We start from the raw sequence: 58819 nt of genomic DNA, 5'->3' as shown, positions 1-58819 counted from the left end.
ATGCTTACTCTGCTGTGAGTGACTGAGAGTGGAATTCCCCTTAAAATACAACTGTTATTGACTGTACCACTAGATGGCACACTAGTAAAGACAACTCATAAACGAGTTATAGTTACGTACATAGTGTTTTTCTAGACACTCACTTTTTTTTGGTGGGGGTGGCATTAAGAAGCCTCCTTAACCACCACCTGGAGGATCTGAGGGAAGTCATTCCAAGCCAGAACACTCACCACACTTCAGGTATTAGGTAGAGAGAAGAGGAGAGAGCATGATTAAACTAGTTTATCTGAAGTCAGGAATGATTCGGAGGCCAGAAGTGACCACAGGCAGATTTAGCAGGACATCATGAAATGATCATCAACCTAGGATCATTTAGTAACCTCAGAGAATCAGGACCTGGGTTTAATATCTAATCTGAAGGACAGCTCCATTTATTAAGTACAGTACAGAACTCACAGCAGTAGTGATAAAAACCAGACTTTTGATGTTGATGTTGTGTTCCATTTCCCTCGTAGCTCAGATATCGAAACTGGGAATGGTCTCACACTCAAGCAGACAATATTCCAGTTAAATGTTCAGAAATCCCTATGCCCTAGGTTTCTATTGTTAGCTTGTTAGCGGTTAGCATTGTTAGTGTTAAAAGTTGAAAATGACTCATTATGCAATATTTTACACATGGAAACACATACAAAAGCTGGACAGTGTGTACAACTGATTTAATAAGATCTTTTTGTCCTGTTTGTTAGGTTTTTAACCAAATCAAAGTGGTCAGGAGTGGGTAAACTTTTGAATGTCACTCAACTGAGATATCATACCATTTTTATTATTTATTTATTTTTATTTTATTTTTTATTTTTTGGTAAGGGATTACACTTTTGACTCATAATGCTGTGTAATGTGGAACATTGTACGTTTTGATTTGTAGAAAAGTAACCTCTGCTTTATTTTCAGTGTCCATGATGTTTTGAAGTTGTAGAAAAGCTGGACAAATGAAGCAATAAGGATAATGGCCTTCTGATGTCCCTGATTCCAGAGGGTTCTGAAGCAGGATGCAGGACCCTGGGAGAAAGTTCCAAGTCCCTGAAAACGACCCTGACCAAAGCTGTGACCCTGAGATGGCTTCTGGTGTTTTCCTCACTGTGGTAGTCGGTTTCTAATAAAGACAGCACTATAAAACAGACATGGCTTCATATTTGCATCTTTTATATAAACAAGCTTTATGGCTCTGAATGTTTGTTGACACACACCCCTCCTAATAATTAGTGAAATTACTTTTATCATGGTTTGTTCCAACATGTCTTCCCATCAAATTATGAATACCCTTGATTTCAGAAAAAAACACAGGTTGAGTTCGTGTTCACAGCCTTTGGACACACAAAATAAAAACCTGTTGTACACACATCCATTCATTCATTGTCTGTAACTGCTTATTCAGTTCAGGGTCACGGTGGGTCTGGAGCTTCCCAGAATCACTGGGGACAAGGATTGTTCACATATTTCCTTTGAATAAAAATGTAGTCAGCAATTTTTTTTTTACTTACCTCCCAAATATAACTGTCTTAGTTTGCTCTATTATTCTGGTCTCAACATCACTGCATCTAAAAATGTTTTAACCTAATGAAAAATGAGCAACAAATATAGTATTACATAGAGATCAGTACAATAGATCATATGTAAATGAACCTGTCTCTGAACCCATCTGCCAACATGTTCAACACAAATAGCCAGAGGCTTAGGCTGATATTTGCATAGACTCTAGGCAAGTCTTTCTCATCATATCCATTCTCTTCTCTTGCCCTCTGGTCAGAACTGACTATGTGGAAAACAGGTTGTTGTTTAGTAAGTCAAAGTAATGACTTTCCTTTTTCATAAGTATTATTTGGTATTGGTTTAAAAATAATAAGATCCTATAACAATAAAATCGTATCTCAGAATGAGATTCTACGTCATGGTTATAACTGCATTTCATAAATATAGCTTAGCGTCTCATAATAATAGCATCTGTTAATATAAGATCATGAGTAATTATGAAGAATTATTCAGAGTTGAACATCTCTAAAGAGGTCATTTGCCTTCTGCTTGTCACCTGTGTCTTGTCAATCACATGTGCTTGCTGCCCTCCGATTGGTGGAGCTCAGTGAGCGGAGGCGGGCATGTGCGAAGGTCTAGTTCGTGATTGGCGAAGATAAATTAAGACTGAAAAAGACGGTGAAAAGAGACTTCAGACTTCAACGCGGTTTAGACTTGTAGACTTAGGCGAAGAAGTGATTTTGGGTTCGACAAGGAGTTTAAAGAGTCGTGAGGTAAGCTACTTTTATTATATCGTTGTAGTTTTTTCTTTCAAACTCGAAAAAGTGTTAAGAGCTTGATGATACGCTTTAAGAGCCACAAAACTTCCGTTGTGGTTTGGCGCACGTAACGTTATATAAGTTACAAACTGAGAAATAAATATGAAATATGTAGCATTTATATTTGTCCCAGTTCATGAATATAAGCACGTTATTGCGACGGAACGCAAGTTTTCCTGGTTTTCACTCAACTCTCCGCTCCACCTTAAATGATGCAGCCGTTACGTTCTGACGGAGGGCTCTGCTGCACGAGGACCAGTGTGTAACTGCAGTACCATTTAAGGTGGAGTGGAAAAATTCGAATAAGTATTTCCTAGAGGATTGATGTTTGATAAACTTTTCCCTTTTTTGGGCACAGACGAGGCGATAGAATGAAACCATGAAGGGAGGAACATTTTAAGCATTTTACACTTGTTCACGGTCTACTGGAGATGTTTAAACAAATCGAGGGATACTTTTCTGAGGAGCTCTAATCTGTCAGATGTTTATTTCCGTGCGCAGATGTTTTTAAGACGTTGGTTTAACCGACCGTTTTACGTTTTCTACACAAAAAGACCACGACTTTTTTTCTAGAACTTAAGAAAGCTCGTTTCTGGTACATGGAGAAATATATAAGAATTTATAAATTCTTATTTTAAAACCATCCATTAAAATAATAAAAAAATACAGCTTTTAAACCTTATGTGGTGACTATTAATGCTAGAATTCAGGGAAAAATAAACAGTCAACCGTGGCTGAGCATGTTTACTTTGAAGCTGCAGCGTTAGAAACACAGTCGCAATTTGTGTTATGTCAGACAGCCAAGTTTTCCTACGTCATAAACCTAGGGAACCAAACCTGTCAACTTGTGGGCAGGGCTTTTGAGCTTCAGGCAAGTATTGGAGGGGTAAGTGCAGGGAGGCAGCGACCTATGACCAGAGGTGGATATTAATATAGCTATTGAGCCCAAAAAATTATTTATATATATATAAATATTAAAATATTTATTTGTTATAATAATAGTACTAATATCACAGAAAACAACTACCGATACTGTGCCCTTGCAACCAGCCGAAATACCATGGCAAATTTTAATCAAAGATCATGCAAACTCATGGACTACCCTAGCAACTACCTGGAATACAAGAAGCTCTCGGCTGCTACTAAGCAATCGTTCAGAATACTATATATACAGACTAGCAACCTTGCAAACTCCCAGAGAAACACACTAAACCTCCAGCAGTTTCTTGGAAACCTAACCCTCAATCAACGCCCTAGCACTACTTGGGACTTACTTGAGCTGTGCTGTCACTGCATTTTCTAAGACTAAAATTAGCATTTGGGTATTAATTAAACCCTCGAAGCTAGCTTTGTCCAGCCAACACAGTGTACAACCATTCATGATCTAGTATTAAAATGTCTTTTCAAATTTGCCTGGACATTTTTCAGATACAGCTACTGCTCCTCTAGAAAGCGAGGTGGGTGTTGCATCATTTGCACTGAATCATGAAATCGGTGCCATTCAGTCAGCTGCGGGTTTGTTGCAAAAAGAACGGTTTGTTAAAGCAAGATTTCTGTTTTAAATCTCTTGCATTCAGTTCAATGGGCACCCTGCCCCCATTCAACTCTATTTTTAGCTGATATCTATTTAAGTCTTTCAACTATATCCTGAGCAATTCTCATGGCCCAAGGCTACATTCCCCAGCCTCTCGTGGGAGATGCTCCATTAGCAGACCCAAATTACTGTGGTGAGGGGAAGAATAAAAAGGTCCTTAATGTAGGGTGATGTGTGTCACAAAGTATCACACATCTCTTTTCGAGTACTGTCAGGGTTCGCACAACAAAACATTATTTTGTGAACCCGTTATTGAATACTTGTTACATCCTGCATTTACATGGCTTCATGAGTGAATTCTATCAGGCGTCTATTGTCAAATACATCCTCACTTTATTTCATTTACAGTCAAAAAATGCTGTATAATGTAGTCATGTTTCAGGGGTGTTTTCATAGGAGGTGAGAAAAAAGATAATTTATGATACAAAGTGGAAAGGCAGTATTGTTCAAAATGGGACAACAGGGAAATATAGGACTCATAACGACCGCTCGCACCACATTTATCTTTGAGAAGAGGGACAGAAGAAAATAAAGGTCCACTCTGCGCCAGCCCAGCACATAAAGTGGGTCTATTTTGTCTCAGAGGAAACATGGTGCAGTGACAGAGCCACGGCATGGTGCCCAATCTCACCTCACCATCCTGATTTCACTACTCAAGAACCCTTTAAAATTAGGATTGAGAGGATGGATTGGGCACAACGAGAGCGCTCCAGAAGACTGTAAAGTAAACAAATAGGCTGTCTCATGCTAATTCTCTTTTAACACATGTATGCCTGTAGAAATTTGCTTGTTAAGTCATTACGTTTAATTTTTAGTGACAAAAGAATTACAGAATTACAAACTCTCTGCCTATTCCACCTTAAAAAAGCAGTGCAGTGCTCCATTCCACCTTAAATGACGATATAGTTATATTAGTGTCTTTTCTTTCCAAAAAATTTTGAATAAATTTGCAACCCTTTCCACCTTTTAACAGTGCTCGACAACATGGTGCCACCGACGTTAACTTCGAGTTCCACAGGACCTCACTTTCGGCCCTGTAGCAAAAGTATTTCCACAAAAAACAAAATGGAGGTTTATATAGTTATTGTTGAGTATACATAATGTTGTTTGGAATTGTTCAGTGCAAAACATGGTGAAATGGTGTACGTATGTGTGTCTCGGTATGTTTTTAACTTTTCAGCACATTTTATCATTATTGTAATAACTTTGGCCATTTATTTTCATACTTTTTTGTCTAGGGGAAAATCATCCCTGCCAACTCTTAACTTTACTGAAACCTGTAAAGGAACAGATTTACTAAAGATAGAGTGGAGAGACTTGCTTCTGTGTCCTGTTTAAATGTTTTGTAACTTATTTTTAATAGCTTTTTATCTGGAAATTAAAAGAATACACTTGTGTACTTTACTATATTCCACTTCCACCAAAAAGACTACCCACTGTGATTTATGCGTAATCGTAAATGTGGTTTATAAATGGACTGGAAGCCATGAATGAGGTTATGTCTGAAACCAAATATATAGTTTAAAGATCACATGGTAACATTGTAACATACATGTTCAGTCTGGCACATAATGCAGTTGAAATGAAGAAAGGTTGACAGAAATGGTGCTGGCTTGTCAGGCTGTAATTAACTCACCAGGGAAGGAGTGATCTATAACATAAGGTTCTGATTTGTTGGGTATAAAATGCCAGCTGGATCCTTTTCCATTTTGTGGAACATCTGAACAGTGCTCTGCAGTGAAAGGGTCGTTTAATACTGGATGTCGTAAACCAGAATGACTGTTAAGACTTTGACCTAGTTGGACAAGTAGCCCGCTGGTATTCAAATACAGAGTAGCAACGCTGCCATCAGTGCCACCAGCACTTTGTGCTTCCGCATCCTTTTTGAAACGTTTTCTTTTCATGTGGTCAGTGACATCCTTAGTTACGCAGCTTTCTGCCAAAACATTCACCAGCCAGAGAGTAAAAGCACTGTGTAGCGCCAGATAACTACTAATGAAGTGGATAGGCATTCATTGCATCTCCAGCTTCTGTGGGATCGCTTTCCCAACGACCTTCTCAGATAGGGGCCTTCTGTCATCCTCTCACTTTCCCTCTGGTTGTGTACAGAAGCTTTTGCATCCAGTCCGGTCCCTCGTCTCCTTTTTTCTGCCCTGGAAGACTGTGGAAGGAATGTGCAATAACCGAAGGAGGACGTCTAATTCACTCCAGCATTATCAGATCTAAGGCTGTTGTAATATCAATATGATGGACAACAAAAGGAATCCAATCGTTGTCCCTCTTAATTCTGTTTATTAAAAAAAAAAAAAAAAAAAATCTCAGGTAAATCGAGGTCATGTCCGAAGCTACTTTTTGAGTGACTTAAGTGCAACACGCACCCCCATTTCTGCGTGGCTTTACACTGATGTGTCAAAGCTAATTGTTTAACTGTTTGAAGTGGTTCATCTTGTCTTCTCCACTAAACAGACAGTGAACAAGATCATTCTAGCTCTTCTTAGGACACAGAGGAAAGGTGTAGCGGTTAGTTTTCCTGGACACAGTCCCTCTATCTCCCTCTCGGTCTTGGCGCTTGCTCATTTATCATCATAATGAATAATACAGCATTCAGATGAGCGGTGGAGCGTGGAAAGGAATCAGCCGTGCTGCTGTGTGACCAAACCTGGCTGATACCTGCTTCAGTGACTCGATGCCTGAGCCCTTTGTGGGTTTTATAAATACATCAGTTTTTATTTTTGTTTTGCAGACGCTGGTCAGAGCCATTAGGGGGCGATGTCTGACAACAGCAACAGTGCCAATGGTAACAGCTGGACATTTCTCACGTCAGAAGTAAAGGTTTGTATTACATTAAGTCGGGCTAACAGGCCCAAACTGTTTGAAAGTCTGAGATGTTGCATTAGGCAATTTAACAATGATTTAACCGTTTATGCTTGCTGTAAATTCACTGTAAATTAAATAATCCTAAACAGATTGTTTGATGTTTCTGACACTTGGAGTTCTATACAAAACAAACACAATATTCAGTATTTGGGCATGTGACTAGTTCATTTGTTTATTTAAGGACTACTCCTTAAACTAATATTTGTGCAAAATTGTTAGCTAAATAACTAATTAGAGGCTATGCTTCCATTTGTCTGATTTTCAAAAAGGGTTAAAATGGTAGTTTCAGGAATCACTGGCATAATTCAGATGTGCTCAGTCTCACCAGAGTTGGTTGTTTGTGTTAGCTGCTATAGATCACGCATCCCCAGTCCTGACCCACGCTTTAGTGCGTTTCTCAAGGCGACCTCCAGTGGCCAAGTAGGAGAACCACAATAACAAAGATGGCTACCCGTCCTGTTTAATGTTTGAGTTTTCTCAGGCACAGCATGGACATGTGCTGATATTATTGCTAAAATGGCTATATCTAAATCATGTTGTTCATGCTTACTGTTCATTTGAACTCATTTAAATAGAAAAAAAAAATCAGTGTAGTGCTTCTTATAAGTTATTAATTTGGCAAAATGCTGAAAATCTATTAACTGCAGAAGCCCACCATGCTTTTTTTTCCGCTATTTAATTTGTTTATAATTTGGCTTTATTATATCTTACATTTTTGCTTCCACAGGGATGAAATGTCCACGACTCCAAAGTTCAGTCTTAGGAGTTGGTTGCATTTTCTGGTTTTTACTTAGATGTCATTAGTGTGACTGAGTCTTTTTTGTTTTTATATAAATAGGGTTCTGGTGTGGAGAGTTTGGGTCCAGTAGCTGAAAGTCATGGCGGTCCAGGTGACACAGAACCAGAGCAGCTGGAGACAAAAGAACTGCAAAAGCCAGAGTTCACAGACAGTCTCGCAGAACATAACAACGGTCCCGAAGCACCACAGGTTTGCTATACTTTTCTTCTTGACACTTCTGGTGAAAGATTTGGCTTAAAGAGCCATTAACATGGAACAGCACTCATGTTGTGAAAGGTACATTTATTTAATTATGGACATGAGTAAAGTATGTCATTTCTAACGGGCGGTCCTACATTCTGCCACATTTACAAAGCAGTGCAGCCCAGAGCGTTCCACATAGCTTTAGTGTGACTGAATTTATACCCCCTCCCTGCCCACACCTGGTATTGGACATGCTGGCCTTGATCTCAACCATCTGTCCTGGAGTGTACTATTCTGTGAGTTAAAGAGGATATATAATGCCTTTTCCTTATGTTGTGTACCTTGTACCGGTTCACAGCTCTGGGGTCTGAATTAGATCTTTGGTCAAAATACCACAAGGAACAAGCACATCAGCACTGTTCAGAATGACCGCTTTGAGGGCCTGCTCCTTGAAATGAGCCACTTTTTATCCCAACATGAGCACACCACAGTTGGGGGCAGTAGCTGGCTTTTAGCCATTTTTGCTTGGTTCTCTTTCTTGCTTTTGCAGTTTTCACTCTGTACTTATTTCTCTACATTTGTTGTTTATTTTGCTCCATTCCAAATCCAAATGAGGGGGTAGTACAAGATTTGACATTGGCAGCCCACCCAAAAAATAAACAGATTGGCTTTTTGTCTTGGGGTCATTAGGTGCTCCATATACACACATTAATGTGCATGTGCACTCAGTGATTTTGTGTCATAGTAGATTGTGTAGATTATACACACTTGTCTCGCCACTCGAATAGTAACATTCCTAATTACAAAGGATTCCCACATACTTTTAGTCATAAAACTTTGCCTTAAATCATCAATGATTATGTATTGTTTTAAAATCAGCTCGTGCAGTTTTAAATTTAGTCCCTAATGAAGTGCTAACATTTTTTCCAATGTTTAATTATTATAATTAATGCTTTAAACAAGGTAACTCCTCTAGAGAACACTGAGGATGCAGCTGTCCTGAAGGAGCCCACTCTCAAGGACCCTGCAGTGGAGAATCTCACCTGTTTGACACCTGACCCTGAGCAGCCAAGCAGTCAGTTTGATGGACACTCTGAGAGCCAACCACTACTTAACACAGACTCGGATACATTTTCTGACTCTTGCACACACATTAGACCACCCCCTGATTCAACCCTACATTCATCAGCCTCTCAGGACACAGAGGGGATTTCACAAGAGGAGACGTCTGAGCTGAGGAAGACTCTGAAAGAAGGTAAATATTAATGCAGCTATTGATAGGGACTACTTTTTGCATGTAGGGGTTCCAGTTACACCGTCAGGAAAAACTGTCACTGTGGTGGTACCCTCAAGGGTACATATTCAGTACCTTTAGCTAGGGAGCGTAATTTATACCTTTATTCTATGATATTTATAGATTTCATAATTTCCAAGACTGTTCCCAATATTGATTACCAATGGAAAATGGCACAAATGTATTGTATCTAATAGCAAATTTTTGGAATTTTGATATTTGCAAGTGTGATATTTCTGTAAATGATCATTTTTATATCTGACTTTAAATGTCTTCATTAAATTTAAGGGGTTGTTTATAGATAGTTTAGGCCAGAATTAACATTGTGTGATTAGTTGTGAGTAGAAAATTGAGTTCTTTTGTGAAGTGATTTTGATATTTAATGATCCATGTTTTTAGATTTATTTTTGTTTTAATGTTGTGGGTATTTTTGTTGTTGGTTGGTTGAAGGATGTGCCTAATGGAACCTGACTGCACTTGACAGGTCTGTTAATGGTTAGAAGTTGCATGAAAGACTGCAGCTGGACAGCTTGACCTCCTGTGCATTGTGCATCGCTGAAATATGAGCCGTTTGACCAGCAAGCCTTACTGAGTGTATTGTGCCTTTATGCTTCTATTATCTGAATAAGTAAATATTTGTCCAGCTCTTAAACTTGCCTTGCCTTTAGCAGCTTCTTAATATTTGCTCTGGCTCTTCTTGCCTTTGTTTGTCTTTTGACTTCTTAAGGCATTGAATGTTACTATTATTTACACGGTCATAAACACTGTGAGAACATGTAGCCTTTTCCTCAGTCAGACAATTCATAAAATAAATACATAATTTTAAAATGATGTTTAATGTAAGTAGTAAAGCTCTTAATGCCTCAAGTAAACCCTATACAGTCTCCAAGATGACGGTGTCAGTGATGAGAGGTTTGTGCTTATGAAGCATCGTGCTGTATTTATGCAGATTGTCAATGGCACCCCCTTGTGGAGAATTTTCAGTCTGTTAAAGGCGTATGAGTGTAACTAGCCATTTCTAGTGCCATTCTGTTTAAAAAAAAAAAAAAAAAAAAAAAAAAGTTTTTTTCAAAACTTCAGCACTAGGTCAGGGACCACATTTCAGTTTATCAGGAACGGCCATGAAGTCGATAAGGTATTTTTTTTTTATAAATATCCACGTCCTTAGACTTTGTTTATTGATTTTAATTTTATATATTTTTCTGCATTTTTAAAGTAATCATTTGAGGGGATACATGAATATTACAGTATTTCTCATACATTTAAACAGTTTGCTGTGGGTACATATTCATTCTTAGATGCAAACTTTATGCCTGAGCGTGTGTTTTGCTGTTTTTAAGCACTTTGCACTCGAACTATGTGTTGAAGGATTTCATTGTCCTTTCAGTAATCTGGACTCTGCCACCAGAGGAAAGAGACTGGATGTCTGATAGATGTGGAACAACTGTGAGCGAGCTCTGTCGACTGATTCATTTACCTCAGGGAATCCCAGAAATAGAATCAAATCTAGCAAATCCTCAATCCAGGTGTAAGCCTTTAGCCTCAATTCATATAAATGAAGCATGTGGTGCATCTGTGCATATGAAAGGGAGTGTCCTGTGTGTACCGCCTCATTAGTCGCACACACACACTGCACATAAATGTATGCCCCTTTTTATATGCTTTGAAGCTATATATTTTACACAGAAGCAGCTTTACACTGAAATATGCAGTTTGTGTAACAGTCTACAACATAATAATCAAAAGTGATGCCTATAGAATTGCCATTTTTTTCCAGTTATTACTGGTGTACCTCCAGTTGAAAATCTGGCTTAATCTGAAATACAAGCAGCATGAATTGTTTGTCTGAAATAGGATACAACTGACATGCGTTTTGAGGTCGTTATATTTTATCTGTAATATTCACGAGTGCTTGCTTTGTGTTATAAAAAGAGGGGGTCTAGAATAGGTTAAACCCACCAAGTAAAATTATTTTTATATATTTATTTGGTTGGTTGTTTGAGGGCGCAGCAGGTAGGTGTCGCAGTCACAGCTCCAGGGGCCTGGAGGTTGTGGGTTCGATTCCCGCTCTGGGTGACTGTCTGTGAGGAGTGCGGTGTGTTCTCCCTATGTCTGCGTGGGTTTCCTCCGGGTGAGGAGTGTGGTGTGTTCTCCCTGTGTCTGCGTGGTTTTCCTCTGGGTGACTGTGAGGAGTGTGGTGTGTTTTCCCTGTGTCTGTGTGGGTTTCCTCCGGGTGACTATACGTGTGTTATTTCTTTTTATTTTAGTTTTATTTAAACAAAATTTAAGTGCTTGGTTTTTTTAATATATAAAACGCCGAGCACCTACTGAAATGGGTTCCGCTTGCTATAAAAAGAGGGTGGATGTCAAGAGCTCAACTACATGTCTCTTAGTAACAGTGAGGACTACAGTAATATCAGGGTTTATCTGTGAGGAAGCACCCGATGAGCATGTGGCTTGTGCCTTACTGAAGTATGTAAGGAAAAACCAAGGAGCAGCTGTTCCTCAGATGTTTGAGTATGTCAGTGCTGAATGTCCAAAGCTCCTGAAGGATAGAGTAAGGTTGCAATGTATCGCTACTAAGCCAAGTGCATGTTTGAAACTTTAGTGGTGCGAACACATGGGCATTGTTCTACAGGGGTGTGGAGAACAGTGTTATGGTCGAAGGAGTGATATTTTAAGTGTGTGAGTGCATGTGTGATATATATAGCAGTTGAATTGGCTATGATTTAATGCTTGACTCCAACAGTGAGGTTCGTGGGGGGGGGGGGGGTATCAGTGCTGTTGTTTTGTCTGACTTTTGTATTGTAATATTTTGAATATTTTGAATTTGTAATCTTGTCTATTGTTTGTTTTTCTCTCCTTACAGTAGACCTTGAAGATAAAGGGAGTGAGTATGATGGAGTGAGGAGGAGGAAAGTCTCTCAGCCGACCCCTGTGGATCACCAAGACGATGATGATGAGGAGGAAGAGGGTGAAGAAGAAACCTTCCGGCCGCCTCACAGAGAAGACGACATTGGGTTCTCCCTGAACAAATGCATTTTTGGAGCCATCATTCTCCTAGGTCTGGGCACCATTTTCTTCTCAGGTAAAAAAAATACTAAAAATAATTTAAACACTGCTTTCTTTAAATACTGCATTGTCTGATTTAGGGGCTGAATAATCACTGGAAAAATTTTTCAAACTACAGTTATCTTCTAAATAATGTTGTAGCTTTTTCTATTTTTCTGTTACAAACTTTGTGATGTTAGAAAGCTGTTACACTGACACCTGGTGGTTTGGATTTATCAAACACACTTTACTCCGGTGTGAAGCATGGCCCTTGTGGGTATTGTCTGTATGGAGCACAAACGTGTTCCTTCATGGGCTCTGAAGTTATTTGATTGTTTACTGTGTGAGTAGCACTCTGTAGAAAAGTTGTAAATAATAAATAATCACAGTTTGTAGTTAGTATGTTACTTTCTGGCAGTAAAAGCTACTTAATGCTCAGTGTAAGACGAGCCGTAATAGCACTTGATTTAACACTTGATGTCAGTATCAATGAATTGTTCAGCCCCAATAATTTAGATGAGTATTTGTTGAATGAGTTAAAGAGCTTTCTGAGACGGAGCTATATTATTCTGCAGGTGTGCTGATGGATCTGGATGAAGGTAGGTGTGTGTGTGTGTTTTACATGGTGGATTGATCACATGTCAAGAAGTCTTGCTGCACTCTGCATGCCTGTGTTTTCAGCTGTAGTTCATGTTAAAGATAGCAGAGAACTGGGTTTCATGTTGCATGGAGGTGAAGTTTCAGAAAATTAAATCTGAGGTTCTTTGTATGCCGTGTAATGCTACATTGGGGGACTCCGGGTCAAATTCTGTCCATGCTTCTCTAAATTTAAATATAGCATTTTCTGCTAATGTTATAGTGTAAATTCTACCGATTTTTGTAGACGACTTAAATGTTTCGGAAAATAAACAGTAATCATGAATTAGGACGTGCAGCTGTGTGTCCCCTTGAAGAAAACCACATGTCGTTTGACCAGGATTGTACTAACACTTACCATCTGATACAAGACCAAGTAAACTTGAGTGTGACAGATTAGCAACAAAAATGCTCGCTTTGCAAATAATTCATCAAATATGTCATCTATAACTGCAAAAAAAACTGACAATTCAATACAGACAAATGCTGCACCCACTCTGTTCCTTTTTATAGATCTTACAACGTGCTTTTATTTTATAATCCTAGTCCCCGCCCCCAAAATAATAATAATAAAACAAAAAGCACAGCTAGTGCATTAAAAGCATACAATACACTGCAATATTACACTGTTTAAAAAATTTTAAATAGTATTTTTGGAAAATGGAGGCACAATTTTCACAATCTTTATTAAATTTAAGAGGTCTGGTTTTTCCGCATTTTTGTCATTTTAAAGCTCCTAAAAATTAGCGAGCTGTGCTCTCACTGCTAATCCATGGGCTCCATCTATGAGTGAAGCCGTTGGCTCCATTTCATTGGCTAAACACAAATATCTACATGATTTAAGACATGATTAATGTAAATAGTATGTAAGTGTTGCCTGGAGGGCTGGCGTTTGATTTCAAGCCCAAAGACTTCATGAATCAGATGATGACTCGTTAATACATCCTTCAGTGCAGTTAATGCAGTCAAATCTGCGCTCGTTTTTATGCGACTTAGATGAACAAGGGCAGTTGTTTCTGTCAAAACAAAACCTTCATTGCACAAAAGTGATCTTAAAAGATTGTTTATTTATTAAGCCCATTTGGAGCATTCCTGTTGGTCCGGTTCACGAGGTGGTGTTCTACTAACGGACATTGTGTGACTAATAATATCTTTTTGAGAATAATGGAGATGTGCAGCTTTATTTCAACACGGACACGCTGTCTCTGCCTGTTAGCTATATACACCATAACATGAGGATGAACAGATGAGTAAAGGGTGATCTGTTTATCCAGAAATGGCAACCTTTGTGACACTTGCCCCTAATGCAGTCATTCATGGATGATGTTGTAAAGTAATTTGGTGCATGTCCAGGCTGTTGAGGATATACAGAGGTTCCTAATCATGCATGTTAATATGAACTAATCTGGGAAGTACAAGACACAGATGCTGCTAATGGGTGCTTCCCCCTTATCTCTGCACACATTTGTTCTGCGTAAGCGCATGTGCATTATCCACTGTATGCAGGAAATTTGTAGACACTTGCTCATGAAATATTTTCTTCTGAAATTAAGGGTATTAATATATCGTTTCTCCTTGTTGTTGCCATTAGAGCTTCTACTCTTTTGGGAATGCTTTACACTCGGTGTTGAAATAACTGAGGGTTTAATGGCGTTAACAATTAGAACGTTGGTGAGATCAGTCACTGATGTTGGCGGATTAATTGTGGAGCACAAAAGTCCCTCCTTTTCGTCTCAGTGATTGGATCTTGTTCCATGACTCCATTGACCAGTGCTGGGGGGCTTTATACCCTGCTTGCGCACACTTCTCATTGGTCAAGGGGGAAAAAAAGTGCAGCTGTTGCAGGACATCTGTGGCCCTTAAACAAGCTGGGTGTTTCACAATGGAATATCACTGTCTACAGTGGATGCCCCTTCATGTAATGTCAGACTTTGTTAGGAGGGGTGTCTACAAATTTATTTTGCTATCTACTGTATGTGTGTGAACTCTAACAAGTGTGAACATTTGAACAGGTTAAAGACATACAATAGACAGCCACAACATTAAAACTACAGAGCAAAGTGAATAGCGCTGATTCGTCTTGACACTGTGACACACATCAATGGAGCAACTGGACAGTCATGATGTGTTTTGCAGCTGCTTGTGCAGTGGGATGCACAGGCATTCAACCCTGTCAACTGCCAAATGTGCCCACTTTGGGCATGTGAGCTTAGAATTGGTGTGTGTGTTGCTTCCCTATGGAAGTGATGGCAGCAGAATGCACCCCCAGATGAAGAGGAAACCAATAGAATGACATGATGTGATGGTCTGGGCCATATTCTGCTAAGACACCTCAGTTCCTGGTATTCACATAGGTGTTACTATTTGCGTCAATGTTTTTACAGAAAGAGTGAACCCCTTCACGGCGGTGGTGTTCCTCGAATGGCAGTGGAAACCTTCACATTGCCATAAGGACTTAGGAATATTTTGAGGAACATCAGAAAGAATTCAGGGTTGTTACCTTGGCCACAATATTCCCCAAATCTATCCCATCAAACATCTGAGGAATGTGTTTGAAAACCAAGTGCTGTCCATGAAAGCCCCATCTCTCATTTTGATTAAAAAAAATAAAAATCTACTGCTGATTTATTGATGACAGACCCAACTGGACACCTCTAGAGGTCGTGGAAGCCTGTGTTGGTGGCACAAGCAAAATGTAAATATTAGGCAGGTGGTTTTAATGTTGTGGCTGATCAATGTATAATCACATGTGCCTGCTGGAATGTAATTTGATTCATTGTGGTGTTTCATATGTGTTGTAACCTGTCATATGTATTTCTTTTTTAACTTTTAGAGGGAGATGTTGAGGGGAAAGAGCTGAAGGATCCAAAGCTGCAAAAGGTAAAAATAAATAAATGTGCCCACAATCTTCTCAACGTCTAGGGGAACATTCATATTTAATGTGATACATTTTGAAGAATTTGTCTGTGTTTACATCTTTAAAAACTGAGAGATTATATATATATTTTTTTTGTTTAATTTTTATGCGTTTTGTGTTCATGTTTTCATCCATGTGTCAGGAGTGGGTGAACCTTGACATTTCAAGAGACACTCCTGCAGGGGTCCAGCCTCCAGAAATACTAGAGAAACTGACCAAGGAGAGCCAGCAGATCTCCCTTTTACAGGCGCAGCTTCAGGTAGATGTGTGTTGTCAGTAGATTAATTACCAAAACTATCCCAGCTTCCCCTGTATTTTACCTTGCTTTTATATTAATGTTTTAAACGTAGGAACAAGAAGGGGAACTAAAAGCAGCACAACTTCAGGTGGAGGAAGCCACCAAAGAGCGAACGAGGAGAGAAGAGCTGGAGGTGGAGAACCAGAGAATGAAAGGAGAGCTGGATAAACTGCCGGCTCTTCAGAAGGAGCTTGAGCAGGAGAGTGAAAAAGTGAAGAAAGACCTTGAGGCTGTCCCTGTAATACAACAAGAGCTGGAGCTTTTACGAGCTAAAGTTACAGAACTGTCTCAGAGCAAAGGTACACAACTCTCAACTGTTCAGAAGTTATTGCTCCATTCTTTATGAAATAAGTGTAAATGGCAGCTTGCAGTTTTAAATAAAAAATACACCAGTTTCACAAACTGCAAAAAACTCTTAAGTTGATTATAATACCCTTAAATTTAGTCATGAATATTGAACCGATACTTTATTTATTTATATAATTTATATTTTCCCATCACTCACTGACTGACATGTATTCTCTACTATAGACGGTGCTCAAGATGTGTCCCCTCCATCTTCTGCTGAGATGCCCTCTGCTGGGCATGAAAAAGAGGTACAGAAAGAGCGAAAGGGTAAGAAACGACAGGAGAAAGTGAGTGAAGGAGAGAAAGAACATCAGAAAGAATGGAAGGATATGAAGGATCGGAAAAATGACAAAAGTGAGAAGGTGGAAAAGCTGAGGAAGGAGAGAGAGAGTGAGGAGAAAGAAACGAAAAAGCAAAAGAAGGTCCATAAAGAGGAAGACAAAGAGTGGAGGGGAAAAGAAGAGAAAGAAGGGAAAAGGGGGAAAAAGCAAGATGATGGCAAAAGATGGAAAGATGGTGAAGAGAAAAAGTTTAAGGAAAGTATGAAAGGGGAGCGCAAGGATGGTGGGAAAAATGGTGGAGAAGAGGGTGAGTTTAAAGATGAGAGAGGAAAAAGACAGCGGAAAGACAGTGGGAAAAGATGGAAAAATGGTGAAGAAGAGGCTGAGTTTAAAGATGAGAGAGGAAAAAGACAGCGGAAAGACGATAAAAAATGGAAAAATGGTGAAGAAGAGGGTGAGTTTAAAGAAGAGAGAGGAAAAAGACAGCGGAAAGACGATAAAAAATGGAAAAATGATGAAGAAGACAACGAGTTCACAGAACAGAGAGGAAAAAGAGAGTGGAAAGAAAATAAGGGGAAAAAGGAAAAGCCCTGGCAGCTGGAAGGTGGAAGGTGGGAGACAAAAGAGCAGAAGCGTTCAGGAGGTGGAGCAAAAGGAGACAAAGAATGGAAGCTTAAGGACAAGGCGGATGAGAACGAATGGAAAAGAGCTGGACAAGTTGGTTCAAACAACAGGAAAGGGGGGAAAGAGAAAAACGAAAGGAAGAAAGATTGGAAAGAGAGCGGTGAGTGGGACGGTGCAAAAGAGAGACGAAGTCCGAGAGGTGAGGGAAAAACCCGGGAGGAGGATGCGGAAGAGTATCCCAAAGGGAGAGGTGGAAATAATGAGAGGAAGAAGCATGAGGATAAACACGGGAGAGGGCCAAAAAACGAGGAAAGAGATGAAGGATGGAAGGAGGAGAAAAGAGACAAAGGTGACTACCAGAAAACCGGAGAGAAGTGGAGCAAAAAGGACAAATCCAGGCCGAAATCTTCGGAAAAGATGACCCACCATTTGTACAGTGACCGAAAGCAAAGCAAAGACCTAATGCACAGCGAATACTGGGCGGAACAAAGAGAACGGATATGGCATTTCCACGGGTCAAAAGAGGGATGCAGTGGGGTCACCGCTTGTGCCCAGGCAGAGGGTCTAACACCTGTGGGTCAGCGGGATTTCGAGGCGTTACTCATAACCTACTTGACCAAGGTGCTAGCACCCGAGGACCGAGCTTCTAAAACAGAGGAACTGAACAAGCTTGTCGGCGAGTTCTTCCATGACGGCGTCTTTGTCCATGACCAGATCCCTTTCCGTGAGTTCGTTGAGGACGTAGCAGACATCTTAGAAGACATGGCAGAAGGAGAGGAGGAGGACGAGGAACTGGAGGACGAGATGGAAGCATTCGCAATAGAGGCCATGGAGAAATTTATGCTTCCAGACAAGGGGAATAAAGAGAGGAGGAAGGAGAGTGGAAGGAACAGAGGTCCTGGGTGAAGAAGAGGAGGAGGAGGAGCTGGTACTGAAGCCATGATGAATATAATGATAGTCATTTGCAAAAGTTTGGGCACACCTGGTGAATGAGGTGTAGGATTTTTTTTAGTTGGAAATATGTCAACATCCTCCTGAATAGGAGGGAGAAATTAGTGAACTAGTGAAGTTTAACATCACCAAACAGTAACTGTACCTTAAAAGAGGATGTATAAGTACTTTGCACAAGCTTTTGCATATGACTGCGTGTACTGGAGGTTGTGGAATTAAATGCTATTGTGTATATTGCTAGGACTGTTACATGAAGCTGGAATGCTCAGTAAACAAAAGCTAAGATAACTAGGCGATTTCAATCAGAAGTTCTACATTTCCATTACGTTAGCCATGTAGCAATAGCACAATACAAACATATATTGGTTAATGGTCTACACATTGAGTTGGTGGATACATGTGCACTGTTTATAGCTTTTGCTTCCAGACAAGTCTCATGTCTCTTACTGTAAACCATCATAGGTTTTGGCTTAAAATATCCAACTAACTGAGTAATCTTGCTTTGTGAAATGGCTGTGGAAGCATAAGGAGCGTTTTCTGGTGTATGAGGGTACAACATGTTTGAGTTTTATTTGTATGTTTTTCTTCAAAACTTTAAAATAGGCATTTGGTCAAAGAACCGTTTCACTGCTGTAGATGTGAACCACTGAAGTTCGGTTATTATTGTGTAGTAGGGGCTCTTTCGCAGTAGACGTAACCGAGTAGCTTCATCGCCTTCATCACTTTCTGAACGTTTATAAGGAAAACATTTCAAACAGTGCTCTGTTAACAGAATTCATGACCGGAACTTGATGAATGAATGTACCTGTTAAAAAATCCAAAAACATCCCCAATGTAGGCTCAGGAGGCTAGGGCTAAGATTCATAAATAGCCAGGTGTTTAGGTTGTTAGCGTGTCCAGTAGGTGGCTGGTGCCCTTACTGTTCTGAGCTTAAATCAAGATGAGGCTTCCAGGTACTAAATTAAATACAACAAATGTACTCATTTCTAAAGGGAGATTAAGGCTAGGGCTACATTTCATAACTGATTAGCACACTGTTGCAGTCTGGGTGGTCGAGTGTACCCCACTTGTATCCCAAGTGTGTGTGTGTATATATATGTTCAGAGTGACAGAGACTGTGTCTCATTTAATTTAATGGAGAAGTAGTTTCGGAGATAGATTTTCACGTTCTAAACACAACACAACTGTTCTCTGTATCATAAGCTTGCTGCAGAAACTTAAATTTAAAACTGTAGCTTTAACATGACTCTGAATGTTTAAACCACATTGTAACACAAACTCGTCTTTGTTTTTCTGCTTTCATTTTGTTTTTTATGGTCTGTTTTTGGAGGTATCCTAGGAGTACTAGTCTTCAATGCAGAAAAAATGTAAGCTCAAGACATGACTAAGGTTTCTTCTTGAAAAATGTAGTGTAAGGTTATTAATTTTTTTTTATTATTATTATTTTTTCCTCCTCCCTCTGAATATCCTTAAGTTCCTGGTGGACTACTGATCTAATTTTGAGGATTTTTGTTTATTTATTAATGTGTTAAGTCTTTCTAATAGATCTATATTGTTTAAGATGGAAAAACGTTTGCATTCTTACGTCCAACCGCTCGGTTATATTTTGTGTGATATGTGAATTTTTTCAGTGAGTCCTGTTTCATGTAAAGCGTTCCAAATTATTACAAACAAGCTCGTAAAACATGTTGGGAAAGTTAATGGCTTAATGCGTCAGTTGTAAGCAGCCTTAGCACATTAGGAAGCCAGAAGGTTAGCACTTAAGGAAGTGACCCTTTCAACAGAGTTTGGGACAAAAAAAAAAACAAGTTACAGGAAGTGGTCCCTAAATTCAAACTCTGTAAACATCAATGTATAGAATATCTGGCATTTCCAAGTTTTTAAGTGATATCAGTTATTTTCTGTTAAATGTGATCAATTAAAATTCATAGGTGTGCTTTTGTTTGGCTGCTTTTTGGGGACTTTTAAATGTAATTTGTTTGTTTTACTTTTCACTTGAAATTCCAGGCTGTCTCAAATTTTGAGATAAAATTATTTTTTAGTAATATGATAAAAACAATCTGTATCTTTCGCTGTCAACTTTGAAGTTTGGCGTAAATCCAGGGACCTATCATAAAAATAATCTTTTTTTTTCTAGACCTACTACCAACACACAGTGTAATAAAACAACCACATCAGGATTTTATATATAAATTTTTTTTCTGCCCAAGTCAAAAAAAACAAGGGATATAATGAGCCATTCGGATTTTTCCACTATTTCTGATGAAGAGTGCAATGACTCTAGTATTATCCCACCTCCTTGTCTCATTTTGTCCAATCAGAGCGCTGGACCTACATTATGGGATAAGGCTTTATCGCTGCATTGGGCATCTATCAGTAATTATAGCAATGCAAGTCTAGCGTTAGGGGCTCTGTTTTTGGGGCAGTGCTTCACCAGCCAATCATAATGCCCCAATAAACACAATACTTTGCATGCTTCTGCACATGGGAGGGTTCATAAGCACCACTTTGGGTTTGTTTGTTTTATTTCTGTGGCTGTCTTTTGGGGATCCCATGCATTTATAAAGAATTAATGTTATTTAAAATTAAGGAATGTGATTAATTTCATAGGTACACAGGCTTTAGTTTTGTACTGAAATGTACATATTTGGATAAATTGTGTCAGTGTAAAATATTGTAAGTAATGATTACAGCTTGTGTGCAATTATGCACTGTCTAGGTCTTGAGAGATGCAAGGCATTGCATTGTACGTTATGAAGGTTATGAGCACGCTCTTTACGTTCGTGGCTTTCAAAGGATGAGAAACGTATTACCCACAAGTCACCAGAAAATTTTTGAATAGAAGTTTGTTTGTTTGTTTTTTTTTTTTTTGGAAGTTCCTCTTCCTATGAGCTATTGTGAATATTCAGCTTTCACTCCCTGCTCATTTTACTTTGCTACTAATAAAGACACATCCAAAAGTTTGAGTTTGTTTGTCTGAATTTGTAAAAACAGTATCAATTTTACACAATATTGGAAAGATCTCTAGGGATCTGACTGCATTCAGACCACGTACATTACTGAGTTCAGGCGCTGCTAGTGGTTAATTTTCCTGGATGTTAAACACCACTCTGTTTCATCAAAAAGCTATTGGATGGTGGTCCATCATTCTACACCCTGAGCCCAGTAATGACATTCGTTTTATGTGTAGCTGATCCAGAGGAAAGAAATCTGGGCTGTAACACAACACAAGTAGAGTGTCTAAGAAGCTATGCTGTTGAAACATATGAAGAATGAGGCCTAGCAATTTCTTGCTGAAACACCCATGAACTTCCCAGGAAAAGAGTGCCCTCACAGCAGTGTATGTATATATATATATGTGTGTGTGTGTGTGTGTATATATATATATAAATGAGAGAGATAGATAGATAGGGGTTGGACAATGAAACTGAAACACCTGTTTTTTTTAGTGTGGGAGGTAAATTGGCTAAATTGGACCAGCCTGGTGGCTGATCTTCATTAATTGCACATTGCACCAGTAAGAGCAGAGTGTGAAGGGTTAATTAGCAGAGGGTAAGAGCACAGTTTTGTTCAAAATATTGCAATGCACACAACATTATGGGTGACATACCAGAGTTCAGAAGAGGACAAATTGTTGGTGCAAGTCTTTGTGATGTATCAAGAGCCACGGTATCCAGGGTAATGTCAGCACACCACCAAGAAGGACAAAACACATCCAACAGGATTAACTGTGGACGCAAGAGGAAGCTGTCTGAGAGGGATGTCCAGGTGCTGACCCGGATTGTATCCAAAAAACCAAAACCACGGCTGCCCAAATCACTTTTTAATTAAATCACTTTTTGAATTAAATGTGCACCTCAACTCTCCTGTTTCCACCAGAACTGTCTGTTGGGAGCTCCACAGAGTTAATATACACGGCCGGGCTGCTATAGCCAAACCTTTGGTCACTCATGCCAATGCCAAACATCGGTTTCAATGGTGCAAGGAGCGCAAATCTTGGGCTGTGGACAATGTGAAACATGTATTGTTCTCTGCTGAGTCCACCTTTACTGTTTCCCCCACATCCGGGAGAGTTACGGTGTGGAGGAGCCCCAAAGAAGCGTACCACCCAGACTGTTGCATGCCCAGGGTGAAGCATGGGGGTGGATCAGTGATGGTATGTGCTGCCGTATCATGGCATTCCCTTGGCCCAATACTTGTGCTAGATGGGCGCGTCACTGCCAAGGACTACCGAACCATTCTGGAGGACCATGTGCATCCAATGGTTCAAACATTGTGTCCTGAAGGCGGTGCCGTGTATCAGGACGACAATGCACCAATACACACAGCGAGACTGGTGAAAGATTGCTTTGATGAACATGAAAGTGAAGTTGAACATCTCCCATGGCCTGCACAGTCACCAGATCTAAATATTATTGAGCCACTTTGGGGTGTTTTGGAGTAGCGAGTCAGGAAACGTTTTCCTCCACCAGCATCACGTAGAGACCTGGCCACTATCCTGCAAGAAGAATGGCTTCAAATCCCTCTGACCACTGCAGGACTTGTGTATGTCATTCCCAAGACGAACTGACGCTGTATTGGCCGCAAAAGGAGGCCCTACACCATACTAATAAATTATTGTGGTCTAAAACCAGGTGTTTCACGTTCATTGTCCAACCCCTCTGTGTGTGTGTGTGTATATATATATATATTTACAGCATTGCACATTTAAACATATATCACTCATGGTGAGGGGACCCGAAACCGTGATAGATGTTGCTTTTGCACCTTTCCCCAATTAAGAGTCTTGATAGGCCCTTATGTCTTGGGTATGTTTAAGGGCTCAGGCAACACTCAGTGGTTTCTGGGTTTGTCTGACACTGAAACTTTTCACAATACAGTAAACAGTAGATGGTGCAATCTTGTGTCTCAGTGTTTCTTTAGAACCATGTGACAGTTCTCTCATGGAGAGCAGAAAGTGGTCAAAGACAAAAAAAAATTGGATTCTTGATTATTTATTTATTTGTTTGTTTATTCTTCTACTTTTACAAATTTTCTTAACTTTTCCTGGAACAGGATTTATACCGATCTGTTCATGATGTAATAATATAATACATTTCCTAAAAGTAACATACAAGGTTTAGCCGTTGAGAACCTGTTTAACTTGTACGTTATGTACGTCATGAGCACGTTATTTTAAGTACAGTATACATTCTCTGTGAAGGGTGAACTTAGTCTATGTGATCGACCAGGGTTTAGAATAGAAATGTGTTCTTTTCGGTTCCTCTTTTAGTTCATACACGAATATCACACATTGCATGCTTTACTTTGGGACTAATGAAGCCACATTTACAACAAAGGTGTGGTTTATTTGATGTGAGTTTGTAAAACGTTATAAGGCTGAAAGTGGTTTGATTCCTGCTCATCCATCATTTCTTCTGATGTTAAAGGTATTAAAAGATAAACTTTCACTTGTGTTGCCACATTTCTGGTGATGTCTCTGCTCTCGTTGCTTGGCACTTTTTGAAGAGCATATCCTCAGTGACACTGGGAAAACCACCCCCTGTGTTAATGGGTCCTTATAAAGAATGCATGGTTTATTACTTTCAGACAGATGTGCCGTTGTAGTTGCTGGAAAGTTATAACAAACGCTGTGGTATTTGGCGGATTGGATAAGAGTTGTCTTTAGAACTTTGAGGTGGGCTAATATTCCCTCTTACTTTATGTAATTTGGCTGTTCCTGACTGTATTTGGGTGCGGAAACCTTGGAGATTTTTTTTTTGTGTGTGTCATATCTCAAACTGAAACATGACCAGAGGCTGTCCATAACGGTCAAAAGAAAAAAACTTTATTGGCAGAAACTCAGTTACAAAAACAGGGGCCAAATATAAGGCAGGGTTTCAAAACATTTCAAGCCTCATGCTCAGTTTTGATGGTGGCTGGCAAGAAAGCATTTTGGAATCTAAAAAATCTAGGCAACTTTGAACTGGCAAAGATTGCACTGCACAAATATGTTAATTCAAAGTATTTGTGTCATCTAGAATCTTAAGTCTGTCGTGCTAACTTATACATCATTGGACTCACTGTCAAAAGAAAATGAAGGAGACTCTGGGACAGATCTGAGAGAGATTGTCATGTTTAATTTAGATTAGCAGCAGCATTAAAGGTCATGCACTTGGCCACAGCTCCTTCTTGTTTGTGTTTTCAGCAGTAGAACCATGTGGGTTTGATTACTCTCAGTCTCTTGTGATGAAAACGAACGCGTTCGGTTGCATGCCACTTTCTTGAGCAACTTCTTCACGATGACAATGCAATCAAGGAATCTAGAGTATTCAGGGGTCTGCTTCTTTTAAAATTCATTCATTTCAGTTTCTCAAACATTAACAACAGAATGACTGCTGCCAATGATTTACGCTCTCTAGGGGCTCTCCATGTTCTGCTTATTGGCAGCACTATGATAGAGAGGATAGGACAGTTAGAGGCCAGGTAGAATTGTGAGAGTCGATGTCAGGGATGCTAGAGCATGTCAAGACATTACATCTCAATCCTTGAGCTTTCTCAAGGATTCCCTGAGAAAAATGCAGCATCTCAGGACTGATACACATTAGAAGACTAATAGTAGACAGTCCAGTAGGGTTTCAGTCATATGGTTATCATTTGAAAACTCTTTGAGGTACAAAAAAAAAAACGATGTCTAAAGTATTAAAAATGTTTGGACTTTTTGGACTGTCAGGGCCTCATTGTTGTGTTCTTTGTTGTTTTTAAATGACCACAGATGGTAAAGTTATTAAAATGATGTGTTTATGGTACAGACCAAATTACAGTTTTACCTGAGGAGCTGTCCAAAGCTTTACAATGAAACCAGTTTGATTTTTCTGTCACTGTTTTATAAACCTATGTAGACAAAGATGTTTAAATGTGCACACACAAATTGTATAATCTCCATGGGATGCGAAGGAGTAGCTGCACAAATGAACAACTGTCAGCAAGAGTGGTACAAACTACCCCAGCTGGGTGGTATCGCTATGGAATTTTTCTGAAGCAATGGAGCTTCAATCAGTACATTTGGGATGAGTTGGTAAAGCCTTAACAGTAGAAAACCTGTTACTGCAGCATAACAGGGGGGTAGCAAATCAGTATTAATATTGTTCATTTCAGAAAAACAAAATGCTGAGTATAAATATGTAAGTGTGCGGCACAGTGACGCAGCAGGTAGTGTCGCAGTCACAAAACTAGAGTGTGGTGTGTTCTCCCTGTGTCTGCGTGGGTTTCCTCCGGGTGACTGTCTGTGAGGAGTATGGTGTGTTCTCCCTGTTTCTGCGTGGGTTTCCTCCGGGTGACTGTCTGTGAGGAGTATGGTGTGTTCTCCCTGTTTCTGCGTGGGTTTCCTCCGGGTGACTGTCTGTGAGGAGTTTGGTGTGTTCTCCCTGTGTCTGCATGGGTTTCCTCCAGGTGCTCCGGTTTTCCTCCCACAGTCCAAAAACACACGTTGGTAGGTGGATTGGTGACTCACAAAGTGTCCGTAGGTGTGAGTGTGTGAATGTTTGTGTGTTGCCCTTTGAAGGACTGGTGCCCCCTCCAGGTTGTATTCCCACCTTGCGCCCAATGATTCCAGGTAGGCTCTGGACCCACCGTGACCCTGAACTAGATATGGGTTACAATGAATGAATGAAAGTATGTAAGTAAAATTAATTTCTATATCACATTTAAGGCAATCAAATTTGCACTGAAGTGCTTCACACAAAAATATTTTTCACATCATACAAGACACCATAAGATTCCCATTGCATTCACATCAGTCAATATAGCTATGCTTCTAGTTTCTTAAACGCAAGTAACGAGGGACCATGTCAAATCTCAGTAGGGAGACTGTTCCAAAGCTCTGTCACCCTTAATTTTTGTCTTAGCCTAGGGAACCCTCAGAAGAAGTAATCATCATACTTTTTTTTTGTACCTGTGAGTAGACAAGCTGCCACATATTGAACAAACTGGATGAGCATTTGTCCACAAACATTTGGCCACATAATGCAAATTGTGACTGTGAAGGTTCATAAAAATGTTACTGAAAAGCCACAGCCATGTCTCTTTCTGTTCACTATCTCTTTTTCTGTTCCTCTTTATTGAAAGGGTTGGGTTCTTTACAAATGAGTGATTTCCGCAACAGAAAAGTCTGTCACATAATACAGAGTCTTTATTCGCTTGATTGGAAGGGAATGGTGGTGTACCTGTCTTACACCGTGGTGAGTTACTCCGTTAATGTCATCTCTTGAAGATTCCAACTATTCGCAAACTAGAAGATGTTGCTTTTTTAAAAGAAAATAACTCTCAAGTCATCTAAAATGTTTGTGGTGCTCGGGTTGTTGTGTCTCAGCCTCTCTGATGTTGTGTCTGCAACTTTCTCTAAACCTTGTTTCACCTTTGAGGAGCACCTTGCTAAAGATTTAGCCGATGTTATCGCTTGTGAACCTCGTCCAGGGCTTGGATTTTATGCAGACTGCAACATCTCAGACTTCCACACAGATCTGAAAGGAGTTAGATCTCTGGTCAGATCCCTTTGCATCTTTCACAGTGCAAAGGTGATTCCACAAAAAGCCTTCTCACATTTGCCTTACTTGGAGTTTTTATCTGTCTACGGAGGACAGTTGGACAGAATTGAATCAGATGCCTTCCTTGGCCTCCCTGGCTTGAAGTACCTGAAGATTGATTTTGACGTCTCCTTCAACTGTCATAACGTGTCCCTGGAGCCTCGAGCTTTTGCAGGCTTGGAGCACTTGTTGGAACTTGAACTGTCAGGTTTTCATTTCAAGAACATTGCCAGCTCAACCTTGGATCCTTTTACTGGGCTTGTGAACTTGAGTTTAGCAGGGGTTTGTGTGAAGGAACTTAGTGATGTGTTTTGTCATCTCAGTGATCATATGTCCCATCTGCAACTCCTGTCTGTGGTGGACAGCGGAATGATAGCCATATCCAATCAAAGCTGTATGACCAAGTCTGCAGTGCTACCTGGAATTACAGCCTTAAATCTAGAAGGGAATCCTATTCAGATGATTGAGAACGGTTCTCTGGGATTGTTCCAGAACCTTTCCAGACTTTCACTGTCATTCCAAAGGCTTATCACTGACTTGGAGGATTTGTGCCACATGATCACACCTCTGAGTGTGGCAGCACTTGAACTTCATGAAATTACAGCTAAGACACTCTCAGAAAAAAGTTTTCAGACCTGTGGGAGGCTCTTGAAGATGTTAAACATACAGCGGTCGAGGATACAATGGATCGATTTTGGATTTTGGGAGCGTTTAACGCTTATAAAATCATTAGCAATGACGAACATGGATTTGAAAGATGCATCATTTTGCAGTAGTGTTAATGGTACCATCTGGAACATCACCAGTTTGAATCTGGAGAACAACTCACTCACTGACATCAAGTCCAACCAGTTTATCTGTATGCCCATACTTGAACAACTTGTCCTCACCAACAATTTCATTGAAACTTTGCTCCCAAGTGCCCTGAATGGTTTGCCAAAGCTCCGCATTTTGAAACTTGACTTAAATAAGCTCAAGAGCCTTAACTATTCAGATTTTGAGTCTCTTCCCAATCTGGAAATCCTATTAATTAGTAACAATAACATTTTTAAGATTGAAGGTGGTACGTTTAGGAACCAGCTCCATCTGAAAGAGATGACATTAGGTACAATGATGTCCCATCAGTTTCACTTTAGCTTAATTTTTTATGGCTTTCCACCAAACCTCCACAGACTCAGCGTTGATTTTTCACCATATGTAGCAATGATAGTATTTGGGAATATTTCTCCCCTCACAAAACACTTTGTTCTTAATTTAAACATAAATGATATGCACGTGATTAATATTGTAGACTGTGATAATCCAGCCTTTAGGCAGGTACAGGAACTAGCGCTAAAAGCCAAAGATATTATGTGCCATAACAACTTTTGGACATACTTCACAAACCTTGAATCCTTTGAATACAGTGGTAATCCTGAGGATAATTACGTCACCTACACAGACATCAGCACACTGCACAAGCTGAGACGTCTCAGACTAATCAATCTCAATCTTTCCCTACTCCCAGATCCAGGAATTATCTTTTGGAACCTTACAAATCTCCAGATCCTTGAACTGATAAACTGCCGCCTTAATTTCCTAACGAAAAGCATATTCCGAAACCTGCAATCACTAGAATTGCTCCGTCTGAACATCAGCACCCCTCTGTTTTTGGTGGACGGGATATTTGAATCTCTGAGATCTCTAGCAGTCGTTGTGCTCGACAGGGTAGACTTCCATTGTGGATGTGAAAATAACTGGCTCCTTGAGTGGGCAGAGGACTCTCGTCAAGTGCAGGTGATGCATTTGGGGCGCCAGCAGTGTATCTGGCATAACCAGAAACGGAATTATTTTGCCACCATGGAAAGGCTATGTCAGACAGATGTGCAGTATGTCTGCTATTTGGGCACAGCCGTCACCATCGCTGTACTGGTGTCTGCTTCCTTTGCTTATCGCTTCCTTTACTGGCCCTGCATGGTCATCTTCTTTCAACTGAGAGGATTCCTGGAGAGGAAGATTGGAAGGAAGTGGAAGAGAAAAAGGCAAAGGGTCAGACAGAGAGAGAATGGCATAGAAGAAGAACAGGAGATGAAATATGATGCATTTGTGTCCTTCAGTAGTCACGATGAATCCTGGGTCTTTGGAGAGTTGGCTCCAAGACTGGAGGAGCAAGGTCAGCCGAGACTTCGACTCTGCCTGCACCACAGGGACTTTGAGGTGAGGTTCACAATCTTTTATTTTGTATGTTGGTGTACACTCTTGCATTCATGATGCTGCCTATAAAATACATCTCCCCAATACAGTGATCCCTGTATACAGAATGAATACAGAATTTCCGCGAAGTAGAGGAAAGATATATTTTTTTATGTGTTTAATGAGTATTTGGACTTTTAAATCCCTCACTGTGCTGTTAACGACCCACCCTTTGCATTAAACAGTCATTCTATAATGTTTTTCAGCTGGAACTACATGTGATATCCTACCAGTTTCTTTAATAGAGTCATTCCTAAGCTGTGATTTAGCGTCAGTAAATTTCACTCGGATGTGGACATGAACAATACATGTACTGTACGTAAGAAATACTTGTAAATGATATATTTTGTCACCTACAGGTCTAGTCTAATACATGTAAATAATAAAAACAAATACTTTTAATTTACACTCCATATATATACTCCATGATATTTTTAGGCACCTAGTCTATTCATCTTTCACGGTTTTCCTAGTTTTTCCCTCAATACCTGCAATATAGCGGCCATAAGCCCCCTTGAAGAAACCCGCGAAGTAGCGAGGGATTACTGTACTTGCTGAACTAATAAAATCTCATATTAACGCACTACCTCCACCATATTTAACAGCTGATACTCTAGAGTCATTATGGTTGCCTGGTCCATGTCAAATATGCTTAACCCTATATGAACCAAATAAATGAAGCATGGTTTCATCTGACCAGGGAAAGAGATGACAGAATTCTTTTTTGTAAACCTTAAGCCTGGCCCACACTACAGGACAGTCAGGTCGATTTAGAGCCTGATTTGCTCATCCTGTGCACCCATTGCTCAATCACAAAATGTCTCCTGATTTTAGGGTGATTGTAAATGATTACCTTCCCAGGACAATCTTTACTCCTACAGTTTGCGAGAAACTCATGCGAGGTTTTGAGGAACGTGAGCATTCTGAAAGTGTGTGGTGTTTAATTTTGGGTGGATGGTGTAGTGTGGGAACTTTGAAGACTAACAACGCTCAAGCGCAGAAAAATGTCTTTATATGTGGACTGTCTCTTTTTTCAAAATTAGTGACAATCCTGTAGTGTAGGCCAGGCATTAAGAAGCCTGTAATGATAGTAATGGAGCCATCCAAAGAGGTTCATTTTGTATAATGTCTGGCGCACTGAGAGGACAGTATTTAAAAACAAATGTTGTACTAAGCTGAGAACTCTAGCCTGTTTGATTTTTAGCCCAAGCTTGTTTTCCTGTTTCCTGGTCTTTAGGTGGGGAAAGGCATTGTTGACAACATTTCCGAAAGTATTTACAGCAGCAGGCATACTGTGTGTGTGTTGAGTCGTCGCTATCTGCACAGTGACTGGTGCAATCTGGAGATGCAAGTGGCGATGTCTCGACTCCTAGAAGAACAGCAGCATCATCTCATTCTCATCTTCCTTGAGCACATTTCCCCCTTTGAGCTCAGCGCTTACCACCGGTAAACATTACCGTTTTACATTTAGCTCCTGTGTTTAGTCATAACACCTTCCAAAAATGCAGTTAGAAGTTTAAGGGAAAGCAGTTTAATTTTCGAGTCAATAATCTAATGCAGTTGGACCACCGATAATATCCCAGCAACACACACTGCACACACTCACTAACTACAAATGCATACATATGTATAAGAACTTTACCCATTTTGTTTGGCTTATCGGCTTTTGCAATCCACAAGCTAGAACTGTAAGATGGGATTCTTGGGATTTGGAAACTGGGGCGGCCATATTCTTTATTATGGATGTGGATACTTAATTTTTTTTATGTAAAACACAAATTCATTTTATTTAAACAGAATTATAAAAACCTTTTTTAGTGAATGTGTTATATTTTCTGATATCATCTGGTGTACCACCTTTAGGATGACTCACATACCACCGGTGGTACACACTCTCACCACATTTTGAGAACCGCTGATCAAACGTTTGGACGTCTTCTTTGTTTGCTGTTCAGGTTGGTGACTGTGGTGAAATATCGTACATATCTGAAGTGGCCAAAGGAGCTTGTAAAGCAAGAGCATTTCTGGGAGTGCCTGAGAAGGAACATCATCATGGTAAAAAAATAAAATAAAATAGACCTAGGAATGGATACAATAAAAATCATGAAGTTGAAGGAACATCTTAAACCCTCACTAGCCTCTACACCTCTGCTTTCCTAATGTTAGCAGGAGTGCATATTATAGTAATGTTACAAAGGCTGTTGTGGCTTAATCATCAACTGAACAAGTGTACTGACCGAGTAAACATTACGTTTTTGGAAGTGGTGCAGGGATCTGTGAAAGTTGCACCTCTGCTCCTGTTTTGCCTTTTTGTTCAGCTGTTTATCTAAGACTTTATGTTCTTCTCTTGTCCAGGATGCTCCCTGAGTGACGTTACCAAATTTAGAGCAACAGCAACAAGAACTGGATGTAAGCTTTCTGTAATTATATGAAGAACAGGAATGCAGTGGACATTTCAGGCTGTTCTTAGGAAACAACATATTTAGCTGAGTCTGACCAGTATGAAAATATAGTCATTTTGTGACCACAAATTTTGAAGGTCTAAAAATTATTATTTAAATTCCACCCATATGTTAGTTTCTCTCAAATCCGATGCAGCATGATTTATATGTCTATTTATATTCTTCTCATATTTCCTGGTCTAAAATGGTCTTTTAGAATGCTATTCATTTTGATGTGTTTTAGGGTAAAGAGGTTTTAAGGCATTATGGCTTGGGTTTATTAATATAATTATTTTTTTCCAGTGCATATATCTAATTCTCAGTGATTCAGATAACAGCCCTTGTTCACCAGTGTTTTATATATAAATGAGAACATGCATGTGTTTAAAAGCAAGTGTTCAGACATCAGACATTAATAGTAAAAGGATGGTGCTGTTGGCCTTAAGAGCACTGAGTCATGTATGGGAACATCTAATTAGCTTTTTTTAGCGTTGTGGTTGATTTTTGGCCCTGTTTTCTCAGCAGACTCTTCCAAGATTGCGCTGGTTCCTCTGGCAGATTTTCCTTTCCAGTATTCTACACAAATGTCAGGGGTTTGGCAAAGGCCATGCACCTTCGCTTTTTAGAAACCAGGTGTTGTTATTTTTACTGTAGGTTTGGGATTGCTGTGTTTCTGAAATGTCTGTGTTCTGTCAAATTCAGTGTCAGAGAAGAAGTAGGTATTTTTTTGGATTCAAACGCAACAAATTACATAATTGAAAAATGGGTTTATTTTTGTATCATCTGTGTGAAGTAATTAGATTCATTTTTTTAAAGAGATTTCTGATGTGGCTGAGTGATGCAAATATTAGGTGTGCCCCTCTGTGTTTATTTTCAAGCAGTATGTTTTTGTGTGGGGTGTAGGAACAGAGTTGACTGGGGTGCAGTTCCTTCCTCACTGTTCTCTGTGGAACCGTTCCTTCTGTTTTCAGATTGCCTTTATTTATGCTGATGAGTTAGTATTCAAAGTAGTCAAAGGAGACTGTTTAAATTCAAAGTGGATTAATGTACACACTTAAAATATTATTAAATAATTCAAACAGAAGTATAATATATATCATTCATTCATTATCTGTGACCACTTATCCTTATCCGGAGCCTACCTGAAATCATTGGGCTCAAGGCAGGATCACACCCTGGAGGGGACGCCAGTCCTTCACAGGGCAACACACACTCACAACTATGGACACTTCTTGAGTCGGCAATCCACCTACCAACATGTGTTTTGGGAACAGGGGAGGAAACCCACAGAGAGAACACACCACACTCCTCACAGACAGTCACCTGGAGTGGGACTTGGTGCTGTGTGACTGCGACAGTATAATATATATGTATTTTTATATTTATATTGGTTTCTTCCAGCAATATTTGGCTCCCCTTTGTCCATTAAGGAATTGCAAAAATATATTTGTATTTGACTTCTTCTGTAAACTTTTGGAACACCAAGCTGTGTAATGGCTTTTATTTCTGAAAGGTGAATAAATATAATTGCCTTTTATTTAGTATTTTTCAAAGTTAAACTATAATGACATTTACTGATAGGTACCACTAGTGAAATGACACAGAACAAACATTTTATTTGCACATTTTTTATGCACAATTACAGTTTATTATATATAAATATGATTTATAAAATATAAATAGTGCAATATATGTTATGCTACACTCTCATAAATATGTTAATATGCTAAAAACATTGACAGGTGAATGCCATATTTATCATGTACAGGGCTGAGGTAGTAGTTGGCTCTTCAGCAAAAATGTAAAAATTATTGTGAAGGTGTATATTTTTAGTTCTGCTAACTTCACCCTACGATACCGTTGTCCTTGTCCACTGGGTGAACATGAAACTGTCAGAAATTGTTTTGCTTAGCAAGTATTGCTTAGGTCATTATTTTTAGTGCATTATTTAAAGCAAGAAGACACTGCTGGTCATTTGCTGCTGGACTCTTGGCTGGAGGTTTTTGACATATTTTCCTTCAGCATCATGTCATGGAAATCTTAAGCAATCTCTGGGCAGAGTGTGAACGTGACCACGGTGGACATATCACAGTCAATGATTTATTTCCTGACCTCACACACTGGAAAAAAATGATGGAACATAAAAGGAAGAAGAAGGCAGAAGCGTGAGATTCATTCATTCAAAACTACTGCTGTACGTGCTGTTTACCTGCTACACCTCGTCTTCTGGTAAGAATGATTCATCCTTGTTTTTTAATGGCTTTTGCACCTCAAACTAAAACTGGGATGTTGGAAGTTTGATCCACAGCGATGACACAACTGTCGCCTCACCTCTCTGAGATGGTAGGATCACTCTGTGAAATGCTAAACAGTGTAGGTGTCTGTTAGCCTACAATAATGAGCTAGCAGTTAGTGCTCTCCTCTATGTGTGCTAAGCTCGATTGCTGTAGGTCTGTCACGATAGCTATTTTAGTGGTCAATGTATTGTCCCAGAAATAATGGCAATATCAGTAGCAGTTCAAAAACTGTGATAGGATGGGTTTACGTGTCCCAGAGCACGCATGAGTTAGTCCTCACCCTCCCACCTTGCCAACCTTGTGTAAGGGATATTTGTGTTATATTATATAAAAGCTATTTCTTTTGTTCATCGTAAAACTCTTTTCAGTGACATCACAGCTCGCTGTGTGTCTTCTCTTCAATGGAGGCCGCCATCAACACGCTGGTGTCTCAGTTTAAAGCATTTGCTGGAAGAGAAGGTTCTGCAGACACGCTGAGCAAAAATGAGTTCCAGGACCTTCTGACCTCCCAGCTACCGAACTATGTCAAGGTACATTCACTCCTCTTTTGATTCAGTTTTGTTGCTGAAAGTGTTTTAAAGTAAAGCTGCATTGTAGTTCAACAGGGCGGCACGGTGGCGCAGCAGGTTAGTGTCGGAGTCACACAGCTCCAGGGACCTGGAGGTTGTGGGTTCGATTCCCGCTCCGGGTGACTGTCTATGAGGAGTTGGTGTGTTCTTCCCGTGTCCGCATGGGTTTCCTCCGGGTGCTCCGGTTTCCTCCCACAGTCCAAAAACCCACGTTAGTAGGTGGATTGGCGACTCAAAAAGTGTCCATAGGTGTGAATGTGTGTGTGCCTTGTGAAGGACTGGCCCCTCCGGGGTGTGTTCCTGCCTTGTGCCCAATGGTTGGGCTCTGGACCCACCGTGACCCTGAATTGGATAAGTGGTTACAGATAATGAATGAATGAATGTAGCTCAACACGTATACACTAAACGATCACTGGATTAGGAACCCCTACCTTGTATCCACAGTCATTGTCCATTTTATGAGCTCCACTCGCCGTACAGGAGCATTTTGTAGTTCTACAATTACAGACTGTAGTCCGCCTGTTTCTCAGCATTCATTCTTATATCCATTTCACCTTTCAATGGTCAGGACCCCCACAAGACCACTACAGAGCAGGTATGATTTGAAGCGGCACTGCTGTATCTGATCCACTTGTACCAGTGCAATACACACTAAAACACCACCACCAGTTAGTGTGGTCAGTGGAGCTGATAAAACGGACAGTTAATGTAGAAACAAGGTAGGTGTTCCTAATCTAGTGATTGTTTAGTGTAATCAGTGAATTAATCTACTTTAAGATGCACCCATCGTGGACACAGACATGGACACAGCTTGTATAATTTCCATAGAAAGCATGGAACAACAATGGACACTCTGGTGACCACTGTCTAAACATGTGTCTAAAGTTGCCGTCCCCTACGTCATGTGCTGGTAGGAACGCCATTGGATTGGAGCTTAGGAACTGCACTCTGTGATATATTATGGAGCTGTATCCAATATATTTGGGAAAACTAATCATCCAATATTAGTACCTGATGTTACTAATGCCATCAAATACCCACAGAACTAGTCAAAGATCTAGTGTGAAGCCTTCATAGAAAAGCCAGTACTCAAGGTAGCAAAAGGGGATCAACTCCCTATTATTACAGAGAGCTGTATATACATTTGGACACCAGTAAACTTTATAATGATATAAAGGATAAAGGGACTGAACTGATTCAAAATAAATGACAGCTTGTAATCCTCGCTTCTGTCCACTAGAGGTCAATGTACAGTTCCATTGCCTTGATTCCTTTACAGAAAATACAGTGGATCTTAGGGAGTGGTTTTGGGACATTTTTGCTTTTTTCAACTCTCGCAGAAGAGAAACATGAAACAACTTGAATGTTTCCATTGATGAATCAGTTAAACCTCGCCCCACACACAGTACAATTGGTCTTAGCTGGAGTAAGAGTAAGTTTTCTAATTGTATGTTTTACTTTGTGTGTGTGTTTTTTTCTACCTGCAGGATTCAAGTGACTCAGCAGCCATTGAGCAACTCATGGACCCTTTAGACGAAAACCATGACGGAGAGCTGAGCTTCCAGGAATATTGGAAGTTTATTGGTCAACTGGCAAACCAACATGGTGGCTTTAACAAGTAGATGATGTCAGTTCACAGGAGGAGCTAGTGCTAACCTCCAAGCAATGTGCCTAACAGCTCAGTAGACATCAGGGCATATACCTAGCTATATTTACTTCATGTTAGCAAGTTAGCATGTCTTGGTTTTGGCTTTGAAATCAAGTATTAAGATATTAATTGGCCATTTCTGCTAACTAACAGGAATTTTCAACATCTCTCCTTGTCATTTCTTTAATATATTTAATCTGTGAGTGTTTTAACATACACTCAAAATAAAATCTCAAACATCCTACACTCACAGAGGTACAGTATTCTTCACTAAATTAATGTACCTTTAAAGGTACAACAGTGGTTTTAAAACCCAGTTGTGTTCCCTACAAGGACATTACATTCTCTTCTCCGGAAGGAGATGAACATTAAATCAATTCAACGTAAAAATCCAAAATTAATTTAGATAAGTTCCCTAACTAAACGTACCTTGAGGGTTTTCTGAGGGAGTATCAATGACTTACATTTCCTTAATAATGATTTAGCATCTTATAACAATGACTATATCGTAATAATGAGGTTAGGAGTTGATTTTTAAAATAATGACTTTATAATAAAGATGTCTTAAGATAGAATCATGAAATATCAGTTTGGTAGTGGTAGCGAAATATTACAACATTCTTGTTACAAATTGTTATTAAAAATTGCCTCTTGAGAAAAATGGATGGAAGCTGGACAAGTGTGCAATTTTTTTTTATTTTACTTTTTCTTTTATTTATTTAATTTTCTGTGAGCGTTCCCTCCACTGACCCTTAATTTAACCCCATTCTCCTTTATAACACTTTGGCCATAATACAGTACTATTCAAAACACAATGTGCCATGTACACTGCCGAAAGAACTTGCAGAGTAGTGTAGTCCGAGCTGTTCTTTAACTCAGAAAAGAAGGCCACAGCTGAAGCGGCTGACTCTGTCTGTAGGCAATTGTCTCATTAATTGGAACGCACATGTCCGAGCAAAGTGTACTGTGGCATGCTGAATATTCTAGAGACTGTGACTGCTCTATGTCTTCAGTATTTTCCCATATGGGAGTGAGGAGGCAGATATGAACATATATATATGTTGTGGCGTGCTAAAGTTTGTGGACCCCTGGCCAAATGACATGCTTTACTGATTTCCGAAAAAAATACATTCACATTTCTTTTACAGGGAATGAACTTATCATGGCATTTTCTGCCAAATTTAGTGCACAATTTCTATTCATTTCCTGTGTTACAGGCACAGGCCATATTTTTGTTACCCAAATACACAGCAGTGTGTTCTCTGTATAGGATGTGTCCTTGGAAAAACAACCAATCGCATATTATCAGGGGTGCCAAAAATGTAAAATGAGTAATGCCCTATGAATATAGAATTGTTGTTCTCATTCAGTGTCGACCCCACTATCGCCATATTTGTCCTCCTAATCCTAATAAAAATGATCCTGTCAAGCTGTGGGTGGAAACGACAATTGAGAAACCACTTGGTGAAACACAAGGTGTGGTTCCAGCAATGATGATTTCACAGTAGTGAATGGACTCCTTTTGTGTCATCTACACACTTTCATGTTCCCACTTGCCAAACACATATAACTCAGGCGTGGAATTTAGAGCTGCAGCTTAGGTCTGTACGTTAAAGCTCTGGAGAAATATCGGTTATCCTTTAAAAGGAGTTCCACACATTCCTCAGAAATGTATAATCAAATGGATATGGTGTAAACAAAGGCACTCGAGAGTTGTGATATGAAATTTGATGCTTAGTTCAACAGAAATCTACAGAATCAAAGTTGTCCACGGTGGTTTTAAGGGAAACCAGGTGTCCAAAGATTTTAATACCTCTTAAAGCTCCTTGACAGAAAAGGATTACATGAAATTTGTTTCCTAAGATATTAGCCGTGTCCGTAATCCAATACATTATAAGGGAAGAAGAGACAGGTCACTGGTTGAAAAAAAAATTATTTGTAAAATAAGGCATATGCTTTCTTTTTATTGTAAGTCCCTCTGTCCAATAAAAAAAGCAAATCAACTTGCTGACAATGCCACAGGTGGGACACAGTATGTGAATTTCAACAGAAAAATCAACTCAGATCAACTTATTCAGGGAGAATAATAATTTTTATTATTATTATTTTATTTGTGGGGCGGCACGGTGGCGCAGCAGGTATGTGTCGCAGTCACAACTCTAGGGTCCTGGAGGTTGTGGGTTTGAGTCCCGCTCCGGGTGACTGTCTGTGAGAAGTGTGGTGTGTTCTCCCTGTGTCTGCGTGGGTTTCCTCCAGGTGACTGTCTGTGAGGAGTGTGGTGTGTTCTCCCTGTATCCGCATGGGTTTCCTCCGGGTGACTGTCTGTGAGGAGTGTGGTGTGTTCTCCCTGTGTCTGTGTGGGTTTCCTCCGGGTGACTGTCTGTGAGGAGTGTGGTGTGTTCTCCCTGTGTCTGTGTGTGTTTCCTCCGGATGACTGTCTGTGAGGAGTGTGGTGTGTTCTCCCTGTGTCTGCGTGGGTTTCCTCCGGGTGACTGTCTGTGAGGAGTGTGGTGTGTTCTCCCTGTGTCTGCGTGGGTTTTCTCCAGTCTACTCCTACAGTCCAAAAACACATTGGTAGGTGGATGGGCTACTCAAAAGTCTCCATAGGTGTGAGTTAATATGTGAGTGTGTCGCCCTGTGAAGGACAGGGTGTGTTCCTGCCTTGTGCCCAGTGATTCCGGGTAGGCCCCAGACCCACCATGACCCTGTACTGGACAAACAGTTTCAGACAATGAATGAATTTTATTTGTGTGTGTGTGTGTCTTCAGCAAGTACTACTTATAACTCATATAGTATTTTATAGATTATAGCCTAAATGATACTTATTTGTATTGATTTATGAGAAGCTGGTACGTAATGCAAGGTCACATGAGGGAAAATAGTCCCCAAAACATCGCTATTTTAACATTATTAACACAATGTAAGACGTTCAAAACAAGTTGAACTGTAATTTTGAATGGTACATACAATGTACACAGTGATGCTTTGTTCCCATTACTACTGTAAATAAAATTAGTTTCTGAAATTTGCTGAGAGTTCCACTTTAATACACAACAATATACACTATTATACAGGCTATTTTCTCCCCTGAGGTCTGTAAATAAAAAGAAAATCCGTTATATTTATGTCGCATAACTATTTATTTTCAAGGAAAGTGTCACAGTGAAGAAACGTGTGTAAGTCTCTAGACACTTAGCCATTTTACTTCAGACCTCAGGACATGACCTTGTTTATATCGACTGAGTTATGGAACAATTTGAAAACGTAGTGATATTTCTCTTTAAATATGAAAAAAAATGTTTTATTAGTGCAATTTGACACCTCAAAGCCTCAGAGTATATCCACAGCACTCCCTCCTTCATGCCCTCTTTTTCTGTTTCTCCTCCTCTTCTACACGCCCCGTGATTTAACAAAAAGTAGACAAAAAAAAGTTGGGAAGACGTGGATGGGCGTTGTATCGACTTGCAGTTGGAAGCCGAGGCAGGAAAAGAAGCAGTAAACGTTCAACCGAAGAGTATTTTTCTCACAAACTTAACGGTGAGTGACCATTTTGTTTTTTCTAGTTTGTTGTTAAAACCAAATCATTAGCTCTGGCTCGCGCTGCTCTGGTTTCTTCACGCTAAAATGGACTCTGCACACACTCTCGCAAAAAAAGTCTCCTCAGAAAAGAAAGCAAGGTTTTAGTTTAACCTCTGGGCCCATTCTCGTCAATATTTCATTCCTTTTACGAGAGGCTGTAACTTGTTAATGTCATTATTCTCCTTCAGCTCCGGTTTCTCAGTAATCACTTGAAGGAGAAACCAGAAACCTGCTGTTTACTAATTTAAAACATTTTATTTATTCTTCCTCTACTTCTAAAGAGGTTTTCCTACACTTGCCGTGGTGGTAGAAAAGTGTAAACGATCCACATTTTAGAGGCAGCCTCGAAGGGGATTTTCTCTTAATTGTGAACAGAAGGGCTGGGCGATACCATTTTCTCAATCCAACTCTGAGCGATAATAATCTTAATGCCTTCTCGATATTCTGCAAACCTACAGTGGTCCAAAAAAGGTCAAAGAGAAAATGAGATTTCCTCAGTTTAATACATTATTCCCTCCATTAAAAGTTCCATTCTGGTCATTAAAGGAAAGTCTAAACCAAGACATTCCTTTAAGAATTTCAAAGAAAAAAATGGTACGGCTTTAAAAGTGGATTAGATGTAACTAAACTATTTTTTTCAGTATGTGCAGGTTTAGAAAATATATTTAGTCCCAACCTCCACATGTCCCTTTGTCACTCGCCTGCAGGTTGTATGCCCCACCCTGCAAGTGAATGAGATTGGATCGTTAGGTTTATGAGGTAAGAAACCCTGGCTGTGTGAATCTGTTTTTCCCTTGAAACACTGCTTTTAAAGCAGAAATGCTCAGCCATGGTGTTGTCTGCTTGGTTTGTGCGTGATATGTCAGAGTATAAAAACACACCAAGGACATGTTTACAAGTAAAAAAAAACCTTTCAATATTAGCATCTTGGGGCATCATTGAATATTTCAAAATCTGCATTTATTTTCATTAAAAATATTTTCTGTAAGGAATCGCAGGATAAACTGAAGAAACCGCCCATGTCAGCTCTGCAATCTCGTTCTCTAAACAACCTGTTCAACTGTATCTACACTGTAACTGCTTCTCTGAGTAATTTCGTAATGAAGACCAGACCCCACAGCCCACACACAAACACACATTCCAAACCTTTCCATTGTAACAGCTATCGTGGCTTCAGGGGAAATGCCACACATTTTTTAAATTTCTGCATCATAAACTGGTTAAGATGTAAACAGGGTCATGAAAGGTGTAAAGTGTTCCATTAAAGAGAAACTTGCAGAGCAGTGGTGAAAAAAAACATGTCCTTGCAGGGTTTAATATATAATTATTAACGTATAAAAATCACACACACGGGTTTTGTGGTAATTTGGGAAGATAACAACAAAATGGCTATTTGTGTTTTATAATGAGCTCTTTTGGTTCTTATCACCAACACCAGACCCATGTGAATGACTGGAATTTCCCCTTTAAATGGCTCCCTACCCTTTTTTTTTTAACTTTTATTCCTGAAATCCACTTTTCATTTGTGTATTAGAAACAATCATGTTTTAATCTATTAATTACAAAAATACTGGGCTGCCTTGTTGTGCGCCTCATTTTAAAACCAGTGTGAACTGAAATATTCCTTATAAAAGTCAGCGTTAATGGTTGGGTGTAAACTTCTTAATGGGCTAAATATGTTGCTTTTGTGACATCACAAAAAGAGTATTCAAAACAGGCAGTTTTTGCATTGTACACTTTTACAGTCCATACTTTAACTGTCACTGTTTTACAGTAGTTTCTTACCAACATCAGACACTTATTTACCAAAAACTGAGGATATTTCAGTAACACAAGGTCTGTAAGTGAACACAGGTAAAGAAGTAGTAGGACTGTGATAAGTGTACTTTTGTATAAATCACTGTTGTCTGACTTTGTTTACAGTTGCCCACATTTGGAAAGTGTTCAACAGACTAGGAAGGTTTCCTGAAAGAAGGAACACTGTAACAGCATTCCGGTGTTAGTCACATTAACGCCGGAAGGCTTTCACACAGACTAGAGCTTTATTAAAACTCTGAGAGATTAACCTGGAGAAACAGGTAGTGCAACTTCCACTGACTCGCACTCCTTTGCTTACTTCACCGTTCACTCCTTTATTTGTACTTAGAGAAATGAGTAGCAAGTTGATGCATGATTTTTAGGAGTCCCACTTCTTATAGTAGAGACACACTTGAATAAAAAATGTTCAACAAGAGAAATAAAGATTATTTTAAAGTAATATTACAGATTAGGATATCAGATTAGCAACATAAGGATATCAAAGAGTTAAGACGATATATACACATTGAGAAAAGTCCTTAGATCTTAGAGGGTTAAATAAATGAAGGTTGCCTTTGTGCATATAATGTAACTATGTGTTAACAAAATGCATTACCGTTGCAAAAAGTGGGATAATTATGGGGTTAGATGGAAGTAATTTCTGGAATTGCACTAAACACTTGCAGATAATTAGTGTGTGATTAGAAACAGTGAAGTCAGAAGACTTGCCATCAGCATTTTATTATATTCTCAGTAAATAAAATAAGGTCAGATGTAATTGAGTAGCAGGTCAAGAAGAATATTGCTAGAGTTGTATATTTCATTTTATGTCATCCTTGAAATGTAATTGAAGATGTTTGAAGTCTAAGCTTCCCTTAACTGGAAATAAGATGCTGACAGATGCACTATGAGATGACATCAGTTACTCTTAGTTATTCACCATTCGTCTACTGTAATAACATTTAAGGTCCTTGATGCTTAGTTCAATTAAATTATTGACCCGAGAACTCCTAATCAAGGAAATGACAGTCAGTGGGTAAAAGTGGGTAGAGGAAAACTCGGGTCTACACTTTGGTCAAAAGTTTGTGGACACCCGAATGTGATTAACACTAGATTGTAACACTAGATTTTCAAATATTGCTGTGAAGGTTTGACCACGTTCATCCGCGTGTTTGTCGTACTCTAGTCTTTCATCAGAGGACACAGGATGCTGTCGGCTGGATATTTTTGGGTCGGTGGGCTATTCTTAGTTCAGCAGTGACACCAAAGTCTCTAAAAGCTCTAGCAGTGATGCTGTGTCTGATCCACTTGCACCAGCACAACACACACAGCTGAGTATGATCCACCAGCCTAATCCTACCTGGTCTGTGGTGGTCTTGTAGGGGTCCCGATAGGGGTAAGAAAGTATGCAGAGCAACAGGTAGACCACAGTCTGTAATTGTAGAACTACAAAGTGCTCCTGTAAGGTCAGTGGAGCTGATAAAATGGTCAGTGAGTGGAGATATAATGTAGGTGTTCCTAACCCAGTGACCGTTTAGTGTGTGTGTGGAAGTGTATGGCCATAACTTTGTGACCAACGCCTTGTTTCTACATTCACTGTCCATTTCCTCAGCTCCACTGACCATTCAGGAACATATTACAGATATATGTTTGTGTAAGACCAATATAATGTTGATGCATTTTATTAGATTACAGTCCAAATATCAAATTTACATCTTATGTGACTCATAAGTTAAAGGGCTGGATTATAAATTACTGGAGGGGAGGGTGTAACCTCCTTATCTTCTTTAGATAATACACCAGTGAGTTGTTGCGACATCTAGAGGTAAATATCTGCAAGTTGACTCTAGCCCCTCACATGAAATCAACCACTAGATGGCCTGCAAATGCATCTGGAATCAATTACTCACCATCCCAACATCCTTTCTGCCAGTAAGTTACGCTGTATGGCCAAGTATTTCTAGAAGCTCCTTATAATGAGTGAATTCAGCTGCATCTAAAGTCACATGCGTGAGCGAGAGATATAAAGTCCCTCCAGGCATTAGGTGGTGGAAAAGTGGAAAACTGGAACACAGGTGAGTTGTGTGAAGTGGTGTTTGTGGTCCAGAACTAGTCATACAACATTAGTGACCTCATTAATATTCACGTGGCTCAAAGCATCAAATCCTTTAACGTTTTGGCTGGTTGTGTTTTTGTTTTTTTAAATAAATCAAACCAAAATATGATGTTAAATGCTTTGTGTATAATCCACCCTCACTCAAGGCTGACGCATGACTGTCAATGGGTGCCACTTAGTGTCTGGGTTACACAGCACCTCATTATACGATGGTTTGTTTGGGTCCCCTAGCCCTGATGCTAATCACTCGCAGCAATAATCAATCACCCTGATTGTCTGGCCCCCGTCTCTCTTTCCGTTTTCTTGCTAATTATCCGCATCTCATTTGAAGGTGACACTGAACACCGTGTACGCTTAATAAATCATCTATAGTTCCCCTCCCACACAGCGCACGAGATACAGTCGTAGGCACAGGAAAGAGAACAGAGGAGATCTTATTAATGTGTTTCTAGGGTCTTCTACAGAACAACAAAATCAGACACAGGAAAAGTTGCTGTATCTTTTTTTTTCTTCGTTTTCAAGAGAAATGAGCCCAGGAATGGTTCTTACCCTTCTACAAAATGTACATAGTGTGGTTTCTGCGGTGCAGAGCCTAGAGTAGCAAAGACAGAGTAAAAAATCTACCTAGTGTTGTTCAGTAAGCACATTTTGAATATAATTTTTTCCACAGAATATGCAAATGATTTAATGTCCTCAGGTCAAACGACGTGTTGTTTTTAGAAGTGAAAATAAGATTCTTATGGCATTTTGCATTGGCCACATATTTCCCCAGTGTGTAAGATAGCAATGGCATTAAAAAACTAAATAAATAATGGAATAAAACCATGATCTAGTGGTTAATGTTGTGTCATGATTGACAGATTCTATTTAGTGTTTTGGTTAAATTCACGTCATTTACACTGAAATACGTAGACAATGCGTATAAAATTCCGCTATTGGCATTAGCCAATTCAACTTAACTTCAGCATAGAATTGTGTGTCCAATAAACACACTCCAGTGAGCAGTGAGCACACACAAACTCTAGTGAGCAGTAAGCCCACACACGAGCCTGTGGGCTGCCAGCCACAGTGCCTGAGCAGAATGGTGCCAGGGAGAACACAAAATCAAAAAGCACTTATACTATCTGCTAACACTAACGGTGTTTTACTTCACAACAACCAGCAGACGTTAACACAGACTCTAGAAAACGCACAGGCCCTGACGGGGTACTAAAATGGCAGCAGTTTTGCTTGTCAAATTGAGCAGTTGAACTGGAATAGTGTATTTAAATATGCAGGGTTCTGTTGTCTTCATTGGGTTTGTTCACATATGGCTTTATAAATGTGTTTTGACGATGGGCACCCAGGGACTCCATGCAGTTGTGTATTAGCAGTGTTTGTAATGGTAATGTGACTTATTCATATTAAAATAAGTCAACATTTCATGTATAGGGAAACACTACTGTGTATATTTTACGCATTTTTATTCCCTTTTCAACCCAATATATTAAATTAAGCAAATAAATAATATTAAAATTTGCCAAAGTGTGTGAGAAATCTAGCCTTCCAGTTTCTTTTCTCTCTCTCTCTCTCTCTCTCTCTCTCTCTCGCTCTCTGTAATTAGGTTAATAGAGAGGTACTGTGGTAATTGGCAGGTGTGTGGTCACTGGTGTACTGTGCTAATGTTAACAGGGTGGTGTGGTGTGTGTTTTGGAGTGTGACGTCTGTCAGATGGAAGATTTAGCCCAAACAAATTTTCCTATAATATTACATTACTCCCCGCCCTGCGACACACTTGCGTGCTGTCCAGTCAAGCCTCAGCGCACATGAGCTGGTGTTAATATGGATATGGAATTACTCACCATTGAAAATTAGGGATAGGGTGGTTACTGGTTAATACACAGTATGACCATCCAGTCGTTGTACACTATGTGATAAATTAATGAGTTACTATGTTGTAATAGTATGTAAAGATCATGTTCAGCAAAGGCTTGTCCCAGCATGTTGGAACACTTGTGTGAGTTGATTGCATTCGACTACATAAACATAAATGACGTCAGTTACCACAAACACCACTCTGACTCATCCCAATTTAATTGGATGGAGTGCTCAATAGAACGTTTTTTAGTGCTTTTTATAGGGCTTTATAGCCCTCCAGCTGACCTTTGCCATTGAGCTTGATGACCTCAGGCGCATTTGCAGCTGCTCAGTGATTTTCATTGGACGTTACACAACTGTATTGAATGGAATGCTTGTCTCAGTAATGGGTGCACCTAATAGTAGCTGAATTTATCAAGTGGCTTCCATAAACTCTGTATATTACCGAGCACAATTGTGGAAACACATCCTACTGATACAGTCTACCTGCAAATTTATTGCAAATATTTACAGTTATAATCCCAACAATAAACTGGGATCACGTATCATATTTATTGTATATGTTAATGATGATATAAAGAAATGTGACACTCAGTAAAAAGACAGTACAGTGCTCAAATGGAGTATATATTTTAAAATCATCAGGAGAATACTGAATATCATCATTTTGATCATCATTAGTAATTTTTACAGAATATTTCTCCATATTTGCTGTGCTTTTTTAAAATTTCATTATTTTGAAGAATGTTATCCTATAGCTGAACTGCATTATGCATGCATGTGTGTGTGTGTGTGTGTTGTCCTAACAGTATTCCACTCATTTATGCAGCGGCACGCTGTGTCTTTAAAGCCGTCTGCTAATCTTCCATGGATTAGCCAGTTAAATGTCACTTGAAGGAAATCCAAATTGGATCATGAATTATTTGGTAGGCTCAAATATTAGATGGGTGTTATAAGAATATGAAATCGAGCACCTTCATAACTCTGTGTGTGTGTTTGCAATAGTGGGTGTGTGCTGGTCTTCAAAGAGGTGTCTGCAAACGAACACAATGTAGATCACTTTTAATTTAATAATTGTTATTCAAATTTACAACCAAAAGGTCTGATTCAAGGTCAAAAAACCAGCAGAAACCCTATGTCAAAATATGAAATGTGTCCTCCATCTGCCTTTATTACAAGTTCCTGGACACCTGCATATGTTTAATGCACATTAAATTTGCATCAAAGAAATCCTATCTTTCCTATCTAAAAAAAAAATAATCCACATTTCTGTCAGTCCTTACGTTGTGGTAAAAGCACTCATAAATATGGGTCTAAAACGATGTGGAGATGTCCAAAAGATGAATTAGAGAAACAGCTGAATGTGTTTGGGAGGAAAATAAAATGCAACCAGGTTCTAAAACTGAATTTTGGAGGTGTCAAAAAAAAAGGCCTGAAAGCAAATCATATGAAAAGAATGGAGACAGTAAAAAAGACAAATTATGAACACTAAATACTGAAATAATTGGTTTATTACATAAATTACCTATCATATATATATATAAATAACGGCTAATATTGTTATCTTTTTTAATTATTTTATTTTATTTGGTGACATTTCTAAGTAAAATTTATGCAGAAATTAGAAAATTCACAAACAAGCGCCACTGTGTGTTGAAAAAGTAATCATTTGATCTTAAAGACCATTTTGACTTATTGAATAAATAAAAGTAAATAAAGGTTTCTTTAGGGTCCTGTATGCCTTGACACTATAAAAACAAACATGGACGTTTCATCAGAAGATAGAGAGAGTAACAGACAGGCAGCAGGCAATCCCTCAGGTAATGTGAGCTTGGAGCCTGCTGGTAGCTTGACCAGATCGTATATCCGTCAAAGATCACAAGTTTCATTGTCTTGAAGTATAGACTCTCCAGCCCTGTGCATTTCTCCTCCCTCCTTCATGCTTCTTAACTATTCTAACATCACTACACTCCTCCGGTCACTCGTTCTCCAGAGTCTACCCCTTCCTGTGCTTGCCCTAGTTCTGAACTGTTCTTCAATCACATAAGCCCATACTGAGCTCTGTTTCACTGGCGATAGTTTTTCATTGAATAAATCACATGGAAAAAAAAGGAAACACCAGTCATTGAATCAGCCTCTAACACAGGGATGTGGAACTGGCCTCCTGCCAGGCCACAGCTCTCTAAATATTAGAATTTTTGCATCTTCTAACACTCACAAGGTCCTTGGTGTATTTAACCAAGACGACCGATCAACTCTAGTGTTGTGACCCAGAAGAAACACCCCTTCCGCAATCAGTAGATTTAAGAGAAACAGAAATCTCAGAGATGCTTAATACTTCAAAGGGTTAATGTCATTATGATGACAAATGGGCCTTGTGCAAAACCTTCAACTTCTTTCTTCTGTTTCTGAAATATGTACCAAAAAAAAAGTGGTCATGGCCTTAATTTTTTTATTGAGTGGGACGCCAAAAGTGATGTTATTCACTGCTGATTCGAAGTGCATGACATTGTCTAATTTAGAAATGTAAGATTAAATCAAGTACCAAAATAGAGATTCATGTTTGCTTTTTTTTTATTTGTAGAACACCTTGTAAAATGTAAAATGCAGAAAAATGAACACAATTTAATCTTTTACATTAAAAGAGTAAATATAATACCTTCAGATCTTATTAAACATTCAGCTTCTTTGTTCTACTCCCTCCTAGGTCTAGAGATGGAGGCTGCTATAAAGACAGTGGTTATGCAATTCGTGAAATCTTCTCGTGGGAAGGAGAATCTTGGATCAAGTAATTTCCAAAAACTGGTCCAGAGTCAGCTGGGGAACATCATGTCGGTAAGAATGTCACAAACCGCAGGTGGCAACTGTATGACATCCGCCAACAGGCTAAGAGCTAGGGCTGGTACATGTTTCTAATTTGGCTAGTTTTACCTTTGTTCATTGTACATAGGGATGGGATACACACGTGTTGACCATAAGAACCCATTTTTGAGAGAGCAAATTAGACGGACTCTAGACTGTTTAGAAGCACAGCCAGACGTTAGCCCAGCTAACAGGAACTTGTGGTTTAGCACACAACAGCAGATGATTTTCTTGCCAACTCCAGTTCAAATAACACATACTGCCCTCATTTTGAGCTACCATCCACATTTTGAAATACCTCTGAATAGTTTGAATGTATTTTCCTTAAAATGTTCATAGGCATGTCGCCAAATACATGTACCCTGATATAAAACAGAATAATCCTGTAATGCTTCTGTAGTTTCCATAGCTGACTTCATGGTTGTTGCAGAAATCAAAATGTATCCACTGTTGCATGTTTTCGTAAAAGCTAACCAACATGGAAGATAGTTAATCAAAACAAAGATAAATTGTAGTTAACTGTTTGTGTTTCTGATCTCATAGGACACAGAAAGCTCCTCTTCGGTGAAGGAAATGATGCGTGGCTTGGATGACAACCAGGACGGGAAGGTCAGCTTCCAGGAATACATGAATCTGGTGGGGTATCTGGCCACATCATTAAGCGAGAGGAAAACAGGGACCCAGAACGCTGATAACAACTGAAACCTTTGCTCAATGCCCATCATTCTCAAAACCACTTGCACATTTTGTGTACCCAAATTTTATTTTAAAACTGGACATGCAAATTAGGGGTGGGCCTTATGTTATATATATCAAGTCATATATCTCAATGTTGTCAGCACTAACAAATCCAAACTGCACAGCAGAATGCAGCCCATTATGAGGCCATTGTGCCATTGTTATTTATTTTTTAACCAAATGCTAGATTTTTTGTACGGCTTTTACTCAGCAAAGTCCTAGTACTTGTCTTACAGCTTTTTTTTTAAATCTGCTTTTAGTGTTATGTACTTGCTAGCAAAAATGATAACATGAAGTATCACAACATTCCATGTATGCCATTTTGCCCACCCCTAATGCAAACTATTCTGTTTGCCTGGAATGCCTAAATACATTACACAGCTTTGTTAACCCAATACTACCGAATTCTGGGGTTGGAGTCCCAGTTATATTTTTAATGTCTTCCTCTCTATATTACACAATTTAAACCTAAAGGCTTGTTCAGTTGCAAATGGTGGGAACATATACAGTACTCAAACAGTTCTCTAAGACCAGGATTGGGAAGCAGTACCGCATAAACCATGTGCTGTGGACATTCAAATGTCTTATGTCAGTATACTGTAGAGTGCTCTAGTGCTCATACAGAAAGTAAAATTAAACTACATGCCAAAATGACATAATCCAGTCATCTTTCAGTCATATATGAAATGCAGCACTGATGTTAAATTGATTTTGCCTCTGTCGTTTTGTACCTTATTTTACATGGCAATAAAAAAGTATAACAACTCTGTGTGTTTGGTCAGTCAAATTTGCAAAACATAATGAGGTAAATGAGAATAAAACTACATGGCATCTAGCTAAATCAGTTTTGTACACTGTCAACTTTTCCAATGCTGGAAATGTCATCGTTCAATTCATTACCACACAATTGAAACATGCAGAAATCTAGCCACGATTAAGTTGCAGGATTACCTCACTATTACCTAAATGGCTAGCTCAATAGTCCTTTTCCATGAGTCCACTTGCTGCCAAAGTCTACATTTATAACTAGGCTAACATTCTATTCTATTTTCTTAGCTATTAAACACTTATGAATAGTACGTAGCTTGCTAGCTACTGCTAAATTTAGGCTAAAGCTTAGCACTGTGTGTGCAACATGCTAACGTATATTCAGCTAAGGAAGTCAGAACTCATTTTTTGATACTACTGTGTTCAAGCTAAAAAGGAAACATGAAGGCCTCCATTTAAGTGAGTATTGTTAACAAACACTGGCGATATGAGAAACTTATTATTCAGGGTGTTTCTAGAACATAAATCCTGGTATAGGTTTAACTCCATATGCTGGCTTTCCGAAAGGAAATGCTAATTGGACTATTGTGTACTGTAATTCAGGACATTTATGAGTAAGAACTTATTTTCCTTGTGAGGGAAATTCCAGTTTAATTGCATCAATATTCCTCTGAATGTGTCACCAACAGGTAAGCGTTAATTCCTTTTTTCTTTTGATTTTATTTGATAATGGTTGCACTATTTGGGTGTTTTCATATCAGATATATTTTTAAAAATCTTGATCTGTGTCAACTGTGGAAAGAGCATGGAACACCGGGGTAATTAATTTGTGTATTTTTATATGAATTGTAAATTATTGCCCAAAAAAAAAAAAAGCTGAGCATTAGATGTAAATGACTTTGCCATTAATTTTTCGATTGTGGATTAAAACAAAATCTTTAGGGTGGTTTAAGCAAAGTCTTGTACTGAAAGGAGGATATAGTCCAGGACAAGGATTAATCCCTGTCTTGGAAACCATCCCATTGGAGTGCTGTTATTCCTTTATTTCAGCTATAAAATCTCCTCTTCTGTAAAATCTTTAGATGTAACATTGGTATAAGGTACTACGGCAGAGACTAGCATTAGTGAGGTCAGGTGCTGATGTTGTATGGTTAATTCTGTATAAAAAAGCTGCTTAAATTCATGGGTGCTGATCTGTAATGCCAGAAAATGCCGTTTCAATGCTCCACAGCACAATTCAGAGATTTATACTCGAGTCTCATGAGTTACTGCTTCGAGTTTTGAAGACCCTAGGTTAAGAATAGCTGCCACTATCACATCTGACTTGTTTGTCCTTACAGTAGAACTGGCTAATCATGAAACAATACCCTAATCGTGTCACTGGAGATGTTGGCTGGGGTGTAGGTTTAAACTGCTAAATAAACAGCTCTTTATAGACTTGTAATGAGGCTCATTGAGTTTTCTGTTAGTAACCGATTAGTATTTATTACAGTTCATTTCATGATCATAAACGTACTCATGTTTTCATGCTGTCATTAGTATGTTGGCATATGGAAACTCTATATGTGGACACAAACACAGCGATGCTATTGTATTCCATTAGTTCATCCATCCTTCCATTAATCCTTCAACCGTCCAAAGCCTCAGTGAAACAGCGAAACCCAATACACTCAGACATACAGAACACGATCGGCTACATGGGGTTAATGCTACACTTTAACTAAACACCACCTAAGCTTAACTAAGCCACAACACTAGCATTGGTCTGGGTGTACAATGCACTAATTTATTTACATTATATGGGGCTACATGAATGTGTGTGTATTAGTGTGCAAGCGCTTGCAGAGACCATGTCAAACCTTGGTCAGCAGGTGTGTATGGATGCCATTCAATAAATGATGGTTTGTCACCTGTGCAACGAGATCAGTGTGACATCAGCATTTCTTTTGAGCATGGGGTCAGCACCAACCCACCAGACACACACACACACACACACACACCAAGCAACATCCCGAGGGCTTGAAGCATTGGTAACATTTGTTGTTTGTGGTGTATGTTCTTGTGTGTTGAGTATCAGTGTAAGGCACACTTGACCCCAATTACACTTGCTGTGAGAACCAAAATTGCACCTCAAATTTTTATTTTAAATGTTCTTGTATATTGTTGTTGAGACAAAACCTTATACCTGTGTATAATGTGTATTTTGTAGAATTTTAAAATACCAACTGCAGCTTAGATGGTGTCAAAACAACATGATAAACAGACCATGTGATTAGGACTAGGTGAGATAGCATTAGGAAAAGTATTCTCGAAATTATTTATCAAAACTGATTAAATGCATATAATGCAATGTCTTATTATTTATTTTGATTGAAAAATATAATGCCGACAACTCTTCAAGAGTAACAGGCTGAAAAATGAAATTCCAACAAATTTTTTAATAACATAATATAGCTGAATGCATTTGTTCTGTGTGGTTTTTACGAACCTTTGGGAATATTGAATAACATGAGAATATCTGGATGTTCGATGTTCACATTTTTTAAATACCTGCTGTTATTTTTTTTTTTTTAGCAGTGGATTTCCATAGACAAGCTAAACAGGACACGATGCTGGCCCAGTTTACGAGGGATTTCTGTGACTAAGACATCAATTACCGCAGGTTAATCATTTAGAACAGGTTGCTGCGCTGCCACCACTCTAAAACTTTAATGTGACAAGCACCGTTACATATAACTACACCTAAGGGTCATCTGTTTTGCCTGAGTGGCAGGGACTAAAGATTTGGCTTCAAGATTAGGAACATCTGTTTGGTTTTCCTTCTAAAACAAAACAACTTATCCAAATGGTTCAGAAAAGACAACCAAACCCAAAATACTAAAGATACACAAAGCGATGTAATGTTTTAATAACGCACATTGGGTCTTTAGAGAAGTTGAATATGGGAAGGAGTGTAAGTAGAGAGGGAGGGGACGACAGCGACAGGTGGCCAGAGTTAATAGATGGATGGAGAGATGGAGGAGGGGAAGGGGAGGAGAGAGAGAGAGAGGGAACAGTATAAAACACATTGTCCATCTCTTCATCCCTAAACAAGGCAGCCTGCATTGCTTGTGATCATTTTCTTTGACGAGAAAACAAGAGACGGAAGCACTCTTTCAGCCCTCAGGTAAGAAGAGAACGATTGGTGGAAAGGTGGATTGATGGATAAATGTTGGTAAAATTTTACTGACAGAGTGGTATCAGTGGTAGGGATTGTTAAAAATCCAGAATTCTTCAAAGGGATTCCATAGAAAACCATTTTCAGATTCCTAAAGTATGTTTTAAAGGAAGGACCTTCACCCTTCACCAAACGTACAGACTTACGTAAGCTGTAAAATGTAACAACATTTGAAAAACCACATAGGACAGCGGATACTTGTGCAAGAAAAACAGGCAAAAACAGGAAGGCCAATGCTATCTCTGTGGCTGTAGTTTAAAAACAAAAAAGGTTTTTAATTTCAAATTGTTTTGGATTATTTCTGCTGATTGATAATTATCATATAAACACAAAACCCGGCAAACTCCTGCGATTATGAATTACCAAGTTCTGATGTGAGTGACGGTGGTAGAGTTTACCTACAGATGCTTCTTATTAAATGCCACAGAACCTGAGCAAACATGTGCAGAGAAATGAGAAACTGGTAATAGGAAAAGTGATTTTCAATTTTTTGAATACCAAGTTTTTCAATTTAGCAAGTTTTTCAATTTAGTTTTCAGAACTTGGACTGTCCTGGGAATGACTATCTTGTTTCTTAAATTGTAAGTTCTTTCTGTGTCTTCATTTTCATTGGGCCGTTACATAACTGTAGTTAATCTGGCTTCCGTATACCTGGCCTGGATGTGTCCTGCAGCTCTGATGATGTTGCCTCTCCACTGTAACATCACCAATCCAATGTATGTGTGTCCTTCGTTGAATGTCTGCCAGAATCCAATCTTCTTAACAGCTCAAAGACTGGAATCACAACTCAGTCCTTGGCTGTGTTTGTTCTTATCTGACTTCGATGCAGAGCGAGGGTTAAGCCAAGCCTCCTTTTCGCCTCTCCAGTATCTGAGTATGTTTTTTTTTCAGTTTCGGATTTCACTCTTATCGGAAGGCTCACATTTCCCTTCTGTAGTTTAAAGCCCCACCCCTCTCCGATCCAATAGTACAACTGGGACAGGGCGTGCAAGAATGTGTCTGCATGGAGTCCTGAAAAATCCTCTCCCTTTCTTTCCTATTGCAACTGTTCTTAGGTTCCACCCAAATAAGCCTCTTTGGGCCTTTTTCAATATTTAGCAGGTCCCAAGTATACAACCTCTGACATATCCCCAAAACTGCACAACCAAGCCCTCCCTCACTATCTTTTTTTTGCCTACAGAATGTCCTGCCTGAACTCTGAGAATGCCTCCACCCTGGAGAGCGCCATGCAGCTGATGATCCAGACCTTCCACAAATATTCTGGAAACGAGGGGGATAAGTACACACTCAGCAAAGCCGAACTCAAGGAGATGCTGACACAGGAGCTGGGGAACTACCTGGGGGTAAGATCTCTACATGGTTGAGATCCAAAAAAAATGTATCTCTAAAATAGTTACTTTACAGTAGAAAGTGAAAAAAGGTCTTAACTTTCAGTGGAAGTCAATGTGAAAATATTTAATTCCAAGTCATTCTGGAGCATTTCTATTGGTCCATTCATCATGAAATGAATGTAAGTTTTCCAGTGGTGCAACCTTCTAAGCATTGGGGCTGTTGTCAGAAGTTTGATCCCTGGGAATCCTACAGCCACCTGTTTGGAAGCTCAAGAGAACACATTTGGCTTCGCTTCTTCTGGTTTGACTGGAAGGAGCTTCCTCTCCAATGCAGATCAATGGGGCATGAGTTTGCTGGGAAAAAAATATAAAACAAAACTTCTTTGCCACTCAGATTGAACTAGCCTTGAACTTTGTGATCACTTTTCATAACATTCTTATCACAGTAATCATCATTTACCAAAAGTCCTCTTGAGCAAAAGTCCATTAAAAGATAACATATCTAGTAGAATTACATAGATCCCATGACTAGCACTAGGCTTTCTTTGTTCACGGTGATAACTGGGAGTGTGCTCTTGCTCCAACAGAACGCTCAGGACAAGGATGCCGTGGACAAGGTAATGGGTGACCTAGACTCCAACAACGACGGCGAGGTAGACTTCACAGAGTTCATCATTCTGGTGGGTGCGCTGACTGTGGCCTGCAACGACTTCTTCCTGGAGTACCACGAGAAAGAAAACAAGAAGACTGGCAAGAAAGATTAGGTACTGTCCCGTCTCTCTGAACTCAAGCCAACACATGACCACTGAATGATGGAGAGCAAGGGATGAGAAATGAGGGAAGATGGAGGGGAAGAGGACATGCATGCGAATGATCTTTACCCACGTAAGAGAAAAGAATAACACCACACACTCCAAGGGTGGGTAAATCACGACACCATTTGTGGTTGTGTGCTTTGATCCCCCCCCAGAAATAATTTATTGAGTGAATGAAGTGAGGGAGTGAGCTCCAGTTCAATGATAGTCATTGTTGAATATGTGAATATTGTCACTTCCCTTTCTTCTGTTTTGTTTTTTAAAACCTTTTTTTGTGATTGATCATTGTAAGACCATATTATAATAAAGCTCAAGTTTTAAAGGCACAAATGTCTTTGGTGTTTTTTTTTCCTAGAGCTTTTGTACACGATCAACTACAACATTATATCTACACTCACGGTCCAATCTCTCAGCTCCACTGACCATACAGGAGCACTTTTTAGTTTTACAATTACAGACTGTAGTCCATTTCTTGCTCTGCATACTGTGTTTGCTGCCTTTCACCCTGCTCTTCAATGGTCAGGACCCCCAAAAAGTAGGTATGATTTGGGCAGTGGATCATTCTCAGTGCTGCAGTGAAACTGGAGTGGTGGTGGTGTATTAGTGAGTCCACTCACTGTTCACTCTGTTAAACAGAGTCTAGTCCTTCATCAGTGGACACAGGACATCACCAACAGGATGCTGTTGGCTGGATATTTTTGGTTGGTGGACTATTCTTAGTCAAACCGTGACATTGAGGGGTTTAAAAACTCTAGCAGCTCCTGCTGTGTCTGATCCACTTGAGTTACACACACTAACACCACCAGCACCACCACATCATGGTCATTGCAGCACTGAAGAACCAGGTAGTAGGAGGTTAATAATTTATGCAGAGCAAGAGTAGGTGGTCATAATATTATGGATAATCTGTGAATATCATCACTGTCCAAGGAAAAAGGTGTGTCTCCATTTTTGTGAATTTTAAAACCTTTGAACACAGCAGCTGTCCTTCACATTGTGTGGAATTGACGAACAGAAATTCTCCAAAATTACTTAAAATAAAATCTTTTTTACACTGACTTCCACTGAAAGTTAACGCTTTAAGTTAGGACTTCTTTAAAGTTCTATAAAGTGACTGTACTGGAGATACAGGTTTTTCTTTGGACAGAGATGATATATCACTGAAGGTACAGCTGTGGGTGGTAATAGTCTGCCTCATGATTAGCATCATTTGGAGAGATGCTCATATAGAGCTACTTAAAATTTACATCTGATATCATGGTGGGTGACTGTAAGTTTTGAAGTCTTGCCCCAGGGCTCTACTGATGTGCAGACTGACCAATTAAATGTTTACAGAGAAGGTTATTGACCAATAACGGTAGCTCTACAGTCAGACCGTGCAATCAGAAGATTTTAGGCTACTTCACCACGCCCCCTTCTCACTCAAGCGAACCAATCGGAGTAGGGGAGGGCGGGACTAGTTTGTGAATGAAACGCTTCTCGAAGTTCTATGTAAGCTCTAGAAAAACAAAATCCCGGACCTTTGTGAAATTCCGCCCGGACATTTTTTTAAGCCTAAAGAAGAGGACATGTCCGGGTAAAAGAGGACGTCTGGTCACCCTAGGTAAGAAACCGCGCTCGCTGGTTTAGGGAATTCATAGAATACAGAAAGGACAGCTGTTTACCCTCTACATTATATTACTTTGAAATCAAATTCTTATATAAATTCAACTCCAAGGGTTAATAGTTTTCCCTACAGAAAGTTTGTTTCAACCAAAAACCGCTTGCCTTTACCATGGTAACATTCCAAAGTCAGTATTTTTTGTATCTACATTTTCCCACAAAGTATCGCAAATGCCCATTGAAATCAGTGATTAAGTGCCTTCAATAGAAGTAACCTACAATATTAAATAAATCAAGAGGCTCCAGAGTGACTTGGGGGGTAACCCATACAATTTTATGATTTTTGAAAAATTTTATGATTTATAATTTTGAGTTTACACCTGGACATTAGAACTGTGTTATTTTGAAAATCCCATTCATTTCCCCCCCCAGGGTTTCTTATATGGACATGATGCAGATTGCAAAATGATTCAACCAACAAATCTTAATGACGTTGCTGACCACTGTTATATACAAACCCCCTTTCTGGAAAAGTTGGGAAATGCTGTAAAAGGCATTAAAAGTAACAATCTGTGATTTGTTAGTTCAATTGAGCATTTTTAACAAAAGTACAAAGAATGTATTTAGTGGTTTCACTCTCCACTTTGACTGTATTCAGAAAAAGGCATTGGCTTGTTCTTGCTGAAATAACCATGGACTTCCAAGGAAAATACACTGTCTTCATGGCAGTATGTGTCTCTAAAATCCCAATATGCACCGTGACGTTAATGGTGCTTTTACACATGATGCACCCCATACCGCTTGTGCAACTGAGGAACTCAATGTCTGTTCTGGCCTAAAACATGTTGAATCACAGCACACTTTAACACTGTCTGAATGCTTGAAGGTCAAACACTTTTGTTGTACAACCTTGCAATACACAGACTGAGATTTCTCTGAATTTCCTGAATCTTTTCTAAACATTACGTACAGTAGGTGACACATTCATTTGTAACATTCATTCAGAACTATGAGCCACAAAAACATCTTCCACACTAAGAGAGTAAAGAACCTCCAACCTTTATTGAACAGATTAAGGTGAAGTGAGGGGTCAGGCAGAGGGAGGCTGTGAAGGAGGGTGTGTTTAAGATATGTATAAGGGTGCACATTTATTTGCCATCTTGTAGGTCTCTTGGCAAGTCTGTAAAGTAGTTGCGAACATAATACACCTCCTTCTTCCTTAAGTTCTTTTCCCTGGATTTAAAAGCAGTGTTATCATTTTGCTCTTTGTTAGTGGAAGGTTAATTTAAGGGAGTTGTGGTTGTGGTTGTCTGCTCTGAAAACGGTTCAGGACCATCAGCAGGCGCACCCGATGGACAATAATGAATCACAGAAACAGTCCAATCAAAATTGGGAACACAGCAGTGGGTTCATAAGTCGGAGTATCATCAGTCTGAGTTGCAGTTATTATTTCTACAATCAGTTTATTTACGAAGTGTTAGGCAATTAATCAACCTATCAAACCAGTATGACTTTCACCCTTTCCACTCACTTTGCTGCGTCACAGAGCCGCCATCATCCAAAGTTCTACAGGTGCAAGAACAGATTCCTGTTCGTATGGTGCAATGAAACAACAGACGTAATATCTCCCCCTATGCTTCCTGTAGTGTACTGCAGTATGTCAGAATGACCATGTGTTTCATAAGAACATTACAGAGCATTATAGACCATTACAGAGTTTCTATAACCTTGTCCACATGTATCTGGATATTATGTAATGCATTTATCATATTAAAATCTAGCCAATAAAATAAAGCCAAATTATAAAATAAAGCCAAAATTAGCTACTGCTTGAATTGAAACACTCTTTAAAATATTAGTAGACTCTAACAGAAAAGTTAAATCTAAATTCAGTAGTAAGCATGCAGTCAATCTTTAAATATGCAAGAAACGTTTCTGAGGACAAAATGCAGAAGATAAAATGCCTATGCCTTATCAAAATCCAGATATATGTGGATGGCCCAAATGCAGTTTGTCAACTCTTGGCCATAATAGTGTTCTCATATTCAACTCTGAGAAGGTCAAACCTAGAAACTTTGACAAAGCAATACTGCTTTTTGGAAAACCTTCATGATCAGCTGGTTTAAAAAGAACTGTTTGGTTTACAAAAGAATAAGCGGAAACAATGACCAAGGAGGTCCAGATG

The 58819-nt window shown here is 39.3% G+C and overlaps 5 protein-coding genes across 10 annotated transcripts; all 5 read left to right on the top strand.

Moving 5' to 3' along the window:
- Positions 1–2175: 2175 nt before the first annotated feature.
- pbxip1b (pre-B-cell leukemia homeobox interacting protein 1b) lies at positions 2176–20009 on the top strand. 3 transcript variants are annotated; one of them, XM_066682856.1, is made up of 10 exons: positions 2176–2303; positions 6686–6774; positions 7658–7807; positions 8765–9056; positions 11968–12183; positions 12722–12745; positions 15616–15662; positions 15842–15958; positions 16050–16296; positions 16529–20009. In XM_066682856.1, the coding sequence occupies exons 2-10, from the start codon at positions 6712–6714 to the stop codon at positions 18154–18156; spliced, it is 2784 nt and encodes a 927-aa protein (XP_066538953.1). In that variant the 5' UTR covers positions 2176–2303; positions 6686–6711; the 3' UTR covers positions 18157–20009. The 3 variants fall into 3 exon arrangements, with proteins under 3 accessions (XP_066538953.1, XP_066538952.1, XP_066538954.1); XM_066682855.1 differs by having other exon boundaries at positions 11965–12183; XM_066682857.1 differs by lacking the exon at positions 12722–12745 and having other exon boundaries at positions 11965–12183.
- Positions 20010–26519: 6510 nt separating this feature from the next.
- On the top strand, positions 26520–31491 carry LOC136708586 (toll-like receptor 13). The gene is made up of 4 exons (XM_066683227.1): positions 26520–28961; positions 30235–30443; positions 30953–31052; positions 31353–31491. The coding sequence occupies exons 1-4, from the start codon at positions 26520–26522 to the stop codon at positions 31362–31364; spliced, it is 2763 nt and encodes a 920-aa protein (XP_066539324.1). The 3' UTR covers positions 31365–31491.
- Positions 31492–33588: 2097 nt separating this feature from the next.
- Positions 33589–36493, top strand: LOC136708635 (protein S100-A13-like). The gene is made up of 3 exons (XM_066683310.1): positions 33589–33667; positions 34104–34265; positions 35792–36493. Exons 2-3 carry the CDS (start codon positions 34137–34139, stop codon positions 35924–35926), a joined length of 264 nt encoding a protein of 87 aa, XP_066539407.1. The 5' UTR covers positions 33589–33667; positions 34104–34136; the 3' UTR covers positions 35927–36493.
- A 2846-nt stretch (positions 36494–39339) lies between these two features.
- On the top strand, positions 39340–49674 carry si:ch211-105c13.3 (uncharacterized protein LOC325758 homolog). The gene is made up of 3 exons (XM_066683309.1): positions 39340–39489; positions 48009–48136; positions 48707–49674. Exons 2-3 carry the CDS (start codon positions 48017–48019, stop codon positions 48863–48865), a joined length of 279 nt encoding a protein of 92 aa, XP_066539406.1. The 5' UTR covers positions 39340–39489; positions 48009–48016; the 3' UTR covers positions 48866–49674.
- A 341-nt stretch (positions 49675–50015) lies between these two features.
- On the top strand, positions 50016–55210 carry s100t (S100 calcium binding protein T). 4 transcript variants are annotated; one of them, XM_066683076.1, is made up of 3 exons: positions 50016–50128; positions 54067–54229; positions 54805–55210. In XM_066683076.1, exons 2-3 carry the CDS (start codon positions 54068–54070, stop codon positions 54979–54981), a joined length of 339 nt encoding a protein of 112 aa, XP_066539173.1. In that variant the 5' UTR covers positions 50016–50128; position 54067; the 3' UTR covers positions 54982–55210. The 4 variants fall into 4 exon arrangements, with proteins under 4 accessions (XP_066539173.1, XP_066539175.1, XP_066539176.1 ...); XM_066683078.1 differs by lacking the exon at positions 50016–50128 and adding an exon at positions 50312–50358; XM_066683079.1 differs by lacking the exon at positions 50016–50128 and adding an exon at positions 52268–52331.
- The last annotated feature ends 3609 nt before the right edge of the window (positions 55211–58819 follow it).

This window comes from Hoplias malabaricus, chromosome 10 (genome assembly GCF_029633855.1).
Source record: "Hoplias malabaricus isolate fHopMal1 chromosome 10, fHopMal1.hap1, whole genome shotgun sequence".
NCBI classification, from domain to species: Eukaryota; Metazoa; Chordata; class Actinopteri; order Characiformes; family Erythrinidae; genus Hoplias; species Hoplias malabaricus.
This window is presented reverse-complemented; position numbering and strand designations above follow the sequence as displayed.

Coding starts and splice junctions, on each gene's coding strand:
- pbxip1b (XM_066682855.1), top strand. CDS start 6,712: ATGTCTGACAACAGCAACAGTGCCAATGGTAACAGCTGGACATTTCTC. Junction 12,184..12,721: donor GGGCACCATTTTCTTCTCAG/GTAAAAAAAATA, acceptor ATTATTCTGCAG/GTGTGCTGATGGATCTGGAT. Junction 16,297..16,528: donor AGAACTGTCTCAGAGCAAAG/GTACACAACTCT, acceptor TCTCTACTATAG/ACGGTGCTCAAGATGTGTCC.
- LOC136708586 (XM_066683227.1), top strand. CDS start 26,520: ATGTTTGTGGTGCTCGGGTTGTTGTGTCTCAGCCTCTCTGATGTTGTG. Junction 28,962..30,234: donor TGCACCACAGGGACTTTGAG/GTGAGGTTCACA, acceptor CCTGGTCTTTAG/GTGGGGAAAGGCATTGTTGA. Junction 30,444..30,952: donor GAGCTCAGCGCTTACCACCG/GTAAACATTACC, acceptor TTTGCTGTTCAG/GTTGGTGACTGTGGTGAAAT.
- LOC136708635 (XM_066683310.1), top strand. CDS start 34,137: ATGGAGGCCGCCATCAACACGCTGGTGTCTCAGTTTAAAGCATTTGCT. Junction 34,266..35,791: donor AGCTACCGAACTATGTCAAG/GTACATTCACTC, acceptor TTCTACCTGCAG/GATTCAAGTGACTCAGCAGC.
- si:ch211-105c13.3 (XM_066683309.1), top strand. CDS start 48,017: ATGGAGGCTGCTATAAAGACAGTGGTTATGCAATTCGTGAAATCTTCT. Junction 48,137..48,706: donor AGCTGGGGAACATCATGTCG/GTAAGAATGTCA, acceptor CTGATCTCATAG/GACACAGAAAGCTCCTCTTC.
- s100t (XM_066683076.1), top strand. CDS start 54,068: ATGTCCTGCCTGAACTCTGAGAATGCCTCCACCCTGGAGAGCGCCATG. Junction 54,230..54,804: donor AGCTGGGGAACTACCTGGGG/GTAAGATCTCTA, acceptor TTGCTCCAACAG/AACGCTCAGGACAAGGATGC.